We start from the raw sequence: 72,089 nt of genomic DNA, 5'->3' as shown, positions 1-72,089 counted from the left end.
CTCTCGCAAAATGTGAACTGTTCCACGGATTAGCTGAGCAGAGATTTATTTAATGCATCCTCATAGAGTATTGTTGAAATCTATTTTGGGATATGGAGCTTGCCAAGCTCTAAGCCTGGTAATGTATGCCTGCTACAGTTTAAGAGAGAGGGTTCACAGACCCTCTTTATGCTGGGATCATATGGATCATACAGAGTCGCTGAATATGAAAATTCTGAGGGCTGGTTGAACATTTTTTGCTTTTCACAGAGGGCCACAATAGGCTTGTTTCCTGGCCCTGCCTCCTGTGTCTTGTTTGTATGGACTGGTTCAATATTTGATGTCCTCGAGAATGATTGTGATACTCACCAGATAAGATACTGCACATGCATATGCCATGAGAGGCCCCTGTTTAAGAAAGACAGGCTTAAGGTTTCTGAGAGGCCAACAAAGCCGTGCACGGTTGGAAAAGACTGCAGTGCATTTGCATTTAAGCAGTGGATTTAGGAAGAGCTCGAGCAGAATGAATACTAATAATGTGTCTAATTTAAAATGCTAAGTATTTACTTTTGATTTCATCCAACCATAAAACCATTATGAATACAATTTTTGGACAGACTGTATTCAATCTGTTTCAACAACTGAACTCTATTGAATTTGCGAGAAAATTGACTTTTTTTTTTTTTTTTTTTAAAGAAAAAGTTTTTCGGTCTGAAATCAAATGTAAACTGTACTCAGTCTTTATATTTAGAATAAAGAGAGAACAATCAACTTGACTTTGACTACACTTCCCAGCATGCCTCCTGGCAGGTTAAGGTTTGCACAGGGAAGCACTGTGACAAGAGAGTGACACAAAAGAGGAAAGCCAGGGGGTGCTGAGGAGTGGGGGAGAGAGAGCCGGACAAAAGAGAAGACATGGGCTTTGCACGGAGGACACGATAAAGCCAGGAGCATTATCGTCAGTGTGAAAGACGGGGGCCATACTTCAAACAGGATTTTCTCTCCATGACAGGATACTCTGCTGACGCAGAGCAAAATAGCTCTCTGTACCAGTATATGGCTTCAGGGCTTCAAGGCTTCTTTGTAAATTCAACAAACTACAATGAAATGAAATGATAGGATCACAGAGGGAGAAACCACACGTCCTGCAGCCAGAATGACAAGTGAGAGAAAACCCAAAATTACAAAGTCAAACAGAAAAAACAAGAATATTACATAAAATAATCACATTTCATCAATAGGTAAAAGATTCAACTTCATAAGTATAATTATTTGCATCCAGCGGTGTATTACCTTTGCTTCTATAGTGGAAGCATGAAGCTTTACAAATATGACTCTTGCAAGGAAGCCATGGGGTTCAATCAATTAGTCTGTGATTATTATTACTTTTGTTGTTATTACTAGTCCCAGCAGCCAGGCTGTTATGCTAACCCTAGCTGAAGTCCACAGCGCTAATCCTTGTCCCTTCTCTAACCTTAACCTTTACTCTCTTAATCAACATCATATTCTCAGCAAGTGGGCAAAATATTTACACATTATCTCTCGCTGCGTCTGAGTGAGAACGGAGCTTCTACTCTGGGAACTCTCAGCTGAAGTGGTTTGTAGTAGGAGTGTGACGATATCGCGGTAAGGCGATATATCTCGATTTTTTTTGCACAATCAATTGTCGACATGCTCGCGCTAAGTATCGATTTTTTAAAATAAAATAAAAAATATATATATATTATTATTATTTATTCTTTTTATTTTCAAAACCTTTTCTGCTTTTTCACTAAAATGTGCAGGTTCGTCTTCACAGAAATCCTGTCACTGTTTGTTGAAGGAACCAATAAATTGTTTACTGGAATATTGCACTATAATGGTGCCACTAATAAGAAAGACCTTATTTTTTGTTTACAGAAAGCACTATTGGAGATACTTATTCATTTACATTGGTATGTTGACACTTATTTACAGACTTTACTTTTTCAATTTATTGTCTTTCAGAGATATAAAATAAAAATTGTATTTTTTCACTTAATCTTTTTTTTCTTGTTACGTCATAGATTATTGTAGATTGATTTCTGACCAATATATTGATAATTGCAGTATCGTCAGAGACAATCGTTATCGTGAGCTTTGTATCGCGTATCGCATCGTATTGTGAGGTACCCAGAGGTTCCCACCGCTAGTTTGTGGGCTAGCTGACGGTGCCGTGAGTATAAAAGTGTGTAGATGTGCATGAGCGTGTGTTTGTATGTGTGTGTGTGTGTTTTTAGATGAGTAAAGGAGTGTCCGGGTTCTCCATTGGTTTTTAATCTTTTGTTTTAAAGGAAAGTCACAAAGACATCCAGATCCCAAACAATTAGAAGAAAAAGAAAGACTCCCAGTGTCCTGGGTGTTGCACTGGTGTCTTATAATAGCTCTGTTATGGTGCTATAGACAAATAGGAGGAAAGGCTTGCCCTTAGAAGTTGGCTGTAAAACAAAAGACTTTTTGAGTTAATAAAAACAAAAGAAAGAATCACAGCAACCACAAGTAGACATGCTTGTATCCCAGACTGGCAGAAAAGCTGTCTTTTTTTGTTTAATGTTGTTCAATATTCCACCCATCTGTCCTCAATTCTGAAAAATACTATTTAGAACTTTGAGCCAATGGCAAATATGAACTGGACTGGAAGATAAAGGAAAAGCACGAAAACACTGAAGCAAGCAAACATCAGAGGGAGACAAAGATATTTCCTATGCAAAGCTCGCACACAATGTCATGTGTGATAGCGCCGAATCCCGTCCAGGTCACACGCAGGGGGGTTGGTGGAGAGACGGAAAACGAGGTCGACTGCCTACATCTTCCAATGATTTCCCCTCTTAGCTTTGATTCCACTGATCCACTATCTCTTCATATAGCAAAGGGACACAAAGCAGATTTCAGCTTTGGGCTAATCTCATTAGGAAACTCTAACCACCTCGATGAAGGGTTGGGAAAGGGGGGGGGGGGGGGGCAACCAGCTTCTGCTCTGTGGCAAAGCCAATGCTCACAGAGGCAGGTGTAATGTTACATAATTAGCCTCTAAACGGTAAAAAGAAGATTATTGCAAATGGCCTGCTAACTAGCACATGCACTGGACCTGTTCCCCCAAGACTCACCAGTGGTGAAGCTGGAACCATCCCAGGGGAAAAGATGAGTGAAAAAAGGAAAAACAAGTCATTTGTTGGAAGTGAGGAGTAGAAGGTGGTCCAAACTATCAACATACAGTATATTACCATAAAGTTGATGAATACCTATTTAATAGAAACGCTCTCTCAGCCTTAAGGCAGTTTTTTACTTTTTATTATTTATACAAAGTGTCATTTACGGACTTCATTTTGAATAACTTATGAGTACGGTACAGACTGCCTGAACAAAAATGCTTATGAATATATTGTTTTTCACTTATTCCCTAATCAATTGTTAAATTCTTCCATGTCCTCCTACAATATTTTTTTTATTTAAAAAAAAAAAAAAAAAAAGAGGTTATGTTAATAATAAACAGATCCCTTCCACGTCCATGTAAAGTTACAATAAAATATAAAGTATCTAAAGTTTATTTTATAAATCTTTTTAATCATTTTGCATAGGCACAATTTAAATTATATTTAAAAAAAAAACAATTTTCTACTCGCCATGCGCTACTACTTCAACAACAGTAAGTTGGCATATGATCACATTTACATTAGTAACTTTACATACCTACAAAATCAGTGATAGTCACTTTGTATTTCAAAATAAAAGTGATATTGTCGACAAAAAAACCAAAGTGGGACCGATCGTGTTTTTTTTGTTTTTGTTTTTATGTTAATTTTTTTTCAACTTAAATGAATTTACAGGATTTTTTAACAAATCAAACAGAAAAAATGTAGTTTAAAATAAAACTAAATAAATAATAAGTACCAAAATACTTAAATAATTAAATAAATTAATATAAATAAAAAAAAACAACAATTTTCAATAGTTTTGCATACATAATTTTAAAAATGTGTAGCATATTGTTCAAGGATCAACTTGTTACACAATATATAGTCAAACGGCAACTGATTTATAATAACTTTTCATATAATAAATGCAGGTGTGCAATTATGGGATCTTTAATATAAAATGCATTAAAATAACTTAAATCCATGTATAGATGTCTCCGTATTACAGTGACTTACATACGTTCAGGCTGTTAATGATTGAATCATTGCTATCTGCAGTATTGTCAGAAGTGGAACCTGAATTGAAATGTATCTCATCTTCCCACCAGCTCTGCTCTGTGTATCATTACTTTTAAACACACCAAAACCGCATGAAGGGAATTGAGTCAGGCCCCAGTCTGTGCTCCCGCTGAGAACTTCTGTCAACCACCAGCAGAGGATCAGCAGCTGCCCCGTGCACATGGAGAATTGATAGTCGTCCTGATCCAGGGAGCCCACACCTAGTCGTTCAATAACCTCAGCACCGGACTACCATGTCAGATTGTTGCCATATGTGGCACGGCGCACCACTCTGCCAGTGACAGTGATCAACTACTAACGTTCACCATAACCATCTAACAAACATGGCTGTCAGAGTTCAAACAGTGAAGTGGCTCAAATAAAGGATTTCTGTAAAACGCTGCAGCGCTGTCGTCCACGTTGTCCGGCCAACACGCTGATCGGAGAAACAGATGATCTGGAAATCTCTCCAGGCAGGGCCGGTTAGGACAAAGAAGGAATTGCGGCATTCCTTTGTTGGCTCCTCAGACACACTGAAGCATCGGCTTGTTGTAACATAAAGTTGTATAACAAATGAGCCTGGGCTCTTTGAACTGGCTGACCACACAGGCCTGGAAGAGTCACTGGGAACCCAACATGTGGCAGCAATAAGTCGACCCCGCCCTCCACAGGACATGTGGGAGACACTGCATTCCTGAGCAGCTCATTAAAGTTAAAAAACAAACCCAACAAACACAGCATATGGCCTCAGACACACAGAGGAACCTGTAGGGCAGCAGATGAGCCTCACTCCTCTACCTTCACGTCTTCTTCACACTCCACCAACAATGGAGGAGCTTCAATAAATGGTACTATAAGGCCTAATCCCTTTCTGTCCTCAGTTTTTATGTTTATTATTCAAACACATTTAAAAACAGTGTCAGTGACCATAGTTTTTATAACGTGCACTGATGTGGTTTACTCTTTAAACCTGTCACTCAATAAGCCTACATTTTATAGTTTGTTCCACCAGTCTACCCAGTGATGCCATGTGCCTTCTATTAACTTGTTCATAAACAATATTGTTTAAAATTGTTGAGACAAGTTCAGTGTTAATTAATTAGACAGAGATGTAAAGAGTACTGATACTGTATATCCTATACTGAATAAAAGTACTGTCACTTAATTGAAATTGTACTCAAGTACAAGTAAGTCATACATAAAATACTCAAGTACAAGTAAAAAATAGTTAAATTAAATAGTACTTAAAGTAAAAGTTACGAGTTACTTTCTCCCCAATGTTTATCTTTGGTAATAAATCTTGCCACTGTTCCCTTGTATACAGTAAACATCTCATGAATAAACCTAAAAAAAGGAAGGGATGAAATATTGTACAATTGGAACTTAATTAATTATCGACAAAGGCACCATTATAAAAATATAATAACTATTATTTTTTTAAATACAATAACACCAATTCAAAATTAAAAAAAGAATCAGGCTCTATGTATAGCTATGAACACTAAAACAGACAATCATCTGCATTCAATGCTGTTTTGGCGCCGTGCATTACGTTTAATCTGGTTGGTCGGCTATGATGTCATGGATCTGATTGTTGTCTGGTCATTTTGTTTTTTGTAGTTTCACAATGTCTGTTGATCATTTTTAAAACAAAAAATGATAATTTACTCAGTAACGGTTGGGTGTAGAAATTTAATGAATTACTTTACTTCTTTTAAAATGTTCTTTAGTACAACTAAAACAACTGATTTACAAATATACTCAATAAAAAGTACAAGTACCCATAAAATCAACTCAGTTACAGTAACGTGATTACTTGTAATTCGTTACTTTCACCTCTGGCTATAACCCCTAATCTCGTTCTGTCCTCGATTTTTATGTTTATTATTCAGACACATTTTAAAACATTGCCAATGACCATGGTTTTTATAACTGATGTGGTTTACTCTTTAAACCTGTCACTCAATAAGCCTACATTTTATAGTTTGTTCCACCAGTCTACCCAGTGATGCCATGTGCCTTCTATTAACTTGTTCATAAACAATATTGTTTAAAATTGTTGAGACAAGTTCAGTGTTAATTAATTAGACAGAGATGTAAAGAGTACTGATACTGTATATCCTATACTGAATAGAAGTACTGTCACTTAATTGAAATTGTACTCAAGTACAAGTAAGTCATACATAAAATACTCAAGTACAAGTAAAAAATAGTTAAATTAAATAGTACTTAAAGTAAAAGTTACGAGTTACTTTCTCCCCAATGTTTATCTTTGGTAATAAATCTTGCCACGGTTCCCTTGTATACAGTAAACATCTCATGAATAAACTTAAAAAAAGGAAGGGATGAAATATTGCACAATTGGAACTTAATTAATTATCGACAAAGGCACCATTATAAAAATATAATAACTATTATTTTTTTAAATACAATAACACCAATTCAAAATTAAAAAAAGAATCAGGCTCTATGTATAGCTATGAACACTAAAACAGACAATCATCTGCATTCAATGCTGTTTTGGCGCCGTGCATTACGTTTAATCTGGTTGGTCGGCTATGATGTCATGGATCTGATTGTTGTCTGGTCATTTTGTTTTTTGTAGTTTCACAATGTCTGTTGATCATTTTTAAAACAAAAAATGATAATTTACTCAGTAACGGTTGGGTGTAGAAATTTAATGAATTACTTTACTTCTTTTAAAATGTTCTTTAGTACAACTAAAACAACTGATTTACAAATATACTCAATAAAAAGTACAAGTACCCATAAAATCAACTCAGTTACAGTAACGTGATTACTTGTAATTCGTTACTTTCACCTCTGGCTATAACCCCTAATCTCGTTCTGTCCTCGATTTTTATGTTTATTATTCAGACACATTTTAAAACATTGCCAATGACCATGGTTTTTATAACTGATGTGGTTTACTCTTTAAACCTGTCACTCAATAAGCCTACATTTTATAGTTTGTTCCACCAGTCTACCCAGTGATGCCATGTGCCTTCTATTAACTTGTTCATAAATAAAATAAAATATTGTTTAAAATTGTAGAAACAAGTTTGGTGCTAGAATTAGAACAACTCCAATAAATAGCATGTTTACAGAGGTGTGAAGAGTACTGATGTATTCTACTCAAGTAGAAGTACTGTTACTTAATTTTAATTATTCTCAAGTAGAAGTACAAGTAAGTCACACATAAAATACTCAGGTACAAATAAAAAGTAGCTGAATTAAGTAAGTAAATAAACTTTATTTATAGTGTGCTTTACATCAAATTAAACAACAATGTTAAAAACAGTGAGACAAAAATGCTTATTTACATTATCCCAAAAAGCCTGTCTGTACATGTGTTTTTTTTTAAAAAAATTTTTTATATCTGGATTAAATAAATAAATAATTAATTGAATAATAAACATTTATTTTTGGTAATAAATCTTGCCACGGTTCCCATGCATACAGTGAAGATCTCATGTATAACATTAAAAATTAACCTTTAGCAATGGAACTTCATTTATTTTCCACAAAGGCATCTGTATAAAATAAAAGGTTTGTAAAAATTTATAAAATAACAATAATGAATTCAATTCAATTTAGTAAAAAAAAATATATATATATCAGGCTTTAAGTATGGCTTCATTTATGAATTCTAAAACAGTTCCAAGCCAAATGTACCATGTGGGTAACAACATAATATGTAGAAACCACAACCTGAACCATAGAAAGTGGCTGGGCTTTGATCAGAAATGGCACGTCTAAGAACATATGGATTATACTCAAATGTTGTAAATATCTGTATCATATTTGTATATTGTATTATTATTGTTGTAAATATCTGTATCATGTTTGTATATTTCTATACAATTGTGTACATTATTGTTATTATTGTTATTATTATTATTATTATTATTATTATTATTATTATTATTATTATTATTATTATTAATAATAATAATAATAATAATAATAATAATAATAATAATAATAATAATAATAATAATAATAATAATCTTACTTTACTTTGTTTATTCTTTTATTTGTGATCTTTCTTGAGGCTGTAACAAAAACAATGTCCCCCTGGGATTATTAAAGGAATTCTGATTCTGATTCTGACACCATGAAACATAAATAAAAAAAGTATTCACAAAAAATAATAATAAATAATAACAATATAGTGTAATACGAGTAAAATTACTGATTTAGAAATATAAACAAAAAAGTACAAGTACCCATAAAAGTAACTCAGTTATGTTGAAGCAATAAATTCCTATTAACAGTACTTTAGAAAATAGTATTAAATCAAGGATTATTTCAATGTAATACATGTGGGTCTTTGTGTTATTTCAAACATAAAACTCAGAATAATAACATTTAATAAAAAGTGACAATGACCCAGGCTTTCAAAACATGCAGTGATGTGGTTTGCTTCTTAAAGCTGACACTGAATTAGTGTAATAAATAATAAATGCACTTGGTTCCACCAGTCTGCCCAGTGCAGCCTCGTACTGGCTGTAACTTGCCTGTAAACTGGCGGCTGCTGAATCCTCCTGAGAAGGCGTGTGTTTTTCTAACTGTCCTCGTAAAATGCGACATGGGATCCAGTTTGCGTACACGACTTCTCGACGTGAAGCCGTGCATTATGAGGAGCCCCGAGTGCATTCATTTGAGATTGATAAAAAGTCACTATAAACCAAAATGCCCACCGGGGAGGCAGTCTTCGTACTGCAGCAGACATCTGGCCCGATTATTTCCAGCTCTTTGACTAATCCTCTCTAAATGTAAACTGAAGAAAAATGTGCCAAATGGCTTTAGAGCAAGACTGAATTTTGGACTTGTGGAAGATTTAAATGAGTTTTATAGAAATGTTCGAGGCATTATTGGAAAACACAGTGAGACAATTGTAATTAGTTTTCAGCCTGTCACATTTATAATCATTATCCCACTTTTTAGACATGCCAATTTTTGACTCCTGTTAACCATTGCAGCTGTGGAGGAGCCACACAACATAAAGCAGTGTTTTTGTCTGTGTTGTTGGCCGTTAGATGTTTGATATGTAGCACTGTGACTGGAAACGCTTGAGTCGTGTGCGCATGCCATTCAGAGGTGGCCCAGTAAAAAAAAAAAAAAAAAAAAAAAAAAAAAGCTAATCTACTTGTCAGGGTTGACTGCCAAGCGTCTCAGCCCACACACTTCACAATATGACTTTATTCATTTCTGTAGATCTGGGACATTAACTGTCTCTGCCCACCAGAACACAACACTTACGCCCACCCATCTCGGCAAAAAAGAAACCTACGTTTAAGCCTGTGTGAGTGATCGGAAAGCAGATCACATCCTTGACACCTCTTATATACACAACCTCCGTCACCTTAAAACCATCACGTGAACCCTGCTGAGGAGACACTTTTCGTACAATGAGCTTCACCTTTAACCAGCAGCGCCACGGATTTAAATGCAGTCAATCTGCAGCACTTTGATATATCGATATTTCTCTAGACCAGGGGTCTGCAACCTTTACTCTGAAAGGAGCCATTTTGTCTAATCTCACCTGGATTAAAATCCTTCTGGAGCCGAAAAAATACCTTCTCAATGAAGAAAATATAGTGTTTAAAATTCTAAACACTTAAAATAGTATAGAATAATGTTGTGAGTTAATGGATTGAAAGGGTTACAAAAAATAACTTGAATTTGATAACACATGATCATGTGACGTCACATGCTAAGTGCTCATTTCTTGCCACATATCAAGCATGCATATTAAGCCGACATGTTGGCAATTAAATAAATCTTTCCCCAAACAAATAAAATCTCTATTTTCTTCCAGAATAGTGTTTTTGTTAGTTCAGTTATCTTAAAATTTATGGTTAGCCACAGGTGCAGGAAAGTTGTTGGTTGATGAAGTAGGAAGATGGCAGAGTTATTGCACAATGTGATTTATTTTTTAGCTTAACAAATTGTTTTATCATAATTGTATTTGAATTTAATGTCATCAATCATCTATACCCTCTGTAAGAAAAATAACAATTCATTATTTTTTATTCTTTTAAAGCTATAGGGAGCCATTGCAAAAGAGTCAAAGAGCCACATGAGGCTCCAGAGCCGCAGGTTGCAGACCCCTGCTCTAGACAATGCACAACAGATCTCTGCTCATGCAACCACATTTTATATTTATTAAAAAAATAAAGGATTACATAGACTGCTCTTAGATGATTCCATCACTGTGCAGACACTGAAGTGCTTTGTGAATAAATGGAACTGAATTAAAAAAAAAAGAGAAGAAAAATAAAAACCAGAGATGATAAATGTACTGATAACTTCTGAGGAGATGACCTGGAATCAACCAAAAATAATAAAACCTCGTAAAGCAGCGATGCATTTGATCAGGCCTATTATAAAGAAGGTTGGCATGATTTATTGAGTTTGAGTAATAGAGCAGCATGGGCATTTCATAAATCTCTAATAGGCCGCTGACCTCAGCCGCTGACACTTCATAAATCTATATCAACACAATGAGACATCAAAACACACATAATATAGCAAATATGTCTAATAATATCGCTTCAATTAAAGACACCGAGCACAGGTCAGATAGGCAGGGCCACAAATACATTAGAAGTAACTGGCTGAGCAATTATTTAGAAAGCAATAACTCCTTGATAAAGAAAAAAGGACGCGCGCGCACATCTGCACTCGATTAAAGCCTCACAAATTTAAAATGAGGCGGAAGAAGGACGTCAAGTTTTCACACTCATTTCATACAGTCTTCATGACCCCACTATTATGGCAGGGATTGTGCGTAACTTATTGTAATGATAATTCTGAACCCTGAGCAATAAACCAACAAAGCTGTCACAGGCAGAGCGGTGGACGCCTGGATGGAGCAAAAATCCCACAGAACAATCTTCTGGCGAGAACAAAGTGGAAATAAAAACAACTGGAAGTCCACAATAGGAATGCTATTCAAATGACCCAATAAATAAATGAGTGTATAAATGTGTACGCCTCAGGGCAAAGAGAGCATTCTGCTGCCAAGTCACAATCTCAGTCCCAGTTTACAGATGAGCAGCACAGGGAGCAGAACCAGTGCTGCTTCACACTGGTTTCACTGGGAGTCACTTAAGGTTATGGAGCGTTTACGACTCCTTTGGTTTCCCATGTGTACACAACATGAAACTAATTCTACCTTGAGCCCAGGGTGAGTCTGGGTGTGTTTAAGTGCAGACGCCTCCCAGTGCATCACGTGCACTGTGCACTGGTTTTTATTGGCGCTCAGCAGCTGCTAATGTGCTGCTACTGCACTAATATCACAGGGAAAAGCTCAGAACTGGGATATTATATCTAAACGGGCAAACTAATCATTTTCAAAATGCCATTTAGATGAAGTGAGAGGAATGCTGAATATTTTATTGGACCAATTAATGGGTTCTTAGTGGACAGATTTTATTTGAATCAGCTTTGCTCTCCCTTTTAATCTTTACAGATGAGATTGTTTTAGAGAAAACACACTGGAATATTGATGATTACAGTGTGTGTGTGTGTGTGTGTGTGTGTGTGTGTGTGTGTGTGTGTGTGTGTGTGCGTGTGTGCGTGTGTGTGTGTGTGTGTGTGTGTGTTGAATAATAGATTTCTGTCGCAGAAAAACACAATGTTCTTGGTGCCTTAATATTTTCTTTAAATCTTAACAAGAAAAAATGTACACATTGAATAAATCATGCATTCATGTATATTCTTTAATTATTCTTTGTCACAAGCTACGCAAACAAAAAACAACAATAGCGATAAAAGCTAGAAGTTGATCACGTCCAAGGTCATTAATCACAGAAAAAGTATTAGAAATAAAACAGGACAAATGTACATACTGTATGTATCCTCCTAATACACAATTTAAGAAGGGAGAAAGAAGTAAAAGCTAATAGTCCTGGACCCCTCCTTATTTTTAGTGTCTAACTCTTAAGATAATATATTTATACTTCATTATTGGCTATCCTGATTAAATAAATAACTAGAGGACAATAATCAAAGCACCTTTGTCTTGTGGTTGTATTATTATTTCGCAACAATTCAACCAAAGAAAAATCTAAATGAAGGATTAAACCATGCAGGAAAACCCCAAACTTCATATAAACCCACCAAAAATAAAATACACAAATTACACACACAATAATGCAAAAATATGATAGTGTTCTGATTACTGTGGTGATTATTGTCGTGAATTCTTGTACGACTTTAAAGTCATAATTCTTATGATATAATATACTACAACATAATTTATATAAACAGTTGTTTCCATCCAGTAGAAGAAAGTCCCAAAGGTGCTGCTAATAAACTGTATCAAATTAAATGTAAAAACTTAATAACATTTTAGTCCAAGACTAGACAATATTTGTCCTGTAATTTCATCATCCTAATAATTTTCCTTATTTTGTGTATGCATTTTTCATCATCAGTTGGTGCTTTTATAACCACTTATGACCAACAGTACTGTATGCATCTTATTCCTTGCAGCAAAAAACAAACAATTTTAATCACCAGCTCTAACTGCAGTAAGGTATGAAACGTTCCTAGAACTTTATTAGTATGTTAAGTAGGTGTGTGCTAGGGGTGTGAAAAAAAATCGATTTCACAATATATCGCAATTTTTTGGGTGCCGATTTTAAATAAATTTTTTAATTTAAAAAACTTTTTTTTAATATTTAATCAATATTTTTGTGTATTTGTGCAGTATTTCAGTGGTTGCAATGCTTTCAATGTGTTGCAATGGTTATTTGATGCACTTGATTTTATGATGGCAATGTGTAATGCCTGCAATATTTATGTATGCACATTAATTTCATTTTCATATAATCTGTTCAGATCAGTGTTTAAACTGACACAATAGGAAAAATGATTTTTCTTATTTTAGTGCATTGTCACTTACAGTTGTTACACTGTCGTCATTATGTTGTCATGGTTACTATGAGACTTCTACACAGTAGTTTCAGTGAAAAAAACTTGTTGCACTTTATTTTATGATGGCAGTGTGTAACACTGCATTTTCCTTTTTTCAGTGAAAATGTGCAAAAACATTAATAATAAATAATAAATAGGATGTTTTGAAGTAAATAGTTTTGACTCAGCTTGTCCTCTGAATAATCAATATCTTCTGATGAACATATACAGCAACTTGATTTTTCATCTCTATGTCTAATTTTGATATTAACTGAGTAGAATATTATATATTCTTTCTTTTGTCTTTGTTAATGTTTTTATTCTTTTAATTGTGATTTTTTTTCTTCCTGTGGCTGTGACATTAGCAATTTCCCCCTGGGATTAATGAAGGAATTCTGATTCACACACACACACACACACACACACACACACCCACACACACACACACACACACACACACACACACACACACACACGCACACACACAGCTTTATCATAAAATGTATGGAGTGGACTTGAGAGGAACCTGAGAACACACACTGAATCACTTCCAATCTATGTACCCGACTGATGGCGATGAAAATACGACTCTACAACACAAAAACGACACTTGTCTGCAGATTACTGTGTTGAATGGAGGCTTGTGAGGGCGCTCTTTGTCGCTCCCCTCACTCTATGTCTCAGCCTTCATCTGAGACTAATGCTCCAAAGACACTGAGACTGGTCCGTCTCACTGGGCTGAGCAGCACCAGTGACACAAATCAAAAGTTCACCTCAGAGCAAATATTCTGCAGTCATTTAGTGATAAACAACTCATGGAGCGAGCCCCATGCTACTCCAACACACTTTGTGTTTTATTTCCACCATATGTCACATTTAGGCTCTAATATTCTCCCAGAAAATGACTATATTTGTTTACTAACATCAGGGATAAAACTCTTAAATATTCAGGATTTTTAATCTGGTTTAATATTTCCACCCGTTTTATGCAAATGACAGGCTATTAACATAATCTCATTTGAGAATATATCCTTAAAGTAAAAGATTATAACCTATTTTTTAAGCACATATAAATCAAGTGCGATATTGAAATGGTAATGTTCTTAAAAGTCTGTGTGCACTGCAGAAAAGAAGAGAATTTACATATATATACTTTATTTTTTCAGCATTAGTGGCTCAACAACATTACATGAAATATATACAAAACAGAGCTAAAAACCTGCGTGAAGGAAACCATCCAACGGCTTAAATGTCTTGGCAAACATGAAACATCCTTTTAAATAGCTGCAATAAACAGCTGCAAATATTCTCTTTTTTTTTTTTTTTTGTTTGTCTAAAACATGCAGCGTATGCATACATAATTTACACTGTTTACCTCTTTTAAAACCAGTACTGTTGTTGTTGTTGACTGTATTGAATTGATGCCAGTGGGAGGAAGGAAGGAAGAGCAGAGCAGAGGGTAAAGGTATAGGACGTTACTGTCAGGCATTTAAGTGGAAACAGGGTCTGTAAAAAGCTTCAGCCAGATATTGAGGTGGATAAAGATGTAAGAAAGGACCATTATGTTGCTGGGATGGGAGGAGGAGGAGGAGGAGGAGGAGGAGATGGAGGGATGAAGTGTGTGGGGGGGGGGGCTCTATCTGTCTCCATCCCCTCCTTCTTCACTTTCCACGCCTGATGTGAACTTGTGAGGAGTTCAGCAGGGACTGAGGCTGCAGTCCAGACCGGCCTCTGGAATGCGAGTGCAGGCCACTCAAGCCCGTCGGACCTGCCACCAGCGCCACAGCTCCATTACACTACAGGCTATACCTTTACCTATTCATTTACTACATGGACTTCAACTTTATCTCCCCTTGTAACACAACATTAACTGCCAAAGAGCTGGAAATCAGGCTGCCTCAAAGCTTGGATTGCTTGGCTCATAAATAAGATCATTATACGAGTGGTAATCCCATTAAATATATCATTTTGCAAATATCTAAATCCAATTAATAAAGTGTTTTCGGGGGGTTGGGGGGGGGGGGCTGGTGCAGCAAGCAAACACTGCCTTTCAGAGAGCTGACATGCTGTGACTCCAGCTCTTTGTTCCTCACTCCCTTAGTAGCAAGGGTGATATTAATAAATACAACCCCGAGCCTGAATTACTCTATGAAAGAAGCCTGGGATTCAGCTGAGCCTCTTCTGCACAAATTAAAAACAAGTGAATAAGTGCTCAGTTGTTTGTCAATAAAGATGTAATGATTGAAAGTGAATTCAGCTATGGGTTAGGATCATTTCCCTTACAAAAATAACTTCTCACTTCTACCTTTCTACTCTGGCGTGCATTGCACTTGCTTGCATAATGTGCTTATAGGATGTCCTTACGCTGTAATCCCCATAAAAAATCCCCTGCTGGACTGGGCTGCAGGAGCTAAAAGCTTTTAAATGATTACCAGATGGTTTAACAAATTAGCCATTTATGGAATTAATTTGAACTAGTTTCCCTAAATCATTACCATAGCTCATGAGTAAAGGTGTCCTCTAAGTGCCCTTTAACTTCTTGCCACTTGCTCCTGCACCGGCCACGTCACTTTCCCTCGATATGCCAGGAATAGACAGATTTATTATTAATAATAATAACAACAATAATTTGCCTTTACATAAGCTAACCCAGTGTGAGCATATAGGAGGTATTAGTGCCCTAAAGTAAACGCCCCTCAAGTGCGTGTGTTTGTTCCCCTGAACTAATAAAGTGCATAATCCGATAACAGATGATATCCTAAGCTTTGATTGTGCCTGAAGTGGTTGTTTCACCTTTGTGGAAAAGTGCGTCTGGCATGGTAAGAGTGTTTTTGTATCTTTTCATGGTTTTTAATTGTCTGTTGGGAAAACACGGCTGTGGTTAAATGAATTAGAAAGCGACGCCCCCTGGGTGATGTTCACACACTGCACTCGTTCACCGGATGCGGATGGAAAGCAAAACGCTTGTAAACGACGTGCATGATGTGTCATTTCTGCGACTGCGTATGAAGAGAACACCACTCCAATGCTGGTTTCCTGTGTCTCCCACTAACTGGGTTAATCCTATGTCTCAGGGGGTTACTTCAATATTTCTGGGTTGCATTGGTGAGTTCCATGAACGCGAGTGCACTGAAGACTGTGCACATGTTGTAGCTAAACCAGGGGTGTCAAACATATTTTAGTTCAAGGGCCAAATATGGACCAGTTTGATCTCAAGTGGGCTGCAAAATTTTAGGCGGGAAAACAATCAATTTCAACATTATTTTGCCTTATAAATATATGTAAAGTAATGGAAGTTACACACAATGTCTGATCTTTAAATTTCCTTGAGTTTGTGACCATTTTTAATTAAATTTGGGAAAAAATGTGTGGAATAATTTAATTAAAACTGCAAAATTTTTGGAAAAGATAAACATTTATTTTTCAACAATTTGAGATTAAAAATGACTGAGATATCGACAACCAAATGGTATTTTTACACGATGATTCATATTTTCTGTAATTTCCACTTTTTCATGCTCGTCCCCCCTTTGTCCGTCTACTACATTTTGCTAAGAAAACAACTATAGAGCATAATGATAACATAATGTGTGACACATTTTAAAGAATCTCATTTTGTAAATAAGTGGAAAGAAACAGTATTTAGAGGATTTGATATCAAGAATTTATGGCAACCCTAAAGACATATTTTTCTATTAGTTTTGGATCATGTTTGAGTTCAGATTTATTTTATTTTTTATTTTTTTACTGCAGTTTAACTAGATTTAATGTGTGTTGTTATAAAACATTTTAGGAAAATAAGAATTATTACAACATTTTAAAAATGTATTTAAATTTTTCAGAAATTTCAGATGACCCCAATTAAACTCCAGGTGACCCACATGGGTTCCCGACCCCAAGGTTGAAAAACTCTGATTTAGTGGCTCTTGAATAGATTTATTTCTATAGTTTTTTTTTAATCATTTCTGGTCATATCACGCCTAGGATGGGATTAAGACTGTAACTATTTGTTAATTTTTCTCTCTCTTTCTCTCTCTCTCTCTCTCTCTCAGGTACCCCATGTAGTGCCATTGCGTACCCCTAGTGGTGCACTCACCCCCATTTGAGAACCACTTCTCTAAAGGGCCGGATTTGGCCCCCCGGGCCTTGACTTTGACACATGTGAGCTAAACACCCCCAGTGAGAGGAACATTACGAGCATCACAGCAGTGATCGTTCACTTCAGTCCATGAAGAAGTGGAGGCGCAGGTCGAGCCCCAAACCCCCCCCCCACCACCCCACCCAGACCCTCGTCTAATCTGCCTCCTTCTAATGAAGAGAGGGAAAGTGAGAACAGTGAAAAGAAAGAGATGTCAAGATTGAGGTCGGCCGCCCCCCTCACAGGGTCAAACTGGAGGGGTTAATACCTGGTGTCGGACACTGCACATAAACTCCGCTGAGCTCATCACACTAATTAAACAGACACACATCCTCTCGGAGCTCCGATGGCCAATCGCTGCCAGCTAAAAAAGCACTCCATTCATGAAGGTTGGCAGGGTGTGCATGTAGGGTGGGCTGGGGAAATGCTACCTGCCCTTCCTCAGTTTGATTAATGTGAAGAACAATGGAGCTCTTGTTGGTCGTCAGCTTCACTCCACTTGGTTCTGGTTCACTGCTCGAAGAAAGGAGAGCGCATGTTTCTACATGGTACCACCAGACGTACCGTCACCCCAATAACTGCTGTACCCCAACAACTGCTGTCCTCTAATAACTGCTGTCCCCCAATAACTGCTGTACCCAACTGCTGTCCTCTAATAACTGCTGTACCCCAACAACTGCTGTCCTCTAATAACTGCTGTACCCCAACAACTGCTGTCCTCTAATAACTGCTGTCCCCCAATAACTGCTGTCCTCTAATAACTGCTGTCCCCCAATACATACCATCCCCCAATAACGGCTTGTCCCCCAAAACCTGCTGTCTTCTAATACCTGCTGTCCCTCAATAACTGCTGTCCCCCAATACATACCATCCCCCAATAACGGCTTGTCCCCCAAAACCTGCTGTCTTCTAATACCTGCTGTCCCTCAATAACTGCTGTCCCACACAGAACATGGCCTGCTAAAGCTAAAGCACAAGACTATTACATGAACTACAAGAAACACATAAACATGTAAAGGAAAAGCTTATCTATGTTTGTTTGAACTATGATCAATAAGCAGTTTATTGATGCAAAGTAATTTTTTTGGTTTCTAAAAATAATATGAGGACAATGATGAATTATGCTGAGAGTATAGGCTCTCATATGGTACGATAGCTCGCCAACAGTTCAAAAAAGACAAATTGACAATTTTTGCTATTTGAGGTTTTTTTTTTTGGTCAGATTTCAAAATACTGCTTTTAGTTAATGTGCTACATGTGTACTTACAGTATAGATTTAGAATACCTTAATTATTCCAGTTATTTATTGTAATTCAAATCGCACAAGTCCAGTGAATAGCTTGAAATGGTCCAAAGGTAAGTACTGAACAGCCAGTGGTAAAAAAAAAAAGAGGTTTGGTTATTCAAAACTGAAAAATAATGTACATTTCAGAATTATACAAACAGGCCTATTTCAGGGAACATGAAGTGAGTTAACAATTTAAAGCTGTTCTGTAGCAATGAAGGTTGAATCAGACTTTGAAAGCTGGTGCTAATAATCTCTACAGGTGTTCCAACTCCTGTCTGCATAAAAGCAGGGTTGGATTCCATCTTTTCTTTTTCAACTCAAATTGCTTATTTATTCTATGATTTCATTTCAGAGTGCGATGAAAATAAACTGAATAATTTTCAGTAAAAAACTGGAAAAAGGTGTATATTTATCATTATCCTTTTTTTTTGTATTTATGTTTATCTACCACAAGAATGGTAGGTGGTTATGTTTTGTATTTCCAATGTGTATATTATTATTGCAATAATTTTTGTTATTATTGTCACTGTTGTCATTGTTGTTTTTTTATTACTATTATTAAAATTGTAATTTTTAAATAGTACTACTACTATTATCGCTCTTGGTATTGTGATTGTTTTCATTATTACTACACGTATGTGGGTTATTGTGTGTGTGTGTGTGTGTTACAAATACTTTTGAGACAATAACTGAATATTGAATATTATAATATGATAACATTAGTCTTTTTTTTTAGTGATCCTAAAGCAAAGCCTGGGCCCAGTTTTAAAGGTTCCGTATTGTTTGAACTACTGTTTTGTGGATACCTGTTTTTCTTTTTCGATCATAAAGAGATAAACTGCAGTTAAATTCAAAGTATGAGGACGTCAGAGTGATGTGTAGGAGTGACAGCGTAATAATGCTACGTGTGTCTAAACTCAGGCTACATAATGAATTGCAGCACTCGCTGAACTTAAGCTCGACACTAGCAGTCCTCTGAGCTCCAGCTGTATCTAAACACTAGACAAACTGAAACACCTGAATGTCTGAAGATTGACAACTCATCTCACTTGCAAATTGCAAAGTTCCCCCCCCACCCCCCCACACACACACACACACGCCCCCCACAAAGGAGTCCATAGAAGGAAAAGAGCTTCTCAGCAGTCAAAGTTTGATGGGACTCCATGTCGCTACGTGACACTCTGAAAACACTGGAGACATTCCACATTACTGCAGGCAGCAGAGGCCTGATAATGACCCTGTATATGGATCACACTACAATGTTGATGCTACAATTAGGTTTTTTTTTAAATTTTTTAAATCACTGTTATATGCAATTAAGGCCATTTTATTTCATTGCTTTTATCACTGTTTATCAAAGATGAACTATATACTGTATATATATATATATATATATATACAGTATATATACCTCCAACGAGTACGGCAGGTTCTAAGAAGCCAGCTCAATGGCAAGAAAAAGTCCCGGGCAAAAAACAGCTACGCCCTGCCAGTAATCAGATACCCTGCAGGAATAATAAGCTGGCCAAAGGATGAGATACAGACCACAGATGTTAAGACGCAAAAGCTCCTAACCATGCACGGAGGGTTCCACCCCAAATCCAGCACTCTGAGACTGTACGCTAGCCGGAAGGAAGGAGGCCGAGGACTAGTGAGTGTGAGAGCCACTATCCAGGATGAAACATCCAAGATCCATAAGTACATCAAGGACAAGGCTCCAACAGATGACGTGCTCAGTGAATGTCTCAGACAATGGGGAACAGAAGATGAGGTGCTGGAGGTTCCGTCATGGGAGGACAAGCCCCTACGCGGGATGTACCACCGAAACATAACTGAAGTGGCGGATATCAAGAAATCCTACCAATGTCTAGACAGAGCCGGACTAAAGGACAGCACAGAGGCACTCATCATGGCTGCACAGGAGCAGGCCTTGAGCACCAAAGCAATAGAGGCCCAGATCTACCACACCAGACAAGACCCCAGGTGTAGACTGTGCAAAGAGGCCAATGAGACAATCCAGCACATAACTGCAGGGTGTAAGATGCTGGCAGGGAAAGCTTACATGGAGCGCCATAACCAAGTGACTGGTATAGTGTACAGGAACATCTGTGCAGAGTATGGGCTGGAAACCCTAAGGTCAAAGTGGGAAACACCTCCAAAGGTGGTAGAGAAAGGCCGAGCCAAGATCCTGTGGGACTTCCAGATACAGACGGACCGAATGGTAATGGCGAACCAACCAGACATAGTGGTGGTGGACAAAGAGCAGAGGAAAGCCGTTGTGATCGACATAGCAATACCAAGCGACTTCAACATCAGGAAAAAGGAACACGAGAAACTAGAGAAATACCAGGGGCTCAGAGAAGAGTTGGAGAAAACCTGGAGGGTGAAGGCATCAGTGGTGCCCGTGGTCATTGGGGCACTCGGGGCAGTGACCCCCAAACTGGAGGAGTGGCTCCAGCAGATCCCTGGAAATACATCAGACATCTCGGTCCAGAAAAGTGCAGTTCTAGGAACAGCAAAGACACTGCGCAGAACCCTCAAGCTCCCAGGCCTCTGGTAGAGGACCCGAGCTTGGAGGAAAAAAGAGAGACCGCCCGCGGAGGGTGAGAAAGAGGTTTTTTATAACACATACTGCTCAGGTGATAAGAAACATGTGTTATGTAGTATACGCACATATCTCATATCTTAGACCAGTGGTTCTCAAACTTTTCTTCTGAAGAATACAAACATTTCAGGGCGCCCAATACAACAAAAATATTGACAAAATTTAAACTTTCTTTGAAAATAAAATGAATGACAATAACCTAAAATATTTTAAAACTGTAATAATAAAATTCTTTGACTGGAAAGAACAAATGTTTTTCTATTTTTCCTGCTCAATGACTCCCTGTCATGACGTCCCCAAAGGGGCGGGGTGCACCCTCAGTTTGGGAACCACTGTCTTAGGCCGATGCACAATTATTATTGTTATTGTTATACGGTACAAATAGTTATAAACAGCAGACTGCAAATAGTAATTATTTTGTGTTTCAAACAGAGATATGTGTGTATAACAGCCACAGCTTGTTGATGTCCATGGGAATCTGCAGAACTTACCTATAGCAAAAAACGGCTCTGCAAACTAAAAATTGATACTTATGATGAAATGTGTAAATAATATATTTTCATTAACCTAAATATACCACTGCTAATACCACTAAATACAAATGAAAATTAACTGGAGTACAGGTTATTTCCTTTGGTTTTAACCATAATCACTGTCCATTTTTCATTGTAGTAACTATGAAGCCAAAATAACCTGATGCATGGTTTTTTATAGTGACATTTTTTTTTCTCCATAGTTTTGTGTGCATTAATGTTTAGAATATTAATTTTATTGGGAGGAAAAAAAAAAAAAATAACAATATTAATTTGCAAAACAAGGCCCAAATTTTTATCATTCTGATCCATTCAGGTATTTATTTCTAGGGTAATTTTCTAATAGATTGTATTCTATTGTATGAACATCAACATAATTATAATAAAATTAAAAAATTAAGAAAATCTTTTAATCTTGCTTTCATCTGCTTGCAGATGAAGCTTTTACAGCCACAATCTACAATTAGATCCATTTTAGAGATCAAGTTATTGATAATAATAATAATAATAATAATAATAATAATAATAATAATAATAATAATAATAATAATAATAATAATAATAATAATAATAATAATAGGTGAAAAAAGCTATTTTTTAAAAGACGTAAGCACATTTGGTGCATATACATACATTTTTTTTATTGTTTATGCTTGTTTGTAACAAAAAGTAATGGAAAAATAAACCAGAATATTTTCTTTTTTAGCATTTTTCATTTGTAACAAAAAATAATGGAAAAATTAACCAGAATATTTACTTTTTTATTGTTTATGTTCATTTGTAACAAAATGTAATGGAAAAATAAACCAGAATATTTTCTTTTTTTTTATAATTTATGATCATTCGAAAGAAAAATGTAATGGAAAAAAACAACCCATAATATTTTGCTTTTTTTTATCATTTGATAAACTGTGTGAGTTGATGCAAGGTTAATATTTATATAATCTCACATTGAGGATGCCTGGTGGTAACTGATTTGCAGACATACAGTATGTGTAGCAGTGTGAATAAGCTATGGAGGCCAAATGCAGACATAATGATGTCAAAAGAGTGTTTGAAGCATCAAACTGAAAAATGGAAACTCAATGTAATGTGTTGTTGGAGCCAATTTAATTATAATGAGTGAAGACCCTGAGCAGGTACAGTAGCTATAGCTAACACACAGGCACAGAGCTATTTAAAAAGAGACTCCATTGAACCCAGCATAGATATTATTACTAGGCATTTGGAGGAAACCACAGCACTTGGAGCAAACCCACACATTCACTCCATTGCTCATGTGAAACACTACAATTAACTTAACCAACATGTTATTGGCTTTACAAAGAAACTGGAGTACCTGAAAACAATCAGAGAGAACACATGCACTCCACCCACAGGCTTCTGCCAACAATGTCAACCACTGAGTGGCCTCAGAGTGAAATAATAACAGTTCCTACCGCACCTCCCTCACTAAACTGTCCACTGCAATAATCTGAAAGACGGTCGGGAAACGCACCTCACCAAGTCCATCTGTAGTCGAGTCCCTGAAGCCAGACACTCAAAGACATTGGCAGCATTAGCTTTAGCTCGGTCCAAAGTGTTCAACCCCTCTCCCCTCAAACCTGGGCCTGTTTAGCTGCTGGCAGTGAAGACATCACTAAGATGTTTGCCAGCGGAGCTGAAGTGTGCACACAAAGCACATACTGCAGCATCACCACCCCCTAACCCGCGCCCTCACCTTGTCTACTTTGGCACTTTTTGAGTTTGATGGGAAAAAAATGGCCGATTGGAAATGAACAGCCAAGTGCCAGACAGCATATTTATACATCCTAATGAGCAGTAATGAAGCCCAGAGCCTGCCAACTATCTGATGCTGTGAGTGCTGTGTCATGTTGATTAGACTGTACAGTATGTCTGCTGTTTGCCTCACACCTAAAACTAAATAAAGCAGGTGAAAGGATCACATGTGCTCTTTTTCTTCTCTTTTTAATGCTCATCTGTAAGCAGGGGCGTCAGACTGGAAGGGTGAAGGGTACTGAGTACCCAGGGCCCAAGGCAAGGTGTGGGTTCAAAAGTTTGTTTTATATATGTACAAAAATGCATTTTAAACATTTTTAGATTATTTATATTGGAATGAAAAGGGCCCTGTGTAAAAATAAGCTGGTTGTTAATCACAGTTTTGCACTAAAAACAATTATTCCTGCTGCATCATGGCCCTAGCAACCACCCCCTTTAAAACAGTCCAAATGGTACGCCCCGCATGTGCTTCTGGCAACGAGCGGGAGATAGACAGCAGCAGGAAACCATGTCTTTCCTCAAGAAAGTAAAAACAGGTTGTAAAAAAACAAAGAATTAAAGGAGAGGGAGAGAAGGTGAAATGAGGGAAATCAACTGTTTACTCAGTTCTTCAGAGGTGAGCTTTAAAACACATCTTTTTTTTAAGTAATATGTTATTTTAGATTAAATTAACCACATGCACTCTTTTACATTTAAATGCTGGAACGTTCCTTCTTCATGTCACATCTTAATTGGAAATAAAGTTAGTTTAAAGAATGCTGCCACCAAGTCTTAAGTAGGTGGCCAGAGACTAGTGTCTATATTTAGCTTTTATTAACCAGATTTTAAAAAAATGTGGACACTAAATTGTAGCAGAATTATGTCACAAGCACAATATTCAATAAACCATTAAATAAAGTAGAACAGATTTATAAAATAACAGTCAAGGATATGGAGTCTTTAGGTTATTGTGAAGAAAAAAGACAGCTTATATACTCATATAGTGTACATATAACTTACAGTAGAGGCCCAACAAAGCCCAAAATGTGGTGCTACGCCCCATCTGTAGGAGCGATCAGTAAATCAACGCGCATGCTTCTGTAGTGTCACAGCATGAGCTCTTTTATTCAGTATAACAGCCACAGCAACATCGATTTTACTTATTTCCAAACTTAGATTACTTCTTTAGATTACTTTTTTCTCTTTATTTTAATTTCAAAATGCGGTTAAAAATTGTTTACACTCTCGCTTTCTCGTCAAACACACTGTTCATCATTACACCTGGAATATAGAGTAACAGTGACATCATCGTTTCATCATAATCATGATAAACAGTATTTTAACGTATAACGTAAATATTTACGTAACTAGCACATGGTTAAAGCAAAAATGGTTGGATTGATCAGTGTAATGGCTTCAACATCATCAATATTTATGATGATGAATAAATAATCAGAGGTCAGGTCCGTAGTTAGAATGAAACAGGGTTGGGGTCAATTACATTTTAAAATTACAATTACATCTTCAATTATTCATGTTCAGAATCAATTGCAACTCAGTTATGATTACAGTGACTGGCATTTTTTCCAATTACAATTCAAATTCAAATGAAGAGTCAATTATAATTATGTTTTAATTACAATTACTGAGTCTGCATTAAATAATCGCATAAAACTTGACCTTCCTCTCACATTAGCTTTCTGTTAGCATCTCTTACGATAACAGTGTTGACCCACGCCTTAAATCAGCTTTAGAATATACAAAAAAAAAAAATCTATCATCTAATTTGTATTTCATTTCTTGGTTACCGTGTTAGGCTTCCTAATCAATGAAAATATAGGTTTTAATGTTTTTGGTGTGAGCGTCTGAGCCTTTTTTTCCGTTAGTATAGCCTTTGACTTCATTTTTTTTTTAAATGGTCAAATGATTCTCACAAAAAGTGTCAGACAAACTTGGTATGAAACATACAGTATGTTCATGATTGTTATCTGTATAAGCCATAGAACTATAACATACTGTTTTTTATAGGATTCCCATGGCTATTACTATTACAGTCAATTTTCTGAAATCAAATTACAATTCAATTACAATTACGATTATGCTCAATTATGCGACTACAATTATAATTGACCCCAACCCTGGAATGAAATGCAGGCTGCTATTTATGTCACTCCAGAGCAAAATGTAAACATATAGAAAAGTTTAAAAAAAAATCGTGCAGGTCAGAACATGCCTGGGATTTACACAAGCACATGAATGAGTGAAGATGATTATTGGTTGCGCTTACAGTTTTTTTTTCATGTTCCAGATCATTCATTTTAATGGGCCTGTCAGAACGCAGAAGGAGACTGCAGCCAGTTCTGGTGGTGTTTAAAGTCCCTGTGATTTGAGGCTGTGTTTGGATGCAGACGTGTTCAGATCCGTCACTCCTGATAAGTTTGAGCTTTGCACCACCAGACGTTCTTTATCCACTTAGAAAAACAAGTTGCATCAATGCTTTTTTTTATTTATATTTTTTTTTCTTACCAAACCATGAAAATAGCTACAGCCATTCTACTGACGTCTGGATTTATGGCCTGGTAATTCCCCTCCGGAGTCATTTGGCTGGTATATCAGCAGCTTAGCAGCATTCCAGCAGAGCTCTCCTGTGCTCTGAAGTCAGGAGATGACTGATTGATTGATGATATTATTCAGCATGGTCTTACTGAGCTATAGCAGTGACACTCAAACGCTATCTATCCTGCAACCTGAGCCGTACCAGGTTGCAAATCAACGCTTTTAAAGTGCAGCTTTTTGCATTAAAAACACAAAGTATAAAAGCAACACGCTCTTTTACAAACGCTGATGAGATCATAAAGAGAGTGACCTTCCTCAGACAGAGTTAATGAAGCTCACAAACAAATATAACGTTTCCACATTACTGACACAATGTCTGATTACGGCATACTCCAACCAGCCATAAAATCATGACCACCTGCCTAATAAGCTCCATTTGTGCTGCCAAAGGCAGAGTGAGCTCTCCCTGCCTGTGGTTTGATAACCACAAGCATATTTTATCCATCGTTTCCCCAATTTAATGATTCACTTGCACTCGTCCCACTTCTTCCATCGCTCAGTTCTGATGCTCGTGTGCCAACGTTGACCAACTGTTCACCACAGAGAGCATACCATCCACCCAGCTCTCAGTGTAACAGCAACAGCATCACCTCATAGCAGGGTTGGGGTCAATTAGAATTGTAATTGTGTAATTGATACTTTATTACAATTATGGCGTAATTATAATTGTAACTGTAATTGAAAAAATCTGCTGCTGTTGTAATCATAAATTAATTGTAATTGAGTTCAGATAGTTGACTTTGTAATTATAAATTGGCATGGAAATTATATAAAAACTACAAAATGCAAAACTAGGGAACCATGTTACAGTTCTATAACTTACACATTTAACAATCAACGACTATCTGTCAGTTCTCTTCTTGAGTATCTTTTTTTTTTTTAAATGTAAATCGATGGGTATAGTGACAGAAAAAAGGCTCAGACGCTCACACTAATAACATTAATAACAATATTTTTATTGATTAGGAAGCCTAACACGGTAACCAAGAGATGAAAAACAATCTGCATGATATATAATATATTTTTAGTGTATTTTATACAGCTTCTTTTTTTTTTATAAAAATGTCCATGCCAATTAAATGGTAAATGGACTTGATTTTATATAGCGCTTTATCACCACACTGAATTAGTCTCAAAGCGCTTTACATATCAGCTCATTCACCCAATCACTCTCACATTCACACACCAGTGGGACAGGACTGCCATGCAAGGCGCTAGTCGACCACTGGGAGCAACTTAGGGTTCAGTGTCTTGCCCAAGGACACTTCGACACATAGTCAGGTACTGGGATCGAACCCCCAACCTCTTGATCAGAAGACGACCCACTACCACCTGAGCCACGGTCGCCCAATTACAATTCCAAAGTCAATTATTGGAACTCAATTACAATTCAATCATGATTACAACAGCAACAAATTGTTTCAATTACAGTTAAAATTATAATTACGCCATGATTGTAATTCATTATCAATTACGTAATTACGTAATTATAATTGACCCCAACCCTGGTACGTGTTAATGGGGTTATTTATTAAAGGTTCACAGGTAACTTTATAATTGAGAAAGTATTTGTAATTGACTTTCAGGGAAAAAAATAATAATTGTAGTTTGAATTGTAATTTGGAAAAATGCCAGTCAACATAATAGTAATTGAAAAATGTAATTGATCCCAACCCTGCCTTATAGTGTTAGTATGTACGGTAAGTGTATGTCTACTGTGCAGATTTTAGGAATTAACTGGTAAATAATTAGCATTAAATAAATGTGTTTGATAAGGAGAAAAAAAAGTTAAAAACATAAATAGGTTGCTAAGGAATAAGATTGGTCAAAAACACATAACAACTAAATAAATAATTAACTGGGAGGAAAGCCTCTTTGCTATAGTGAAAGTTTTAGTCGAGCGACTGCAAAGTTAAATAAATAAATTACATTTTCAGGAGTGTGACTGAATCGCTGTGAAGAATCATGACATAAAACTAACTTTTTGCTAATATCCGACAGCTTCCAACAATAATTTTTCTGATATTAGTCAATGCTTATTTATACATAGAGCCCTCCCCTGAACCTAATGTAAGGTCACAATATATACAAATTAATACACAATAAGCCCACTGTGAATGTCATGCACCACTGGGTGTAATTCACAGAAAACCTCATATAGGCAAAATAACAAAACTAAAAAAGTGACATATTTATTTTTTAACATGTCTGAAACAACAGCACATATCAGGTTTTCAGAATTGGTGATGGGAAAAAAACTACTCTTTAAAGGCACGCTGTGTAACTTTTGGCCACTAGGGGCGCTAGACCAGTAACTTTCACGTCAAGCGCCCCTAGTGGCCACAAGCGCCGCAACACTGTCGTAAAAATGAACAAACAGCCAGTGGGGGCATCCTCCCTGTCTTTTTATTGTGTATGCAGACAGTAGTTGACCTGTAATTTCAGGATAAGGATTGGCTCTAAGGGCTGGGGTGCGAAGCGGGGTTGGGCTCGCGCCGCGGCTGAAGGAGCAGCAGCCACTGCCGACGGAGGCCCGGCGCTCCTCGCCGCGTCGGTGGCCAGGGAGCGGCGAAGCGGGCCAAGTACCGGTTTTCCGACGGCTGCTCCTCCAGCCGCGGTGCAAGCCCAACCCCGCTTTGCACTCGAGCCCAACCGACCCAGCCCTTAGAGCGAATCCTTATCCCGAAGTTACGGATCTGACTTGCCGACTTCTCTTACTAAAGAATCCACAATTAAGTGAACTATTGCGGTGATTAGTGCACCATTAACCCAACAGAAAACAACCATATTGTGCTCTTTTGGCTGTAAACAGAGGCTAACTCGTTTCAGCTGCCCACAGCAATGGCGCTGGGTCGGGAAATGCTTGTATGTTGTGACGTCACGTGGGAACTATGTACGTACATCACGTATGTCACGTGACTGCCGTAAAGTGAAACGTTCTCCAGGCATTCTCCAGGTCACATGACCTGGTGAAAGACGGTCCGTCTCCTCCAAAGTTACATAGTCGGTATTTCTAGAGGGAAGCCCCGCTAGGAGCATTGATACTGTCAAGCCCTGAGGAATCATTTAAAATCACTCATGTGAGTCAATTCTTTAGGTCAAAAAGTCCACGGTGTGGCTTTAAGTATTTTCCCTGATAAAGTTTATCATAATATCCTTTCTTGGAGATGTTCTGTATGCAATACAATCAATCAATTCCTTTTTGGTTTTATTTTTTTTTAACAACAATAAAGATGCATTTGTCAAGTGAAGATCATAAAACATGTAGTGTCAACTTAAGACAATAAATGCAGACCTGGGAAAGAATAAAATACAATTAAAATTAAAAATAAAAAAAAAAGATACTGAAAAGAAAGAAAAGAAGTTAAAGTTATTAAAGTGAAACAAATCCACTCACCTGATTTTTCAAACTCCCGATATTTCAATCTTTCCACTCGTCCACGATCATCTTTTTCAGGTCCGTGCAGGAACATGGTAATAAAATGAATGGCTTCCTATATTTTAATATTTAGTTTAATGTATTAAATGTTAAACTATTTGCCTCTAACATGGTGCACTGAAAACGTCACTATACTTAATACGCCACTGATTGTACTGTGACTTTAACATTAAATAAAAAGATGAGATTTTCTTTTTGTTGCAATGTAACAGTTTTTTTTTTTTTTTTGTAAACTTGAACATCCAGATAGCCCTTAATGTTGTTTTAAAAGGGACATATCATGGTTTTAAATCCTTCCTTTTTACATATAAATCATACAGTTGTGGTCTATATAAAGTGGAACTGCAATGCTTGGGTCTGAATTCCTCATTATTAAAGCTCCACCCCTTTTCTACCCCTTTTCTGATGAGCTTCTGAGAGCAACTCGTTTTGGTGCGGTCTCTTTAAATGCAAATGAGACACTCCATACCCCGCCCCCTCTTCAGGTGACACTCGGTTCAACTCCACCCTGCTCGGCCATTTTTGTAGTTTGATAGAAGAGATACGGCTATGTAGTGGCGCATAAAGTTTTTATTCAGAGGTTATTTACAAAATGTCAACAACAGAAGACTTGTCCATCCAGCTTTACATGTTCGAGTCAGAGTCTAACCCGGCGGCGCGAGATGAAAATGAAGATGATGAACCTGCAGAACCCTAACAAGTGAGCTAACACAAGCACCGAGCTAACGCTAGCGCCAAGCTAACGTCACGAAATGCATTTTAATACAGTCTTTTCAGAGACAAAAACGGCAAAATTACTACATCCAACAACCCAACATTTTGACTTATCCTCTCGTAACTTCGGCATCCTTGAGCTTGGACTACAAAATAAAAGCGAGAAATAAAAATGGCGGATTGCTCGAAGTGTTGGACCTGGAGTTGATGTACTAATTTGGCAGTTCCGCTGCAAATACCGTGATGTAATAGTTCAAAAAACGTAATAGAGAATAGAAAAATCGAAACAGATTGAAAAATATGAGCAAAACAGAATATAAAGATATCTACGGAGCACCTGAAGAGACTAATTTGATTTTTTCTGTACTTCTAAACACTCTAAATATACAACAAAATGCATTTAAGGGCTAAAAAAGTGGATTTAGCATGATATGTCCCCTTTAACAAATGGCTGCAATTACAAAAGGTGATGTAGTTGTCTCCTGCTTTTTTTAATGTTGCTTTGATGGAATTTAACATATTTAGCAACCATTTTTGTCAGCTTTGGATTTTTTTTTCCATGTTAAAATGTTAAATAAATGTTTTTTTTGGATATTTGTTTAAGTGTCAAATTTGTTTGTGTTCAATAAAAGTCCATAATTCATTCAATATTATAAATTCAGCTGAAACACTAACACACTCACCTCTGATTTAGGGACAATGATCTCCTGAACATGAACATCCAGGTTAATGGACTGTGGGGGAAACTGCAGGTGTGTCTATTAAAAATGAATAGTATACAATGCAGTGTAAACCTGAATAAGTACCAGAAATCAATAATTATCGATTGCCTCAATTTTTTAAAAAGTTGATTAACTTAAAAGTCATGATTTTATAGAATTTAAAAGGTTGAATGACTGGCTACTTTTACTACTTTTTGATAACAGTTAAATTAAAGTGCTATATGAATTGAGTTTAGTCCTAAATAATCCCTATTTGAAAGAATAGAACGTTATTATTCCATTAAGTTTTATTTAAGTTGTGTTTTTAAGTTATGCTTACTTATGAACAAATATAGTTCCATTTACTCAAAAATTATTAGTTAAAGTTACTCAAAAAGGAAAGAACTTGTTACACTAATTTGACATAATTAAGTTAGTCAAACTTTTTCTATTACTTTAAGTATAAACTACTTAAACTATTTAATGACTGAACGTTTGGGTTTACAGTGTGGATAAACAACATGATGTACTGTATCACTGATAAAGACACACGAGAAATAATCATTGGTGAAACTGACCGTGGTGAAATATAATTTTGTGTTGCTTAGAAAAAAAGAAAAAAACATTTTTATGATGTGTTTTATATTAAATGTCAAGAAATTCAAATATTATCCTCATCCTGTTAAGTAAATACAAGAATTAATTTTCTCTGAAAACACAATAAAAGCCCAAATGTATTGAGTTCCTATAGTTATTATTTCTCTACACACAGGATATGATGGGGGGGGCTGTCAACACATACTGTATATTGCATACAACAAATATTACGGGGGTAGTTATGATAAACTAAAATGCAACATTGAAATATTTCCATCATTTTATTACTATATTTGATCATATCAATGATTCCACTTGTAGACTCAGAACAGCCAAAGATGTTGGATGGGTTCATATCTAACGCTATGGGATGATGTTCCAGTGATCCTGGTTGTGTGTGGAGACGAGCATCAACGTGCATGAAGATCACATGACCATGTTTGCAGATGCTCGTGGCATCTTTGCTTTTGACAAACGATGTATGTATATACGTATTTTTTTTATTTTTTACACCAGCCAAGGGTTCCACTTGAGAACAAGCAAACATGTTTTTTTAATTAATCAAGGAGTGACTATAGAGTAGGTACTGGACTTGTGGTTGTGTCACGTGCACACGCTAACATGGACATTCAGTTTCAGGAAAAAATTGGTAACAACTCTCTTAAATAAGGTGTGTGTGTGATTGGAAAAAAAGGCAAATAATTTTTTTTTTTTTGTTTTACAAGAAATTTGTCTTTAATGCCCATGCATGATATTTGCTTAGCGTCATATCAAATTACTGATGATTCATCCGTCAGTGTTTACTAGTTGCTTTCTCTGCTGTGTGTGACCCCCAGTATATTCTACTTTAGTTTGTATCAACTCTGTCTGACAAAGCAGGTAATTTAAGTGTGTGACTCAGTGACCATGATTGACTAAAGACCATTTGAATTCATTGATAAAAAGCCATTAATTGGCAATTTTGCAACGAAAATCTAACTCAAGCTTGGTTAAAATCTGGGATGATTCACACAAATAAGTTATACAAATATTTTCAAAAAAACCTTAAAAAAAAACAAAGCATCTTTGAAATTAAAGGATACTAAATCTACACACACTGAATACTGTGTTCGATACGTATTTCTCATTTTCCTGTTTATCTTAAAATTCTATTATTTTGGCTATTTTTTTTTAAACCACATAGTTTAGATAATAATGTACTGTATTATTCATTGTTTTCCTGTTTATGACCACTTGTCTGCATCCTCTGGCTGTCATCTGTCTTTGTTCACCTGATAGCTGACGCGTGGCAGCGATCACAGACAACACAGCGAATATAATACACAACGCCCAGATCACCCGATTTATCTCAAGCACCCATTCAGATGAGTTAACGACACAAAGAGATGTGCATTGGGTGAGTGGGTGGGGTGGGGTACTCTTGGGATTAGGTGAGTGGGGGGGGTTAACATTGACATCTGGCCCCCGGTCACCCGGCAAGTTGAGGCCAGCTGCCCAAATAGGTCTGTTTTAGCCTGAAACACACCTCATCCATCTGCTGGTTATGTCATCATGGGAGTCTCAGCGACGGCCAGAGGCGTTTACATCCACACACACGTGGAGGGTGACACTGATCCCCTGCCTGGACGCCCATCCATTTTTAAAGGGGTGCACAGGTGACCTGTGGGTGGCCCTTTCTGGCACGCTTAAGCCTCCCTGGGGTCCACAGAATCCTGCCAAACACCCTTGTTGGATATTTCCTCCAATTACAGCAATATGATATAATGCACAATGAAGTGATGGGCTTTATTCTAGTAGGCACTCAGGTGACACGTGCCACTGCCATACAGAAGATAGGCTGTGTGAAACCCAATCTGCTGATGACTGTGTTGACAATGAGTATGCCAATTAGTTTCCCCAACACAACAGGTGACACCATGAAACCCCAATTACAGTCATTTATGAGGGTGGTCCATGAGTTACAGCACAAAGTTCTAATAATATTAATAATAATACTACATATCGGGGGTCACCAATGAGCTCCATCTGAAACCTGATTATCCTGATTCCAGGATTCAAACTCACAAAGATGAATACATGAGAGCTTTAGTTAATACTTAGTAAAGTTAAATACTGCTGATAAAGTTTTACTGTTAAATTGAGCATTTTTAAATGTTTATTTTCACTGAAAGATTGTGACAAATGTTTTGAAGTATTGCAGATGTAGTTTATGGTTAGTAGTAATATATAATGTGATACGCATACATATAAGATATATTTTTTAAAAACGCAAGGTGGATTTTCTATAAATTGTAATGAAAATTAAACAATTGCATAAATTAAGAGAGGAAAAAAAAGTGTTTCATGTTGAAACCTCAACACGTCCTTCCTTTTTAAGTTACTGCTAGCCTTCCTTTATTATGTTACCCTCTAATTAAAGTAAAACCATGAACATTTAGGATTTAAAAAAGGGTTTTCTAACTGCAACTTTTACTCTCAAAGGAACCATTTTGCTTCATCTCACTTAGGATTAAAGTCCTCCTGGAGCCAAAAAAAATACCATCTCAATGAAGACAATACAGTGTATTAAATTCTATACAGTTAATATTATATATAATAATGTTTGATTTAATTTTATTTGATTTATATTGATGTAAATGGCACCTTGAAAACAGTTTAAAATGTAATAAATTAACCTCAAGAAATAATAAAACAGTATCTTACATATTCAAATTCTTACACATCTCAGTTTACATGAATCTAGTTAATGTATTTGAAGAGCAACAAAAAGTAACTTGAATTTTATAACACATGATCATGTGATCAACACATGCTAGTTACTCATTTCTTGCCACATATAAAACATGCATATTTAACCTGCACATTGGTGGTTCCCACACAACAAAAATCTCTATTTTCTTCCAGAAAAGTGTTTTTATTGGTTTAATATCTTATCAGGGATTTAAAACTGAAGGTTAGTGGGAAAGTTGATGGTCTGTAGATGTTGCAGGAGGTGAAGTAGGAAGGTGGCAGTCATTGCACGTGATTTATTTTAGGTCAACAAATTGTTATATCAATTGTGGCTCCAGAGCCACAGGTTGCAAACCCCTGGACTAGACAGTATATGACGTAGCTCACCGTTTCAGAAAGGTTGGTGACCCCTGTGCTATATGTTGCCTTAAAAATGATTTTGTTAGTGACTTCCTTCTCCGTAACCATGGTAAGCCCGGCTGTGCATCTTTGATTGCCAGCTGCAGCATGGCGCTGCAATGTGCGTCAGCAGCTGTCCGCGCCTCTGCAGGGACCGTCACGTTGAGGTGACAGGGGAGAGGTCATGTTGGAACCTGCCGCGTGGCAGCAGGAAGCGAAACAAGCCACTAAAGCATCAGCCGGTAAACACCACAAGTGTCCCCCCCCCTCTCCCCCTCTCCCTCAGAGGACTTTACAGTCTCCTTACACACAGACACACACACACAAGCAAATTAAAGTGGCGCTTTAACTACAATCTTGACATTGAGTCATGGAACGGCGCCGCTTTCCTCGGTAAGCTAGGAGGGCATGGGAATTTCACCTGAACAAAAGGAGCTTCTTTTGAGTGTGGGGAGAAAAACAAAAGCTTGACACAAATCAGCACAATTAGAAGCGCTAATCGTGGTCGGTCAGACAGATCGGGATTAATTAACAGTGCTTTCGTTTGTCGGGAGGATAAAAAGACAGGTGTCAAAGGAAAATGCTACCATCCGATGTACAATTAATGTAAGAATGTTTGAATAAAACATCCTTTCAGCCCCAAAAGCACACAAACAAACAAAGATGTTGTTTTTCTTGACTTTATTGAAAAAGACAAAACAATCTTGTTTGTTTCTTTGAACCAACATCCATCCAATGAAACATCAGATTCCTTTAGCAGGATTATCATCTCCTAATATCCAACAGTTATTGTTATAATCCAGCACAGAGGTGTCAAACTCATTTTAGTTCAAGGGCCAAATACGGACCAATTCCATCTCAAGTGGGCCACAAGTTTTCAGCGAAAAACAAACTATTTTGACAATGATGTCACCAAGTTTGCACTTCCAGTAATAAATTAGACAAAGTATGGAAGGCATCAATATCCAAGCAATAAGTTACAGATACTTAAATGTCCTTTGATTTATGTGTTTTTTGACTAATTCTTAAAAACTTTGGGGAGATTTTGTGCAATAATTTGAGAAAAATTGCAGGATTTTGGATTCATTGGTAATTTACAAAATGATTCATGTTTTCTCTGTCATTTTTACTTTCTCCTGCAGGCCGAATCTCATGCTCAGAATGGCCGGATTTGGGCCCCGGGCCTTGAGTTTGACACGTGTGAAAGCACATGGGAAGTCAATGGCAGACTGTTTGTGTTGGCACTTTACATACAGTCATTATTAACAGATTCATACTGCTGTCATTATACAGCTGCTCTACATCCAGATGTGTTTCCAGCATTACAATATTAGCAAAATACATTCTTGATTGCAAACATCCAGCTACACTGTGTAACACACACACGGGTTTGGGATATTCAGCTTTCAGAATTCATCATAAATCTAAAGATGAACACAAGCGTCCTGCAGTTCATACGTAAACTCCATGTTTCAGCACTTTATGATCCATGAAGTGTGCAGCAATTGTTATTGTTCACTCGTTTACGTTGAGGCTTCCTCACCACTGTTGTTAGCGTTTGAGATTAAAAAAAAAAAAGAACATTTGCAAGTTTATCCCACAATATCCCAGTTTTATTATATACCATCACTGTACCATGATCTCTTTACAATTTCTCATTAAGGTCAAATATGCCTACCTTTTTGTCAGTAGTGTGATATTAAAAGAACTACATTAATTAAACCAGTGTTTTTCAACCACTGTGCCGCGGCACACTAGTGTGCCGCGAGAGATCGTCAGGTGTGCCGTGGGAAATTATCCAATTTCACCTAATTGGTCTAAAAAAAAATTTTGAAAACATATTAATTATTATCTGCAAATAATATACCATTGTCGAGTGTCCGTGCTGCAGTAGTGAATAAAGGTGCGTGCACACCGAACGCGACGGAAGCGATGCCATTGCCTTAAATCGTCCCTGATCGGTAGTTTGCACATAGTGGTGCTTTTTTGTCAGTCCATCATTTCATCGCTCCAGCGACGCGATCACTAGGGAGCTATGTGTATGTGTGTGTATGTGTGTGTGCGTGTGTGTGTGTGTGTGTGTGTGTGTGTGTGTGTGTGTGTGTGTGTGTGTGTGTGCGTGCGTGCGTGCGTGTGTGCGTGTGTGGCCCCGGTAACAGGGTAGAGACAGAGAGAGAGAGAGTGTTGATGACGTCTTTTTTTTCCCCTTCTTGCTCCGCTTCTACGGTTAAATGATCAACTTAACGGAGATATTAAAGGATGACTTCACTCAGAATGTGTTTGATCAGTAGTTACTGTGGTTTTAAAGAAATTTACCGCTTTAATTTTGAACCTGATACTTTGAGGAAGTAGAACAGCCTCCGCTGCAGCCGTCAGCACTGAAGCGGGAGCGGGAGGGAGGGGCTGAGATTACACTGAGATTGACATTTTGTACATGTAACTCTTCATATTTCTCAGTGTAGAACAGTGAAATCTTTCCCAAATATTATTGCTTCTGTCATAATAAGCACGATATTTCTGTATTCCTGGTAATTAATAATTTTGGACAGAATTAGAGTTTGCAAAACACTTTGACATTTTCTACTACCTTTAAGACCACATTGTTGTTTCATTTGTTATGTTCAAGCTGTATTTTTGAAGTGGACATGTTAAGTACACTTTTTATTTGAAAGAAGAAATACAAATGATGATAAAGTCCTTTATTCTTTGTGTTTATTTGATTCCTATTCAAGACACTTTGATGAGAATGGCTATATTGTTAATATATGCTACAGAGTATCATTTTTTAACATGTTTGGCTGGTGGTGTGCCTCGTGATTTTTTCAATGAAAAAAATGTGCCTTGACTCAAAAAAGGTTGAAAAACACTGAATTAAACAACTCCAGGGTTGGGTTGGGGTCAATTATAATTGTAAAATCATGACAGAATTATAATTGACTATTTTTTATTATTATTATTTTTAGACAAGGCTATCACAAGACCCTAAAAACTAGTTCAGATATGATAAGTACACTTAAATTGGGGTGAAAATGTGAAAAACACCCAAATATCAGAGGCAAGGCAATAATTTTTTTTTAAATTTTAGAATTTTTTTTCTGCGACAAGGCTATTATAAGACCTTAAAAACATTGTATAGGGTTATTTATTTCAGGCTCAGAAATTGTGATGAATTGTAATTGAAATTTAGTAATTGAGTACGCAATTGTAATTTACTTTCAGGAGATAAATAATAGTAATTGGAAAAAATGACGGTCACCGTAATCACAATTGAGCTGTAATTGAACATGGATAATTAAAGAAGTAATTGTAATGGAAAAATGTAATTGACCCCAACCCTGAACAGTGCTAGCAGCTACAGTATAATACAAAGATGTTTGGTAAATTAAAATAAAAACCTAGAGGATAAAATGTGGTTTTTAGAGTACAAAAATGTAAATTTTAAAGTCGCACAATTTTGAAAAGTTGCAACACAAGGAGAAATGACAGGAACTCCAACACAGCCGTACCAGGGATATCAAAAAGTCATTTCAGCAACTTGGTGCCACTAAAGTGGACCCCCATCATCACCCATCGTTTGAGCCTCTGCACACCAGCACAACACGGTGAAACCCAATGAGGCGGAGCTAACAAGCAAAGATCTTTTCTAAACACACAAGTCATTCCCTTCAAAACTGTGCTCCACATTACAAGCACCATCAGGGGATTTAGCCGAGGTTTTAGTCTTAGTGTCTGGCAGCTAGATGTGGCCTAGGCAGCATCACATTATCAGGAGCAGACTGCCAGGGGGAGGATTGGGAGATCAGTTTCTGGTTTTGTGTCGTCTTCATCAAAAGATTCCGTGTGCGTTCTATCAACAAAGAGAGCGTATAAAGATCTCCTTACATTTGCACTGTTTCTTGGGACAGAGCGGACACTTAGAAACAATCTAGACAAAGTTCACACCGTGGCACAGGGCGTCTCTCTTATCAGCAACATTTGCCTCGGAGCGTTTCCAGTGCTTTGCATATTCCAACACTGGCATTTACTGGGTGACAAACATTATGCAAAGAAGGAGTACAATCATTATGTGGAGCTGCAGTTTACCCTGATGCATCTTATTCCACTGCTCAAAAGTGATTTGAAAATGCTTTTCATTTTGATTTGTGTTTCAGTGTGACATTTTACCAAAGCACCTAATTACGTTAACGCATGAAGCAAAAGTATCAATCCAGCTCAAGTGTTAAATGACAGGCAAGATGAATGGGTACCAACGGCCCCTCCTCCCTTTTCTGGATTGGGATTAAAGTGGTTTGGCATTAAATGGCAGGTGGTTTCTCCCTTTACTTTATAGTTTAACACTATTTAATCTGATTAGGTATAATTATATATACACACATACATTAGTGGTGGGACGAGATCTCGTGATATTTAAATGTCACGTCAGAGGGTCCGCTGGTAGACTAGTTCAATGGTTCCCAACCTTTTCCCTGTGTACCCCCTTTGTATTTTAGTCAAATCATGTGGAAACCCTAAATAAAGTCATATGCTGTTTTATTTATGTATCAGCTGGTTCTCCTGAACTCCTTCCTGTCTCCAACATAGTTCCCTGAAGATTAATCCACAAACTCAAAATAATAAGTGCAGTTAAAACAATTAAATACCAATACAACTTTCATGTGATTACTTCAATAGTACGTAAATACTGTCTTCTTTGTAAAGGAAAGCCAACTTTTATCTCCTAAAGTGTCATTAAACGGCCTTTACAGCATAAATTAATCCTGTTGCAATAAATTACCAAAAAGGACAGTATTGTGTTGGGCAATACTGCATATTCTATTAAGCTGTATTTCATTAAGCAAATTAATACTGTTTGTTTGTGGAAAATTTGTCCAAAAATAGCTCAAGAATTGGGAACTGGCAATATTTTCCTATTATTTTGAAATTGATAAATGTTTGAGTACCACTTGCAATGTGGTCCTGTAACCGCTAAGGGTACACATACCCCTGGTTGGGAATCACTGGACTAGATGATACAGCAGCTTGCTGCTGCCCCCAGATCAGCAAAGGAAGTATTAGTGGACCCTAAATAGTCAATGGTGTGTACACTGCATGGATTTTGTTTTTGTTTATGATGTCATGATGAAGACTGTAATTATATTAGCTGTGGGTCTGTGGTGCTAGTTTCAGACTGGCATGAACTGTCAGTGACATAATAATACATGAATTGTCTCAAGTGTTTTTTAAAAAAAAATATTATTTAAATCTCATGAACCCAATTTTGTGTATAGTACCATAAACTCAGAGCATCAAAACACTTCTTATATGCATAAATATACTGTAAACTAATTTTAAATATTTTGACCCTATAATTAAAGAATATTGTTAAGGGGTAGGGTATAATTTATTGTCAACCTTTTAGCTAAAATTGTTCATGTACAAACTTCAAACTTGATCATAATAGTGGAAAATACACAGAGAAAAGGACTCGATCAAGTTCAGAAAACACCACCATGATTAAAACCTTATACTTGTTTTAAATGGTCATGAACAATCACATTAGTGTGGTCCACATTTTATATAAACAGAGAAAAACCCATGGAAGCACGTTTTGAAACACTCAGTAAAGTGTCCACACAGCATGAGAACAAAAGGTCCATTAACATGTGGCTGATCACCAATACACACAAGTTAAAGCAGCTGGTAAAGTCACAACAAGGTCTCAAAAACAGAAGGGCTCCTCATCATGGAAACGTGGTTTTTGTCTTCATTAGTACCACATAATACTCAAACATGTTTGGTAACACAAATGTGTGCAATGAAAAACCCAACACCTTCCAGTACATGACACATACTGGTAGAAGAAAGAAAAGCCCTGAAAAGATCTTTAGACCAAATACTTCAGTAGAGAGATGTCTGTCAATCATTCTGGATTTCACAAGAAAAATACAATAAAATACATTAGTCGTTTTTTTTGTTCTGATGTGAAAAGAAGTGTCACAATGTACAAAAACATGTTGTTCAGCCAGTTAAAGGCTCGTATGGAGTAGTGACTTCTAACGCTGCACAGTTCTTAGACACTGTTATTGGCATTTCAAAGAAAACTGAAATAAATACAGGAAATCTGAGAGCGGTTTCCAAGGTTAAAGTGACATATTTCAACAACTGTACAGTACTCTCAGACTTTTTAAACAAACAAAGCTGCATTCACTAGAGTGATATACTTCTGTTGAGTTGTTACCCATTAGCAGGACTGCAATTAATTTATTTAAGTTGAGATTATTTTGTATTATTTTAATGTATTAATCTATTATTTTGTATTCATTTATTAAAAAAAAAAAAAAAAAAAAAAAACTTTTTTCTTGTTTTCGAAAAAAAAGAAGCCACGAACTTTTAAAAAGGGTCCAAATCAACAACAAAAAACAAGACAAGCACTAAATGATTTTTTTTTTTTTTTGTAGACGGAATTGTCTTTGGCTGTTATGTATTTCTGAGTAATATTTATTTATTTTTTTCAGAACTGCTAAAAAATATTTACATTACATACTTTGAGAGGCCAGAGTAAAAACTAAAGATTTCAAAGGCTTATCATTTTGCACACTGGTTTTTGGGCTCCATGACTTTATTTTCCATTAAAGATGGAGGCTTATCTGATTTCACACTACAGAACCTTTTGGTTTCTTTTATTACTACAAGCTCAACAGTGAAACCGCTGTGAAGCAACTCTAGATCATACCATAATGTCAACCATCCAAATGTCATTTTAAGGTTTGTGATTACAAAGGATAAGGAATAAAGTTAAATTTCTCTGAAACTACCAATTAAGAAAACTACTGGGATATTTTTTTGGAAGGGGAAAAAATATATATATTAATGTCTTGTTTTTCATTATTATTCACAAAGTGATGTCAGTGGCACCAATATTACTCTGTGTAGAAGAAACAACTCTTATTAACAAGAGAACAAACCACTACCAATGTAAACCTTACTGTGTGTCAGACTATTCCTTCACCACAAACAACAAACACTAGTGAGCCAAAGACTTTCTCTGAGACTCAGAGCAGAGCTTTAGTTCATTTTGGTACCGACAGTGAGAGCCAACAGCTGCCCCTTCGCTCATTTAGCCTTTGTTCATCAAATAGTAATAAATTAAAAGAAAACGGGAGCCCAGTGCAGCCTGGAAACAACATATGCTGTTGTGACATGGGAATCACACACCGAGGCGACTTATCAGATTGTGAAAACAGTGAAATGGGAACAGTTAGCTTCTGACACAGGCTGTCAAGATGTTACCTCTGACTCCAATGAAACACACTGGTTGTTTGTGTTGAACAATTAACAACAGCCTCTCATTAGCTCTCAGACAAACTGTTGAAACACACCAACTGCAGATCTGGGTTCTCGGCCTGTTTTCAAAACACGACGGCATGCTAAAAAAAAAAAACTGAATCACAGCACATACTTAAAAAAGCTGTTCATATAAATACTGAAAGCACTGCCTTCTGTATACGGAGGAGGCTGCTTGTGACTCGTAAAAAAACATTTCAAACATTCATTTTAAAGAGATTGTTGAGGCTGTAACAAACAGATCCAAGCTTTTAAAGCAACATATTCAACAGGAAGAGATGATTTTCCTTAAGATTCGATTCCAACGTAAACAAAAGAGGGTACAGGAAATTGCCATGTATGAACATTCATTATTGCACTTAAAGATAGCAAACAAGCATCACCCCCAGTAAGCGGCAGTGAGGAAAATCCAACAATTATCAGCAAAGAAAGAATAAAAGAACAATCAGCTCCAAATTCACTCCAGCTTCTAAACATTTAGGAATGCATGTTGGAGAAAGATCTGATGCCCAGATCCTGTGCAGCAAACCTCTAAATGTAAACCTCCTCCAGCCTTTCTAAGAGCGTCCATCAATCACTGAACCATTGCAAGTCTGCAGTGGAAACGTATTATTCAGCAAACAGTGCATACGTGCAACATGCGTGCAACTACAGCATGTGGTAAATACAAACTTGGCAACATCACTGCTGTAAAAGCTTCTCAATAGAAGATGGCAGATGTATGTGCAACAGACCTCAATTAGTCTTAGTTTGAGTTGGAGAAAACCACTTGTTTACCATTTTGAAAAAATTGGCTTTTTAAAAAATTATAAAAGACATACATTGTAGTAAAATTCAGCTAAATTCAAACTAGTGTACCTTCTAAAATAAATATAACTAACTGAATTATTTATCAGTTTATGCATTTGGTTATAGAATCTGATATTATGTCTGTAAATGTTTTTAAAAGGAAAAACTTGTGAATTATTTTGGTCATTCAGGTTAATTCCAAAAGGAAAGATTGACCAAGTAAAAAAAAAAAAAAAGTAGTGGCCAATGTCCTGCCAATACGCCTGTAATATCAATGCTCCTACCTTTTAGCTAGCAGTTACATTAGCTTCACTTTCGCCCACTAACTGATATTACATGGGCACATAAGCCATTGTTTAACCTTCATTAGTTATGTTGTATTATTTCCTACTTTTTGGAAAGTTTACCAGCCTTCTTTTTGGGCTCATAAGGTGTTCGTAAAATACTCGGCGTCTCCTCCATGACGCGTACGAGCAGGTTATCGATGTAATCCTCCAGCTCTTTAATGTGCGTGTCTTTCTTTTTCACCACCTCTTTCTGCTTGATGAGCTCCTGCACGACCTCTTCAAAAGACATATTGCTGTAGGCGGCGGCGCTTTCCTGTGTCGCCTTCTGAAAGCAGAAGAAGAAGCGACACAAGAGTGACGGAAAAGTTTATAACATGTCAGCATCTGAGAATAAAGACACGGGTGCAGATAAATCCTAATGTTCCATCATCACAGACAGGAAAAAGCCTAATTAGGCACGCCAGCCAAAAGTGACATTAACTGTCACATGTAATCTCTTCTATTTCTGTTTCTAATACAAGGTTAATTGAGAGCTGCAAGGATGGACTTATTCTCTGCTGCTTTGGTGCTGACAGGTCAAAGAATTCTTTAACAGATGTTATGATCAGTGCTGTCAACAGCGTATGTTAATCAAGTGATAGAAAAACAGACCAGGGGGAAAAGTTGAACAAATTAAAGCAACTGAAAGCAACAAATTGACAAAAAACAAACAAAACATTCCAATCAAATATTAACGGAATACATTTGTTGACTGATAATTTTTGCCAAAACAAAAAGTTTATTTTCTAGTGTTTTGTAGCAGGGGTTCTCAACGTATAGAGGGATCACATTCCTCAGCCTCCCCGGTAAGGTCTATTCAGGGGTACTGGAAAGGAAGGTTTGCTGGATAGTCGAACCTTGGATCCAGGAGGAGCAATGTGGTTTTCGTCCTGGTCGTGGAACTGTGGACCAGCTCTACACCCTCAACAGGGTCCTTAAGGATACATGGGAGTTTGCCCAACTAGTCCACATGTCTTTTGAGGATCCGGAGAAGGCATTTGACGATGTCCCTCGGGTATTCCTGTGGAGGGTACTCCGGGGTATTGGACTCCCTGATAGGGGCTGTTTGTTCCATGTACGACCGAATTCAGAGCCTGGTCCACATTGCCGGCAGTAAGCCGAACTTGTTTCCAGTGAGGGTTGGACTCCGCCAGGGCTGCCCTTTGTCACCAATTCTCAGTCCCTCCAGGATTTTGCGAGCATTTTTTTGTGATTGTTGAGGGCTAAATTACCTGATTTTGTGGGCCATTTTTCCAAAAGTTGCGCTAATAAAATGCAATTTTTTTTTCAACCCTAAAACATACTTTACTCACAACTGAGTTAAATGTTTCTACCAATTATAAATACATATTGACTAGACATGTTCTAGAAAAGATTAGAAAAAATAATCAGCTTTATTGCTGTAAAGCAAACACCATCACAATTTAGCAAAACATGTCAATACTTTTTCTTTTTTAGCTTATACACTGAGCATACCCTGAATGAAAAAGGTGCAACAGTTTTTATTCAAAATGATCATCAGAAGTGAGTCCGATTTCATTTTTTAGGAGTCGACCCAAATATCTGAAGATTTTAAACACAGTTTTATCCTCATTAACTTCATTTAGTTTTGTCTAATTTTAATCACAAAAATAATGATGAAATATTTAAGTCAATGAAATTAACACTGTAAACAACTACAGAACTTGTCATGAGTGCCATAAACAATCTATGCTTAATATATTTACTCCTCAATATCCTCCTCAGAATCACCAACCCCTGCAAATTCCAACCACTCGTGAGTCTTTGGTTGTGATACAAAAAGACTAGCGCTTTGAGGCGACTGAGATTGATCTTCTCCGACTGGACAACACAAGCTTGTATATGCTGGTAATTCTTTCAACGTCTGCAGAGTTGATCACTGCATCTTTGTAACGCTTGGCCAAAGAACTTGGCACAGGGAGCCTTTCCTGCAGCCCATCCCAGAAGACATCCAGATTCTCGACACCACAGGATGAAACTTTAAGGGCTGGCGGACCTAGCTGAGTAAAGCAAGCATCCATCTCTTCTTACGAGACAGCAGCGAAGCCTGGGATGGACGTGTAGCTGGCCACAGACTTGCTCAAAAAAGAAATGTGCCGAGGCTCAAACACCCTAACGTCTTTCAAAAAGTTGATAGCAGGTTGCCCATCAGACATGTATTTTGCTAGTTTTACCTCTGCATTGTCTTATCCCTGCACCACAGTGTTAAGTATGTCCTTCTTTGTGGCTAATGACAAGTCCAGACCCTCTAAATACTGTGTGCATGCCTCGTACTGTAGTTCTTTGTTTGCCGCAAAGTTCATCTGCAGATCTTGCAGTATTTTAACAGCTTGGTGGTTGCAGGGAATCTGCTCTGAAAAATGTCGAGGAGCCAAAGGATTATTTTGCACTTGTCAGCAATTATGTTGATCTGGACCTGCAGTCTCTGCATGAAACGTTGCACCACAATGATGCAGCGCAGTCTCTCCACAAACTGGGGTGCACTTTGCCACATGTCTAAAAATAAAAGTAACATATTTATTTAAGTTTTTCAATACATTTGAATCTACAAAATTCTATGTGCATGACACTTGCCCGCACTTCCATCTCAATGAAATCTTTGTAATAAGGGGAGGGTTCAGAGTGGTACTGCACAGCACTGAACCTTGAGTTCCATTTTGTAACACATGGCTTTGGAGCTGCGGTTGCTTTCTTTCCTGGGGGGAGTTTTTCAGACACAAACTGAAGGTATCTTCTTTTGCGTGCACCATCTTGATAGAGCATCTGAGAGAAGCTTAACATGAACACATGTTCATGTTAAGGAAGGCCTTTCCAATGAGATTCATGATGTGCGCCATACATACTGTTTCATATAGGCTGCATTGTCTGTGTCAAATACTATGACATTTTCATTTGCGATTGAGCACTCATGAAGACACTGGACCACTGCTTGTGATAAAGTTGAATGGCTGCATTCCTTTAGAAAAACTGTGTCAGCGAGATAGGCTAGAATCCTCCCTGAAACATCCTTCTCAATTGGAGCAATGATAATATTTAGGACACGTCTCCCCCCTACATCTGGAGTTTCGTCAAATATTACAGCAACAGGTTTTTTGGCAACATCGATCATTAGTGTCTCTTTTTCTTTTTGATAGACTGTATCTAAATATTTCTCCTGAAGCTGGTGATAACCCACAATGGCTCCTCCATTGATTACTCTGTCCCTCAGGAATCGTCGCATGGCTGGATGGTCACTGACTGACAGAGGAATGTTGACCGCAGTGCAGGTTGAAACCCAATCTTCACAAATCTTAAAAGAAAAACAAAACATTTTAAATTACACATTCAGGAAATACCGTTATGATTGATTAAAGTAGTTAAGTAATGTGTGAGTGTTATAAAACGCTATATAAATCCAATGACTTATTCATTTACCGTAACTGTTCTCAATTTAAATGTGGTAATAGAAACAAACTTAACCCATTAACTGCAATGTTTACATAATTTTTTTTGTCCCTTAAATATCAGTATAATTCCTAAATGTAATAATTAATAATAATAATTAATAAATATTTTATATACATATAAAACATATTTGTCTTAATTTGACTCACCTTGATTCGTTCTATGCTTGCAATTGCTCTCGAGGCAGCAGCCTCGATGACTGTGATTTGTCGAGTGAGTTGTGCACTGGTTTTGTATTTTCTTGACGTGCTTTGCAGAAGCAAAATGCTTGTCCATCGACGAATTCCGCTTGTGCTCAATGATAACATTGCATTTTGAACAAAAAAAGTTTACCTCTCATGAAGCAACGTTGGGTACTGTTTTGCACGGTCCTTAGCCGATATTTTTGTTGGCAAATACGAGGTATTTCTATCGCACGACTCCACTGAATACATTCTCCCGGCACTGGATGAAAACAGGATGCAACGTAGGCATTTTCTTCATCGTAGGTTCCTTGTAAGCAGCGCAAAGCCCATAGTATATCCTCCGCTGCTTCCGTAGCAACTACAGTATAAGTGCTAAAAGGCCAAAAAAAAACTTCAAACGGCCACATATTTCTATGTTTTTTCAGGGAAGTTGTGGGCTTTTTGAAAAGTTGCAATACCGCACTGATTTTGCGGAGTTTGTGTTAATAGTTGCGATTGCAACATCGCAAAATCCTGCAGGGACTGTGCCCAGAAATTCTGTCCATAAAAGTTATGAACAGAATTTCTAGGCACAGTCAGGGCATTGAGGGGGTCCGGTTTGGGGGCCTCAGGATTGCATCATGTCCAGCGTGTCCTGGGTCTTCCTCGGGGTCTCCTTCCGGAGGGACATGCCCTGAACGCTCTCAGCTGGCCTGGGAACGTCTCGGTATCCCACCGGAAGAGATGGATGAAGTGGCCGGGGAGAGGGAAGTCTGGGCTTCCCTGCTGGAGATGCTGCTCCTGCGACCCGACAACGGATACGTGGAAGAATATGGATGGATGGATGGATGGATGGGTTCTCAACCTTGGGGTTGGGACCCCATTCGGGGTTGTGAGACACTGGGAGGGAGTCACCAGATACCTTCAAGAAACTAAGAATATTATATAATTTATAACAAAAAACTTTGCATAATTTTTCTCTTTTTATTGAATTTTTGCTACATTACTCCCATTTCTGCCACTTCTCTATTAAACTTAAAGTCTTTTCTGCACATTTTTTTCACCTTCAAACCCTTTCCACCACTTTTCCCACCTGTCACATATGTTGACCCATTATTGTCACTTTTAACCTCTTTTCACCATATTTCATGCTTATTTTTGCCAATTTAACCACATTCATTTGAGATGCCCATTATTTGTCAGTTTAAACTTATAATTTCAATATTGACACGTTTAACCCTTTTTTTACCACTTTTTCTCTCAGTTACTGGCCACTTTAATTTGCAGCTTTTAACCAATTTCCAAGATCCCATTTTGGTATCTTTTACACCATTTTTTCCGTCACTTTTAACCCATTTTAATACTAATTAAAATTAGGATTTACATCCTTAAGATATACTATGGCCCAAATAATAATAAACTTCCCAGATAACAGTGGATATTATTCAGATAAATTAAAAAATGTGGTTATCACAGATGCATAGGCTCCACTTGACTGTTCTTCAATGTTCATGTCTGTGTTCAACCACCTTCAGGTACAGTGGGGGTCCCCCGGTCTCTGGCACCTTTATGTTGGGGATTGTGGGCTGAAAAGTTTGAGAATCAATGTTTTACAGGAAGATGAAAAATGATATGATGTACCAGGGTGCCAAATAACAACCCAAAAGAGATGCAACCCAAGCCCGGCTTTGCTCTTTGCGTAGCAGCTCGCTTGGATGGAGCGGCGTGGTACGGTATGTGCAGATCGTATTACGCGAGTACGAGAGGAGCTGTAATCGTTTTTAATGAGGGACCACTTTATCGCTCCAGTGCTGGGCATCCTCCCCTGAACGGATAGTGCAGCAAAAAAGCTTTCCCCCCGTTTGAAATACCACACTTATCAGCTTCGACTCCCATTTACCATTCAAGCCTCCACTCTGGGCTAAAGACAATGCCCAGCGACCTGGAGCACGACTGCTTACCAGGTATCTTATCGCCTCCGACAGCGGCAAACCAAAATGAAATATTTGCAGCAGAGATTACATGTCCAATGTGTGGTGGTCTTTTGAGAGTGGAGCATGGTAACCTATTCCACACACTCACTCAAAGGCTTTTCCGCTCTAAGATACTGTACTTAAAACATCTGAAAAGCAAAAAAGAACAGACAGCCACGAGTGAGCAGGTAGATGTTTTTTTTTTTGTTTAACATTCTTTGACTTCCTATTCCCACACACAAACGCATGCACTCTCTACTCTAATCTGGAGCTTTACTGGTTGGTGACGAAGGCCAGGAAATAACCATGAACTGGAGAAGTAATGATGACCATTTTTTTCGTGATCAGTAGTGAGAAACAGATAAGGCGCAAAACTCTGCATTCGCCAGTTGTGTCATTACAGTTTCTAATGAGTTCAGCTTTGACAATCTAAAAGCTCAGTCCTTTGAAATCTCCCACTGCCCTCCCTCTCCTCCCCCCGCCTCCCCCGCCTATGGTTAATTAGGGCCTTGAAGCAGAGGAAATGGAAGCTGTCGTTTTGGGCTAAACCTAGCAGCGTGCGCGGGGGGACATGTGTGCATGCCGACAGCCCTCAACACCCAGAAAGAAAGGTGAGGAAAGCCATTATCAGCGTTCTTTCTCATTTAGGCATTACTTTACTTAAAGTGGCTGCTGCCTCCTCTGCGTAGGGCTGATTTGCTGTGTAATGGGCCATTAGCTTTCAACTAAAAAGCTCTTCCAATGAAACTGAAAACGCTAAACTACATAACACATTTAAAAAGTTAAATAACACATCGACAAGGTATTTTTTTTTGTTATTATTTGTGAAAAATGCAATTAGACAGTCAGTGTGACAGAAAATTAGGTCTGACCTTATAGCCCTGGATTTTCACACCTCTTCAAATTATGGTTCGATTAGATGTGATGACCGATGTGTGCAGCTGCTAATTAGTGGAATGGGACATCTGATTTTCCACAGGCTTTGAGGATTAACATCACCAGCTGTTAATTCAAATCCAAACTCAGAAATGTCCCTTAAAATCTACACTAAAGTACCCCCTCCCCACCCCCCACTAATACGATCAGGAGCTGTTGAAAGCTTGTGATATCACCTATGGACTCTGCAGTCTTACCTTGTTCTCGCGAATCATGTCCTTCTTCTTGTGGCCAAAGGCAGTAATTTCCATTTGCTTTTTATTACTGAAACATAAAAAAATGCATCTTTAGAGAGGAAAACAACTACCGGTGGAGTAAAAAAATACGTTTAATTAATTTCAAACTCTAAAAGCCACTAAAATCATGACTTCATTTGGATGTCCAGAAAAGAAAAGAAGTGGCAGGTAAAAACAACCACCAGCAGGACATTGTCCTGAGATAAAAACTGTGCAAAGCAACCATTTTCTTCTAAACACATTAAATAGGTCATAAATGTATTCCTTAAAACATGTAAAAAGCCATTCAACCATTTAGAATGTAATTGTGGAGCTGGGCTTCACAAACCGTGTTTAAAATTTCTGTGTTCAGGATTTAATGGGCGGGTCAGAAATCATAACCGCGTCATGTCACGGAGCCATCATTAGCATAAACCCGACCCTGCTGCTGAATTACACCAAACTTCCGCAACATCCAGCGGGCGCAATTCGGCCCCTAGCCAAAAACAAACCACATATTCGGATTTGGGGGAATAAAACATGTCCACTAGTGCCACATTTTTCATGAAATGAACACTTTTTTGCACCGCAATTTTGTTTTTCACCTAGAGCGGGCTTAGTTCTGACTCTACCCGGAAAAGATGCATATATTCGGATTCAGGCGGAGCAGATCTTTCTTTTGGAAAACCAATGGGAGAAGCAGTATTGATGCTGGAGCCACTTTCACACTGCTCTCTCCCATAAACAGTACACGGAGGCGGCACCCTTACTGCACAGGGGTGTGGTTCCAGCGCTTCAAACTGACATGCCCCCAGTGTTTCAGAGCAGAGAGAAGTGCTTGTTTTTCCATGATTTAGAGACCTAATTTTATATACTTTGTAAAAATCACAATGACATGTTTCTGTGGTGTGACAAACTCAAAACACAAATGTATTTCTGCTTTACACAGACTTTAAAGATAAAAATAAATTTTAAAAAAAGTACACATTTAGCCTGAAAATTGTTGAAATAAAAGGTTAGTTCAAAATATTCCTATTGGAAGTAAACTGAGTTTAATGTAACCAATGTGTATTTCTTTTCACCTGACCACTTCTGTACTTGCCTTTAGAATAACATGCTTTCTCTGTATTTGCCAAATCTCTACATTATCAACTTCGATGCCTTCACACAGTTTTACTTCCACATTTTCTCTGCGTTGAACTTAATATTTTTAGGTTTTCCTCCTGATGTCTTTTTTTTTTTTCTTTGATTGTTTAGAAAATAGATAGATAAAATGACCAATTCTGACTTTAATCAAATCTATTTCAGACCAATTCCAGGATTGAGTCTTACAGAAAAATAAACCAGTGTAACAAACTAAGTGTAATATGTTGTCTGTGGCCTCAATGACTGTAAAATACCTGCCTGAGCCATAGGACGGATGACCACAGAGCCACTTTATGACAGAAGCAGCAGTGAAAATGATGAACCAGCGCCTTTAGAGATAAGTGGTTAATTGGGTGGTCTATCTCTGCACAGGATCTCATTACTATAGCTCAGAGGGCTCTGTTATCAAGCCGAGGCTCTCTAAAGAGCCATTAATGACACCTTCCACTCTGATAAACCACAACTTAGTCACAGCACTCAAAAACTCTTTATGGCACACATCTGTAGATGTAGCTGCCTCAGTGGAAATGTTTGAACAACAATACATGACAACAGTGCAATGCAGCACCTATTAAACCATAAGTAAATATAAAAAGACAATATTCTGTAGAGCAGAGGATCGTAATCACGTGTTTTAGGAGTGACAATGTTGGAGCACAAAACTCTGTCTTATGGATGGAGTTTTAACTTTCCAAGAAATAACATTGTAGTAGGAATGCAAGACAAGGTAAGTAAGGTTCAGCGGCTTTTCTAACTTTGTGGAGGTTCTGTGTAAGGTACTGTTGACTGACAGGCGTTTGGGCTGGAAATTCAAAAAGCACGTTGATTATGGGCAGGGCTCCTGGAGCAGTTAAAACACACCGATTCTATAGTATAAAATCTCCAAGGAACAATCTATGCTATGCTAACTACCTACTCCTTACTCACTAAAGGGTCTATTCTCCCATCTGGATTTCAAGCGTTTTTTTTGCACGTCTGCAGTTACGCGCTTCTCTCCTATGCATATTCTCCAGTCTAGGCTGCTGACACGCCCACCGCACAAAAGGTAGACTATGTGTGAATGAAGGTGGGTTGAAGGAAAGAAGACCGTGATGTAATTTGTTTTGGGCTGTCTAGAAATCACGGAACATGGAGTTTTCCCAACGCTTGTAAATGTCATTGAAATCTGTGAAAATTATAAAGTTCACTTTTAATGCTGAACAATATAACAGGTTGATTTGATCAGATCATTGATCAGATTATTGCAGTGTGACTGCGTCACAGTTAACATATCTCTCCTTGATCTTCATCACCTTCATCATCATCATCATCGCTGTAAAGCGTGACCGAGTTAAATGCGCTGGAGATATGAGGAAATAACTCGGGCTCAGAGCGTCCTGCTTTAATACAGAGGGATGTTTGCAATGAAAAAGAACTATTGACTTCCATATTACGCAGTTTTAAATATAAATAGTTTAAAGCGACCTGAGCTGAGCCTCATTAACATATGTGTGGGAACAGTTTCTGGTCCATTAGCATCTGCATATGACAGCTTGTTTCACTCTGTAGTGGATCAAACTGTGACTTTACTTTGGACATAGTATGAAAATAGTTGAATCACTGTGACCAACGTGGACAGAAGTCTGCATCTGTCAGAGTTTTAATTAATCGCGCAGCAGCAGCTGAGTTATCACAGCTGCTGCTGAGCAACGCATGAGTCCGTGTGGCTTCAAATGTAACTAGGTCCATATTTCTAGTGCAATATAATGTTTCACCTTATCGGGGCGCTGCACTTATTCCAGGGTTAGAAGCTCGTAAGAGGAAAGGGACTTACACACACCAGAGAACGCGTGTAAAGCCAGATTTCAATGGGAACACCCATATTTCAGGGCTGCTCCACCCACAGTGCGTAACTGGGATGAAGGCGCGCAGCGACTGATTTAAGAACAGGGGGAGAAAAGCACACAGCCAAAAACAGCACCCCTGAGCTGCTTTTTGGACTTACGCACATGCGAGAATAGCGCCCTATACAGTATCTCTATATTGAATCCAAACTATTTGCCACTAATTTCAGTCAACAGGCGCAAATCTTTATAAAAGGGGAGGGGCTAACAGTGCTGGATCATGATGAAAGAAAGAAGCCACCAAAATATCACAAACCACCTTGATTGTAATAATGTGGTATTAGCAAATCCTAATCCACTAAATGGTTCACCAACTGTAACAATCTATTACACTTTACCAGCTAAACGAGCTACAGTCATCACATCTCTTTAAAATTAAACATCTCATGTTGAGCTGCTGGCACTCGAGCAAGAAAAGCATTTTAAAAGTTTAAAATCTAAAGAGCAAGAACACAAGACTTATGGGCCACCGACAAAGTTTTGGGCCTCGAGTTTGACACACGTGTCTTAGACGATAATAAACGCACTTTAAAAATCAAGTCAATTTACCATTTACTCACATCTTATATTTTTAATTATTTCTTTTTAGTCTTGATGACATTTGCATTCAGCTTTGGTCTAAACTTATTAGCATTCTTCTTAGTCTTCTAACTATTCAATTGACTAAAAAAACATGTGCTTTAATTATTGACTGCTACTCTTACATTTGTTAGCACAGACGATACATCTGATTGTTTATGATGTTATAATTGCATTATTATAAAATCTATTCACAATAACTTGCCACTACCTCAAATCTAGCCACTGAAACATTTTGTTCCAATTATTTTTCATTTTTTGAATGCATTTTTGTCTTTATTTCTTTTTGTTTATTTTTTTATGTAACTAATGTAATTTAGTCATCCTGATGTTGTTAAATCTACTCTTAGTCTAGGTAAAAGGGTATTGTAGGCAAAAACTGATCAGGAACTGTTAATCTATGAATAAAACAGCTGCTTTGTTGTTGGGTATTAAATTCTAAATATGATGAACCACAAATGGGGAAAACATCAGGACTACCTGGTTTTGTAGTTGGAGCTGAATGGGTTAGTGTCTCCTTGCGAGTCACCACTAAAGGGGTTTGGAGAGCGCAGGTCTCCGGAGCTTCCCGATCGCCCTCCGTTGGTCTTGCGGCCTTCCTTCTTTCCAGTCACGCGATCCAGTAGGCTGACCTTCTCCTTTTTCTCCTTCCGCTCCGCCCGGGACCACAGCTGCTCTTGCTCCCCCTCGAACGGGTTGTGGTTGCGTGGGAGCGTGGCATACTTCTGTGGCAGGGTGTCACTGATATCAGTGAAGGGGTCACCGTGTGCTTTGCCATCCTGGTAGTCAGGCACATCGCTCTGTGAGCGCTTGTGAGGGCCACCTGTACTTCCAGGAAATAAAACAAACACAGACGTAGTTATGAGAAACACTCAAATTTTGTAGAAAGAAAGATCACCGGAGACAGCACAAGCACAGTATATCAATGAGGGTTTTTTTTTTTTTTCTATCATTTATATGACAATTGACAGTTTCTCAGACTTGCAACATCTGATTTAAATAATCTTAACCATGGATAAACTAAGAATTGACTCATATCCGTGAAAAGATACAGAAAAAATGACATTTGTTATGAAATCCAAATTTTATGACGACATACAGGATGATTACCTGAAGTGTTAAACATCATATGTACAGCTAACATGGAGTCCACAGTCGGATGAAAAAAAACATTACATTTGCAAGTCATGGTGCACACGCTGCAGCCCTTTGGTCAGACAGTCCTGGTGAGACTGATGCTCATATTTGATTAGCATCAGTTATGCAAAACTTGAATTTTTACATTTTCCCATTAATTTCAATTGAAAATTTTCAACTTTGAAAATTCCCAGAAAGTTGCAACCCTTGTTGAAATGTTTTTAATTGAATTATTTTGAATGGATGCAGATATGCATGTTTCAATATGATATTTATTTAAAAATTACCTGCAACATCTGGTTTATTCTAATAAATAATTACCATGAAAAGTTTATATTCATGAAAATTCCCAAAATTCTCAAGCTCAAGTTTCTATGGAAATTAACCAGAAATGTTCTTCCTCTTTACAACCCTAGTTATTAGCATACAGTGCTGTCTACAGTAGTTCAATAATAAATAGAGATCTAACTGTAACCATAGTGATCTGTAATGAGTGAACGGTATCAGCTGGTGCAACTTTAATTGTTAACTAGACCTAACAACTCTTTACAAAATGATATAAATATGAATTATTTAAGACCCATTAAACATGATAGATATATAAATGATGTATTTTTCAGATTGATTGTTTCTATTTTACATGCTTAGTGATATAATTTGTACCTTTGATTTCCATTGAAATGCCAAAACAAATCTTATTTACAGACATATATATACAGATACATATAATAAACACAGATCACAGAACCATCAGTGTAAACCAGGTCTCAGCCTGTGTGGGTTGCTCAAATGTGTGTCGTTTTTACAAATATCATGGAGGCTGGTTTTTGAAAATAAATATGAGTTAATAAGTGTGTAGCAGTGATTGTGTGCCTTTGTGTGTTTGCTCTGTGGTAGACCGGTAAACTATGAAGGCATCCTCCAATCCTGATCAGTATGACAGTAAACGCATCCCCATAGCATTGCCATGAGCTTTGCTTAAAATTGCTTGTTGCCTAATTGCAGCTTTAATGGCATAATGATTAAACAGGGCTCGAGACTGCGACCAAAATGGTCGCATACGCGAGTATATTTTCAATGTGTGCGAGTAAAATTTTTATCTGGTCGCATCCGTGCGAGTGCGTATAGGGTGATGTTATTTTATAGGAGCGGCTGAGCGCCTCATCACGTCCCACAGATTGCACTTCTCTTTCTCTCTCGGCGCTGTGGGACTACCGTAAAACTGTCTATAAACAGGCACTGCAAATTGGCTGGCGGCTAGGTTGACCGAGGATTTCGGAGCGGAGGCTGGCTTGATCGCAGCGCTGCGGGTGAGGAGACGGTGCACGCTCAAGCAACTTTGCTACGGTGAATAAGCCGAGTACAAACACCAATGTGCTCCTTTGGAGTGCGTGCGGTCCGCTATGAACAGAGCCAGACATAACGAGTCCTTCACTGAGTGCACACTCACATTGAGGGCATCAGTAAAAAGGAAGAACGTGCTGAACGCTCATCAGAATCAGCATGGAGGGACCAGAACTGATGGACTGTGATGTCAGGCCAGATGTTCAGCAGTGGTTCTCCCAGAGCAGGGGTCTGCAACCTGCGGCTCTAGGGCCAAATGTGGCCCTTTGACTCTTTTGCAATGGCTCCCTATAGCTTTAAAAAAAACTATTGAAATAAAGTTATTTTTTACAGAGGCTATTAATGATTAATGACAAATGAAATCGAGATATAACAATTTGTTAACCTAAAATAAATCACGTTGTGCAATGACTCAGCACCTTCCTACTTCATCTCCTGCAACATCTACAGACCAACTTTCCTGCACCTATGGCTAACCTTAAGTTTTAAATCCCTGGTAAGAAACTAAACCAACAAAAACACTATTCTGGAAGAAAATAGAGATTTAATTGTGTGGGGACAGATTCATTTAACCACCAATGTGCAGGTTAAATGTGCATGTTTTATATGTGGCAAGAAATGAGCAATTAGCATGTGTTGATCACATGATCATGTGTTATCAAATGCAAGTTACTTTTTGTAGTCTTTCAAATACATTAACTAAAAAAATCTTCGTGTTCATGTAAACTGAGATGTGTAAGAATTTGAAGATACAAGATACTGTTTTATTTCTTGATGTCAATTTATTTTATTTTAAACTATTTTTAAGTTTCCATTTACATGATCATTATAAATCACATCAAATTAAATCAAACATTATTCTATATAATTTTAACTGTATCTAATTTAAAACACTGTATTGTCTTCATTGAGAAGGTATTTTTTGGCTCCAGGAGGATTTTAATCCAGGTGAGATGAGCTTAAATGGTTCCTTGTAGAGTAAAGGTTGCAGACCCCTGTTCAGGGGAAGAGGGTTAGTGTAGAGCCCTGTTAAAGTAGGACATTTGTCTGTTCTGTGTGTGCGTGCTTGGTATTGCAGATTTTGTGTCTCTACCTTTACAATAACAACTTTTAAGATAGAACGTTTAAAGACAATTATACATTGATTGGATTTAAGTGTGTTGTTGGTGCAGGAAAACTTTAAAAAGATGCAGTGTTTATACAGAGTTAAAGACCCCTGAGAAAACACGGTGAGAGTTAACTGTTGTTTTGAGTCATCACAGCTACTGTGGGAGGCAGCCTGGCCAAAGAAGACCTAATAAATTAGTTTGGTTATTTGTTTTTTAGACATTGGATTCAATTTAAAGATCAAGTGGTCCATAATATATAATAAATCTTTCTATAGATTTTTTTTACCTTCATCATTCATCATTATCCAGTAGAACATATGCACTCAATATATTCAAATATTAATAAAAACTAGAAAACCTCAATAGATTATTACCATGAGACAATGTGAATTTCCTGCCAGTATAAAATGGGCCCTGATACCAGTGGAGTGCTGTAAACAAGAAAACCTATTAATACCAGAAAAACTTTAGATTAGGTTAATCATACCAAAGGTTTAATAAATGTTGTCTGCCCTAAACTTTGTAAATATAACACACACTAAATACAGAACATCTCACCATGTGTTGGACCAGGTTTGGACAGATTTAGTGTTGTGATGAACTTGCATCTTAGTTCCAGCAAGATTTATTTTGTCCTCTTTTTTGAACAGTATGTTAAGTTGAGGTTTCGTTTATTCAGACAAGGTTTTTCAGATCCTTTTTATCTCCTGACATGTTTCGACTGTCAACTGCCAGTCTTTGTCAGAGGAGTTCTGCTGATCGCCTTTGATGGTTCCTTTGAAGTTTCAATTGACTTCCTTGTAACAGTTCCAGCAAGATTAATTTTGTCTTCTTTTTGCATGTTGAATGATAAACATTTTCTGAAAAACCTTGTCTGAATAAATAAAACCTCAACTTAACAAACTTGCATCTTATTCATATTGAAGTTTTTGACTAATAAAAAGTTCTTGTTCTCACCCTTTTCTTCTATGGAGTTCATGGAGTCTAGCTTGGGGCGAAAGTGTCCCCCGATCAGATCTGACATGGAATGAGCAGCAGAGAGTTTATGGGCCCCGCTGAGCAACGGTCTCTTCCCCTTTACATCTGTCTTGGGTTGTGAAGTGGGGGCGACAGACTGACCACTGGTCTCTGAGTCACACGCTGCCGACCGAGGCAAGATTGCAGACGATGTGTCCCCGAGGCCAGCGTCGTGCTTGCGACCCTTCATTTTGTTCTTGAGCTTGGAGAAAGGCGAGCGTGGCTTTTCCTTCATGGAGAGGTCGAACATGCTGGCTGTCATATTGTTCCGCATGAACTGAATACTGACTTGGATGCGACCTCTTTCTTTCCTTTTCTTCCCCGGCTTGGACTCCAAGGAATACCAGCTGCAATAAGAGCGCAGAAAGCTTAGACTAACAGTATTCCATGAGACAAATTACATAAAAGAGATTTAGAAAAATCCCTTATGTTGATTACTCTTTAGTCATCATAATTCGACAGGAATACAAAGTTGCAAAACAGTAAATGTCATTCCACAATCGAACAATATGATGAAAAACTATTCTTTGATTGTTCTAATGGGCTCTACCACCGCCTTTATGGATGCCAGGGAAAAGGCTAATTTGAGCAGACTAATCCTGAAGCTGTGCTCAAACGCCGAGGCTTAAATCATTTGAACTTCTTTTTACACGAGCGAGAACACAATTTATCATTCAGAGGGTAAACTCTATTCTCTGCAAGGTGAACATAGGAAATAGCCTGCTGCAGAATAATGTAAAGCCTTTTTCAGGCTGTGCTCGGGCTCCTATTTGTTTAACCTTCCTGCTTTTTCAACTGGAAGGAATGAAATGTATGCCTCTGCTCTGAGAGACATAAAGTGGCATTTGCACAAATCTGGCCTTTGTTCAGAAATGCAATGACAAGCAACTGGGAGACGGCAATACACATTGCTGTGTGGCACAACAGCTCATACATGCTAATGAGATGTATCAATGTGTTTAAAAGGTGTTTATTAGGAATCCAGCATAAAAAGGAAAAACATATCAGTTATTTCTGTATATTTATTAAATTACTATACCAGCCAATGAGAGCATTATAAATTACAATATAAGATTTTCACTCACTTAGCTTTATTGTATGTACTGTCATCAATGCAACCAGTTTCTCAATCCTACACTGGTGCCACATGGAGAACTCCTTCAGTGAAACCATGTTGGTCTTCATTTTAACACAATCACCGATTTCCTTTTGGGTTTTAATGAAGAACGGAGTATTCATTACTTCAGTTTTCACATAAATTGTCCTGATGTGAGAGCTTGATGTTGCCAAAATGTCTTGATGTTAGCATTTTAAAAACCGCAGCTGCTGAACGCTCTTTAAAACCCTCCGGCTCATGGCCTCATAGCCCAGTCTAATTCCCAGACCGGCTATTCTGCACTTTGGCTGATCAGCAGCCACAGCATGCGGCTGCCATGGGGCCGTGGCTGCACCTCACATGTGTCTCAAGGCCAAGATAAACCTCTCCGTGCTTGGAACCACAATACTCCCACCCGGGCTGAGACCGCTGGGAAACTCCTCACAATCAACAAACACAGGTGTGCGATAATTATGGGCTGCCTACTCGGATATCAGGACGAGTTTCCTCCTCAGTATGTGAGTTTAAAAACACAGCAGGCGGGATGAGGCAAACACAGGCCCACTGTGTAGTGTGGACTCAGTTTCATGGGGTTCCAGCATCATTGTCGACTATGATGAGGCAAAGTGGCCATATTCATTATTACACACTCTTTGGTTCTAGAACCTAAATCAATGAAGTTCACACGGATGAACATATTGTAATTGTCTCAATATGTTGATGTACTGTACTAATGTCTTTCCATTCTGAAAACATGAAGTAAGTAATTAACACCAGATCCAATCTGGTTCTTTAGTTCCTGTCTGCTTAAAACAAAGGGGTTTGTGTACGTGTGCAAGTGTGTGTGTGCATGCTGTGGACTGTGAACTGTGGACTTTCGTCCAGGTTGCTTTCATTTTTTTTTTTTTTTTTTTGCTTTCAAAAAAGAAGCAACCCAGTCTCACTCCAGTGTGTAATAACTACGCATCGCGCGTTGGACAAGTGCAGACATTTTGTGGAACTTCTCTGAAAGCGTAAAATTAGTACGCATCATTTGCCCAGTCTTTTCTTTGGGGGAATACTTCAGGTCACAAAACAGCCAAATCAGTCTGACTGAGAAATGGAAAACAGGCTTGTGTCTTTGGCTTTGTTTTGAAAGCATTTATAGTGAGAAATGTACCCTTAATTTTCAGAGAATCCATACAGTTTATGCATATGATTTGTATCTTTTCAACAAAGTTGAATCACAGAAACGAACAAACTACGGCTCATATACTGTACATAAACTGAATAGATACTATGAAAGTTAAGTGTATATTTCTCTCTATAAATGTTATCAAAACAAAATTTAAACCTCAAGCACTTTTAAAGCTGCAGTATGTAGAATCCTCCATCCGCTCCCCGTTTCGAAACCAAAACTTAACCCCCCTGTGGAGCTCTACGCAACTTTTTTCTCAATAGAGACTAGTGACAAATGTATGGATTTTATCTTGTGTTATTGGAGAGTTACCTGGTGTTTTAGAGACTGACATGAAAGCACGTATCACTCTGTAGTTACTGCCCTGAACGACGGCTCCTGCCGTCAGTCCCTCCCCGCTAGAGAGCTCACGGAGGCAGCTGTGATTTCAGCTGCCTGCCGCTTAGGGCAGATTGACAACCATCACTCCGCATCCAGACTGTAAAATGAATATTGTCTGTTCTCTCCACCTTGAATAAACTTTTAGGTTTACAGGCGATGTATTTCGTCTGTTCTCACTCTCCCTCTGACACAAGTGTGTGCGTTGGACTCTGCGCAGTCACGGGGATCTGCAAATCTGTTTAACGCCGCGATGGAGACTTCTGCTGGAACGTCCACCATTGAACATTCACTACTCTCAGATTGTGAACGGGTGCAGACTTTTGAAGAGCAGCTCAAACAGCCAATACTAAGGCCCAAAACAGCTCATGGAGCACCCAGTTTGTAGAAAGATCTCTGACTGAGTCAGTTAAAGGAGCAGACATTCACTGTCCACTCAGAACAATTTGGATTACAATATGCTCAAAGACGATTCTGTAAAGCGACTTTGAGTGTCCAAAAAAGGCGCTATATAAAATTGATGCATTATTATTATAGTTATGAGACTGTGCCAAACTAAACCAAATTACAGACTTCTGATAACTTCCTCTATCTAAACAGTAATCTTGAATAAACGGCCAACCTCCTACATTTAAGAACTCTACAGTTCAAAGACACAGCAGTTAACAAGCTGTGAGCTTATTTCTATAATATCTAATGTACTTTTTGTTTGAGTATATCAGGCAGCACTTATAGTATAGATTTTTTTTTTAATATTCTGTGTAATGTTAATTACATTGTTGGTTTACTAAAGTTTTGAAATTTATGTTTTGCATTTTGTTCCATACTGTACCAAAAATGAACCAAACCCTGATCTGACGGAGGCATGTATCGAACCGTGATTTTTGTGTATCGTTACACCCCTAATATATACACACACACACACACACACACACACACACACACACACACACACACACACACACACACACACACACACACACACACACACACACACACACACACACACACACACACACACACACACACACACACACACACACACACACACACACACACACACACACACACAGTGATATAAAAGGGATTCATTTCTGCACATACCCATTTAAAGGTCCGATATCAGGCTATTTTTCACCCATCTCCATTTGTTGTAAGAACCCCGACAACATAGTATTTGAAGTTTATTTCCCCAACTCGCCTGTTTTCCAGAGTCACTTTGATGACACTTCTAAAAACAGACTCTTTTGGGGCCTTCATGCATATGCCTGAGTAGGTGTGTCTGTAGACACAGACTTCATGCTACACTCTCGGAGAGGGTGATCACCAAAGCGATTTTTTATTGCCACCCACTAGAGCTGCAACTAACGATAATTTTAATAGTTGACTAGTCATGAATTATTGAAACGATTAATCGGATGACAAATCGTACAATTATTTGCTCTATGTTGCTACAATTTTTTTTAGTTTGGCTTGGGGCAAGTTATGACAAATAAAAACAACAAATAAATAAAACTTTTCCAAACTTAAAGTGTAAACACGTTCCTTACAAACACAAATTAAATTGAATACATCAACATTAGAATGTCCTTTAGCAACAACATTTTCACATTGAAAAAGGCTACAATAGCTTCTGACTCAAAGAGCTATTCTTGATCGGCTGATATTTTATACCACATATTCGTGTGTCACTCTATTAGTGTTATTGTATCTGTAATTCATTTATTTTCTCATTTATAATCGAATTATTTTCTAAAAAAAAAAAAAAAAAAGCACATAAAAAGTAAAAATAATTCCAATAGTGTTTTTTATTGCTGCTGAATCTTGTTCATTTTATATCTGATAATGAGTGACATGAAGTTATGGTTGATAAATATCTCTGATTTCCTATAAATAAACCAGATCAGCCTTGATGATTTAATCATTAATCTACTGAGAGCAGAACTAAGAGGTTATTTAAGTGTAATAATCACAATAGTTACATTACTGTCTAATGGGACCAGCTTTGTCTGTAAACACATGAAATATAACTAAAAATATTGTGTTTCACAAGTTGATTAATAGTGACGGCAGTATTTATGCTGACATTTATTTCACACAACCTGTGACATGTTGGCTTTTATCTTTCCATTCTAGTGTTATATCTTTCCATAAGTAAATCTGTGTCTCTTTGTGGTTTAATGACAGTAAGCCTTGTTCTTTTTACTTGGTCTATTCCTTTAATGAAGTCATTAGCATTAGCTCTAAGCACAGTCTTATATTTCTGAGGGTTAGCTTAGCATGCTCTAGCAGAGCAGGTTCATCTCTGTCAATGTGTTTCTGGGAACTTTGGGTGGATCTGACGAAAGAACTTGGACTGGTTCACTTTGTTGGATGATTGTCTGGTCTTAACCAAATAGCGGTCCACGATCTATCGCAGCTCGGTAGCTTCAGGTAGGCTTACACGAGCAGTGCCAGACTGTGTGTGAGCGGCGCCGACAGAGCGAAGCTTCCGGTAACGTCGCTCGAGAGAATAATGTTGAAAAAAAACTTGGAGGCAATTTTGGCCCCTGGAACAAGGTTTTTAGGGATGTTCTTGGCTAAATTGAGGGACAAATGGCCTGTGGCTCTCACTAATTTCCGTCATGGGAATTTATTGTTTCTATCTTACATATTCTTACCGCTGTGTCGCAATGGGTCACAAAAGCGTCAGTTCATGTCAAAGGCGATACAACAGCTACTAAAAATGGAACTGATTGTGAGCAATCACACTGCGCTTCGGATTATCTATATACTGAATGTATAAATATATTATCTGTGGATAAAGGGACCAGTGGTTAAGGAAGTAGGCTTGTAATCGTAGGCTCACTGGTTCAAGCCCAGCCCCGCTTTGCACCCAAGCCCTTAGAGCCAACCCTTATCCCGAAGTTCCAGGTCAACTACAGTCTGCATACACAATCAAAAGACAAGGGAGGTTGGCCCGACTGACTGAATGACTGTTGATTTTTGCGACAGTGCTGTGGCGCTTGGGGCCACTCGGGGCTCTAGCATTAAAGTTACGGGTCTAGCGCCCCTAGAGGCCAAAAGTTACACAGTGTGCCTTATACCTGGCTGATCTCACTTGAGAATAAACCATGCGTGTCTCCTGAAACAAGTTAGACACCTGACTCCTGATTTAGACTTTGAATGTTTTTTTTTTGGTTTTTTTTCCATAGTAAATTCAGTTAATCTCTAAACAGACCAACTGCTTTTTGGTTTTGTTTACAAAAGCATTTGGACACCTTTGGTTCTAAACTCACAACTGCATATAAAGTGTACAAATCAATCCAGCATCAAAATTCTTCCTTGTAAAAACTAACAAAACCCTGAAGCTGAGAAAGATATTTCTTGAGCCTTTTGGGTTATGTGTTAACATTCAATAGCACCAGACATCTGCTCGATGAGGAATTCCCTTTTGAGCGTTTGGGTGACTTTGGAATTCAGTTTGCAGACTTCACAGAAGAAATACATCTAATTACACTTCATTACATCCAAACCAATGAATCACCAGTTAAAGAGACGGCTGTGATTTCATTCACATCTTATGAAAAAGATATTTGACGAGTGACTAACAAGACATGTTTGGCCAGCTCCACTTGTTTCCTGTAGCCCTCCTGCTACTCACCGTGTCAGTGAAAAAACTAAAAATAATCTTTAAACAAAGCCGGCGAGTTCAAAGGCTCCACAAACAATAAAGGGATGGCAAGACATAATAACCATGTGATCAATAACTGAACACTCTGCAATCTGCACTGACAGTCAGTTTAGATGGTTTAAAGCTGTTCCATAGTTTGAATTTAACAAACAATTTTTTTAATTCAAAATAAATGGAAAAAAAAACAAAATCTGACAAAGACAGTGCAAATTAAAACCACAAATCGGTTTTGTTTTGTTTTTTAAAATCATGTGGTTTGGAAAATCTTCAAGATATGACTCACAAAACACTGCTCATTTTAGAAGCCTAATACAGAAGTAACACGGGCACCAAATGACTGATTTGGCCCATGCTGTAATCCACTCGTGACTGGAATAAACCTGGAAATTCTTTCCACTTCTTCTAAGAAGTTTGTCTCTGTACAAACTGTGATCTTAATAAACACATCTCAAGAGCTAGGTGATGCTATGAGATTTTAACTTGTTAACATCTTTTGATTTTTTTTGTCACTCACTAAATGAGCATCACAGTCGCTTTGTATAATATTGCAAATTTGACAGTCACAATACTTACTAAATACTAAAATAAAGATCTGCAATGATTAGTGGCCTTACATCAACTGAATTAATGTTGCAAAATAATTCTTGTCCGAAAACCGAAACCCCGAAGTAAATCATTATGCAAATTATTAGTGCTATTGCTCTGAATGTGTACGAACCTCACTAAAATTAAAACATTGCAATTGCATTAATTAATATTAAGGCTTCAAAGAATAAATCAATTAAAAATATGAAAATATTTATTTTGCACCGACATTCCAACAATGCACAATATAACATCAAATAACATACAAAATGTTTAACTTGGCCCCACTCATACATTAAATAGTATCGTACAGGCCTATAACTGACTGGACTGCTGAAAGAGAGACAAATTAAATATGTTCTCTCATAAAAAGACAAAGTGCATTTAAGTTCTTGATGAAGAGCAGCTTGACTGTCTCCATTCTCTGTGTTCATCGCAGCTTGCACGCTGGTTTAATACCATCCAACATGTAATGATCTTTATAAGAAGTCATCACATCCTGTTTTGGACAGCTTTTTTCGGTGAGAAAAGTGTTTTCGGTGGCTGCAATTTCTCGGTGCAATACTTCAAATAGCATTATAAAAGAGCCATGAAAGTTACACCAAGAAAAGGAAAACAATAACATTTCCAAATTTCAATCTTCAACTCGTTAAATCGATCTGATACTCACTCTGTTTTCTTTCTCTGTTTGTTGTCAAAAATCTGATTGAGATTGATGGACCTCTGACCCAGGAACTTGTCCATCCCAACCAACGACCGATGCATCACTATGAGGCAGAGTTCGTACACCTCTGGGTTCCCCTCCAGGAGTAGACCAGGTAATTCAAAGGACGCTTCTTCTTTCCACACTGGGCTGAGCGTCTTCTCTGCCACAGATGTCGAGTACTTTTCCTTGCCCAGTTGGATGATCGTGTAGGCATCATTTGTCCCATTTTTACCTTTGGGCTGTAAACAGCTAGCTTGAAAAACAGTGGCTTGGACATGGGTTGGAAACCACTTCTGAGACTGCTCGCTCAGTGACATTGTAAGCAGTATATCCACTTACATAAATCCCATTCAATCAAATCAGTTCTAATGTATTTGATTTTTGGAGTGTGAAAAAAAAACTATAATGATCCGCTAAAGCTTGCTGACTGAGTGGGTGTGGTCTAAGCCACTAGATGAGCGATTATTACTGCCAATGACAATTGTAACAGACTGTGCAAGCCTCATCCTCTGTTAAATCAATAATGTCCAAGCCACTGGTGAGTCATCTGCAAAGGAACAAACAAAAAGAGAAGGGCTCAGGATGTGTTCTGGTTGAAAAACATGAGTCATGTGAGGCTAATTCTGAAGCCAACTTTAAAGGAAGTCTCTCACACATGTATCTGATTCATTCAAAACAGAAAATTTGATTTTACTAAATGGATAACTAAGCATAGCATAATTCACTTTATTTTCATTAAAGCCAGAACGAAAACACATTTTAGGGTTAGACTTGTGTTTTAACCCTGCTTCACAAAAGCAGTCCATACAGGGACTTGGAACTGTAGGACCTAACTTAGCCGTTAAATGTACGTAGTGTCTAGAGTTCTGGACCCCAGACAAACCAGATTATAGTTCCGGCACTTCCTGTGCACATGTGCAGTTCCATCACTACCGGACGTTTTATACATAAGCAGTGCACGGTGCTTGTATTACCACTGTGTCAGGATGGCTGAGTGGTCAAGACGCCAGACCCAAGGATTCTTCCTTTTGCTGGCGTGGGTTCCAATCCCACTTTTGACATCTTTTTTCATTTTAACATATTTAACAAGGAAAATTCCACCTTTGAAAATACATATGCGGAAAAAAAGAAACATTTCAGGGTATTTCCTGGGTTAGGATTAGGGCTAAAATAAAGCTGACAGAACTATATCTAGAATGGGACGGGTCTACCGGCATACTGCGCATGTGCACAGGAAGTGCCGAAACTATAGTCCGGTTTGTCTGGGGTTCGAGTCCGTATTGCTAAATGACCTCATTCTACACTAATGTGTAAATTCAAAGCGCAAAACATGGTGAGTGTCACAATAGCAGCTAAAACCTATAAGAGCTTGTTTATGGTCCAGTTGTCTTTTTCCATTTTTAACCGGTTAATTTAGAGTGACAAATGCATACTATTGAAGTGAATAAGTTCTGTGGTGAGGTCCAGAGATTAATTTTATGTGCAGCATTAATGAGAAACTAACATGGGTGTTGGATGACTCATGGTGTCATGTGAATGGGTAATATATATTTTTGTCCCCATCACTCTTGTTGTTTTTGTTTACAGTTATTGTTGCCGTACGACCAAAACAGCTTTGCTTACCTGTAAAATAAACATAAACGTGCATGTGGGTAAAGACAAACGCAATGAAATCCTCACAAAATGTCTGGTCTCCTTTCAATATTGGTGTATGGAAGAATCCTGACTTAAGAAATAAGAACAAATCATCTTATACAGTATCACATTAATAGATCATGCATTTATTAATTGTTTATACTAACTTTATGAACTTACTGTTTGCATATTTAATCAGTTGTGGGTCATTTTTAGGAATTTGGTGATTATCAATCCAATCTAGAAAGTTCTGAGTGTGCTTTCCTACTCTTTGCTATCTGACCCTGTGATTGTGGGAATCATGCGAGTACAATAAAGTTATTAAATACTAATGACTGCCAATTTATTATCAGAGGGCAGTGAATACTGACTATCACCAATCTGTGATTCGAAGTTAACTTCACAGTTAACACAGAACTCCAAACCGGTTAATTCATCATTCACAACTGAGCTTTAGTTCCCAAAGTTATAATCTTCCCACAAGTTTGTCACAACAACAGTAGCTAAGCAGCCTCTTCTGTTTTCTAAACAAGCCTGGGATAAGTTTTAAAGGCGTTCATGTGGAATGAATGCAGGTCAGCGTTAGCTCCCTGTGGCTAGCAGCAGCTAACTGATTACACACAGCTGCTTACCTCGTTGCCATGTTCCCCGACACAACAACCACAAACAGCCCGTCAGCTCTGCTCACACCGCCTGTACACACACATTCAGGCGGTAGGCTCCGAACCAAACGTCAGCTAACGCCGTGCAAAGTGGCTGTTGTTGTTGTGCGGCTCCATCGTTGCTCTCTGACAGTCCGAAGGATTTACTTCCTGGTGTGGCGTCACTTCCTGTCTACTCCGGTGGCCTAAAAGTACTTTTCAAATAAAAAATAATGATGCGCTCAAGAAAAGTTTCTATTTAAAAAAAAAAATTAAATAATGAATTAAAAAAAAACACGTAAAATGATAATTTTGAATGTTAAAAACTGCACTTATACATTTTAATTTAAAAAAAAGATAGCTTTATCTCTAAAGTCTCTTAAACGTTATCTAATTTAAAATGTTTTTTTTAAAAAAAACAATTATAAATACATACATAAATACATAAATAAATAAGGATTCTGCCTCACTGCACATAACCCACTATAGGCTTCTTCCCTCAGAATGTGCCCAAACAGATTGTAACAGGGTAAATATTGTTTGTAAAGCTCTGCAGTAGATATTACCTGCAAACCTACAGAATATCGTACAATAATCCAATCATATTCCCAAGAAGAAGAAGAAAAAACAATTTCATTCAAGATGTCTTATAATGATAAACCCTTCAGCCTGCTTTTTCATTTTAGTTGTTGTTGCACAATACATTTCAAAACGTGTGAAACTATCACTTTTTTAACCAAAAACACACAGTATGCTCCTCAGAGAACACTTACCATGCCAGAAATTATTAAAATAACAATGAACCTACCTGTGTTGAATGATATAATGACAGAAATCCAACCTATCGCAAACTAAACTGTGAATCAACCTTTTTAACAGTTTCAGTACATGAACTAAATAAGACAGTTTAACCCAGTGTGACACAAACACAAATATGTGCAACCAACATTTAATTCTAATTATACAGTATATATGCGGTGGGACATACAAATCAATATGGCGATAATGCTCTATCCATTGATTATATGATAATTGATAATGTTCAATATTGATATATTTATTTACCTTTAATATGCATTTGTTGTTTTAGGTTGACGTTACATGTAGTGCAATCATTTCATGAAGACTTAAAGCACTTTTTGTTTGGTGTTTCATCTCAGTCTGTGTTAAATTATGTAAAACTGACACTAAAATGCATTAAATAAATTGATAAATCCTGCAACTGACAGTGTATATTCTTATCTTTGGGATGGATTGTGTGATTTTCTTGCAATCTATTGATCATTGTAGAATCAGTGCATTGTTATAGTATATTGTACTTTGTATCATGATTAACCCTGTGATTTTATCACACACATTTTACACCACAGTACATACTCACTGTTTGCAAACCCAGTCATCTACTACACACATTGTGTTATGGGTTATGGTTTAATTTGCTAGATAAATAACAGTAAATCCAAAACACATCACCTTTTTTTGTTTTGAAATACATTATTTGGTTGTCTAATTTTCAAGGTTTTTAAACAAGAGAACCAACTTCTGTAAATGTAATAGGATTGAAAATCCAATAACCTCACAACAGTCAAACCAAGATTCTACACTGAAACAAACTTACTATGGCTATGACTATGAGTAACATAAATAACTCAGCTCTGATAGGAACAAAACATCTCTGCAGATAGTTTGTTGAAATATTGTTGCATGTTGCTTTGCCCGTAGTAAACGATATTAACAGTGATTTTAGGTAAAAACACAGCAGTGCATAAGGGTTACCATAGATGCACTCCTCACAGAGCTTTTTTTTTTAACCTTTATCTCCACTTCCAATGAAAACAATATTCATTTAGCACTTTTTTTTAATAATGGGAACACATCTTTTACTCACCTAAGGATTTGGCTCATGCTGAAAATAATTTATTAATGGATTTAAATTATATATATATATATATATATATATATATATATATATATATATAATTTTTTATTTTTTTTTCAATTGTAGAAATCAAATAATGTCCAATGTAAAAACATTAGGTAAATATTAGGGGTGAGACGATACACTGAGTTCATGATACAATACGATAAACAATGATGGGCTCACAATAACAATCAACTTTTTTTGATAGTTTTTTTTAAGGACAAAAAAAATTTAAATTATTGTAGGTAAAAAAAAAAACAAAACTACGCTTTCATTGGACTTTAACTCTGGAATATAAATGTGTCCCACCTTTAGTAAATATACATGTGGATTGGCCACTTTGTTTATTACAACTATAGAATGGGCTGGTTAATTTAACCTATTGGCTTGTTGTGTCCATTTCTCCTCAGGAGGTAAACAGCACTGAGAGGGTGGACAAAATGTTTTGGCTAACACACTCTCCACTGTGAGATATGGTTATGTGTGAATGCGTGTGTGTGTTTGGGAAGCGTATGGACACACTTTACTTGAGAGGTAAATTATACAAGCATGGGAAGTGCTTTTGTCTCATGAGTGGGACATGGAGGTGGCGATAAGGGGTTCACTTGAATAAGCAGAGACATGCTTGTCACCCCTCTTGACAAGTGCATCTTAACCAAACACACCTGCCTGTGTTGGTTTTATCTTTCTGCCACAACCAGTGCAGTGTGTACACACACCAGTGGCCCGAGGCTCCACCTGGGCCATCCATCAAACTGAGATTATTGCACTTATCAAGAGCACATCTCTGAATGAAATATGAAGGTTTAGTGAAATATTACGCTGCACGAAATTGGGACCCAGCCAGCATGAAACACATTTGTGGATCTCACTCCCATTTTTTTTTTTTACATTATAGTAACTGTTACATTAGATGGAAATTACAGAACAACGTCACTTTGCTGTAGCAGCATTAAAGGGTGTTTATGTAGCAATATGTAAGGCTGCATAACAGTTAGCATTGGATAATAGATTTTAAAGCACACAAAAACACATTCGACATACAGCATATTTTTAAATGTAATTGCACTGTGTGCTCGAGCTTGTTCCAATTCCTCTGTTGACACAGTTGAAAGCATTTCAAATCTGATGGTTAATGTTGCTGAACAGAATGGAAACATCTCTCTTGATTTTTTTGAGACATTGGTATGTTGTTGTTGCATTTAGAGTTGGTTAGTAGGCTTAACAAAGGGCTGTGTATATACTACAGTATATATACAAATATAATAAATAAAGCTGATGAATTTGATGGAAACATACACTGAACAAAAATATAAACACAACACTTTGGTTTTTGCTCCCATTTTTTATGAGCTGAACTCAAAGATCTAAAACATTTTATATAAACACAGAAGACCTATTTCTCACAAATATTGTTCACAAATGTGTCTAAATCTATGTTAGTGAGCACTTCTTCTTTGTGAGATAATCCATCCCACCTCACAGGTGTGGCATATCAAGATGATGATTGGACAACATGATTATTGCACAGGTGTACCTCAGGGTGGCCACAATAAAAGGCCACTCTAAAAATGTTCAGTTTAATCACACAGTACAATGCCACAGATGTAGCAAGTTCTGAGGGAGCGTACAATTGGCATGCTGACTGCAGGAACGTCCACCAGAGCTGTTGCCCATGAATTGAATGTTAATTTATCTACCATAAGCGTCTCCAAAGGTATGTCAGAGAATTTGGCAGTACATCCAACCGGCCTCACAACTGCAGACCACATGTAACCACACCAGCCCAGGACCTCCACATCCAGTATGTTCACCTCCATGATCGTCTGAGACCAGCTACCCGGACAGCTGCTGCAACAATCGGTTTGCATAACCAAAGAAATTCTGCATAAACTGTCAGAAACCGTCTCAGGGAAGCTCATCTGCATGCTCATTGTCCTCATGGGGGTCTCGACCTGACTGCAGTTTGTCGTCGTAACAGACTTGAGTGGACAAATGCTCATATTTGATGGTGTCTGGCACGTTGGAAAGGTGTTCTCTTCATGGATTAATCCCAATTTTCATTGTTCAGGGCAGATTACAGACAGCGTGTGTGGCGTCCCTGTCAACGTTGTTGATGGAGTGGCCCATAGTTGCTGTAGGGTTAGGGTATGGGACGGTGTATGTCATGGACAACGAACACAGATGCATTTTATTGATGGCATTTTGAGTGCACAGAGATACCGTGATACCCGA

The 72,089-nt window shown here is 37.7% G+C and overlaps 1 protein-coding gene across 2 annotated transcripts; it reads right to left on the bottom strand.

The window, feature by feature from the left end:
• Positions 1–41,001: 41,001 nt before the first annotated feature.
• Positions 41,002–68,099, bottom strand: rab11fip2 (RAB11 family interacting protein 2 (class I)). 2 transcript variants are annotated; one of them, XR_003675688.1, is made up of 7 exons: positions 67,925–68,099; positions 65,622–66,204; positions 57,983–58,389; positions 53,916–54,258; positions 49,810–49,876; positions 49,549–49,678; positions 43,275–43,360 (listed from the first exon to the last, which is right to left on the bottom strand). XR_003675688.1 is itself a non-coding variant. In XM_028469476.1 (6 exons), exons 2-6 carry the CDS (start codon positions 65,972–65,974, stop codon positions 43,136–43,138), a joined length of 1,395 nt encoding a protein of 464 aa, XP_028325277.1. In that variant the 5' UTR covers positions 65,975–66,204; positions 67,925–68,099; the 3' UTR covers positions 41,002–43,135. The 2 variants fall into 2 exon arrangements, 1 of the variants encoding a protein (XP_028325277.1); XM_028469476.1 differs by lacking the exon at positions 49,549–49,678 and having other exon boundaries at positions 41,002–43,360.
• Between the last annotated feature and the right edge of the window lie 3,990 nt (positions 68,100–72,089).

The sequence above is a fragment of the Gouania willdenowi genome, chromosome 15 (assembly GCF_900634775.1).
Source record: "Gouania willdenowi chromosome 15, fGouWil2.1, whole genome shotgun sequence".
Lineage (NCBI taxonomy): Eukaryota > Metazoa > Chordata > Actinopteri > Blenniiformes > Gobiesocidae > Gouania > Gouania willdenowi.
The sequence above is the reverse complement of the archived record's forward strand: the minus strand, read 5'-3'. Positions and strand labels throughout refer to the sequence as shown.

Coding starts and splice junctions, on each gene's coding strand:
- rab11fip2 (XM_028469476.1), bottom strand. CDS start 65,974: ATGTCACTGAGCGAGCAGTCTCAGAAGTGGTTTCCAACCCATGTCCAA. Junction 49,877..53,915: donor AGCTCCAACTACAAAACCAG/GTAGTCCTGATG, acceptor TTTATGTTTCAG/TAATAAAAAGCAAATGGAAA. Junction 43,361..49,809: donor ACATGATTCGCGAGAACAAG/GTAAGACTGCAG, acceptor TTCTGCTTTCAG/AAGGCGACACAGGAAAGCGC.